The sequence below is a fragment of the Chelonoidis abingdonii genome, chromosome 3 (genome assembly GCF_003597395.2).
Source record: "Chelonoidis abingdonii isolate Lonesome George chromosome 3, CheloAbing_2.0, whole genome shotgun sequence".
Taxonomy (NCBI): Eukaryota; Metazoa; Chordata; order Testudines; family Testudinidae; genus Chelonoidis; species Chelonoidis abingdonii.
Window position 1 is genome coordinate 130,933,911 of NC_133771.1, and position 72,089 is coordinate 131,005,999.

The following is a 72,089-nucleotide window of genomic DNA, read 5'->3' on the forward strand; positions in this document are numbered from 1 at the left end:
CCCAGGAAACGGTCAGGAGAGCAGCCATGATCGTGAAGCTCGCTTTAGTAGCCTTCATCTGTTTTTCCCTATTTTTTCCTGTAAGTCTTTCTTTAAGGAGCCACAAAGGGAGTGATGACGGAATAGCCCATCCTCTCATTATTTTGTTTACTAATTAGGCTTAAATTTGACAAACTAATTTATTAATTTTGGGTTTTATATATTCTGTTTTTTAGTATTATATATAGTCCTGGAATTATATTAACGTGGACTTTTTATTTGTTTGGACAAATAGAGTGTCTCTGTTTTTTGCACCTGTTTGTAACATTCATTATAAAAAAACAAGTTGACCTATTAATTCATTAACATTGGTTACTGTAGATTACTGTATTATTTTATAAACTTTTACCTACTTGTTACAACTGAGCTTACAATTAAGGTAAATATGCTAGCCCAACTGTTACAACTGCTCCTTTATGAACCCTGTTGTGGCCTGTAAATGAGCATAAAACATATATTATCCTAGTCATAGATTAAATAAATATGTAAAATTTTATGATGTTTTACTGCAGTCTAGATTATTGGTTAATGAGCTGGGATACATTGGATTAAAAGGAAAGGTAGAGAGGGCTGTCAATTAATCGCAGTTAACTCACACGATTAATTCAAAAAAATTAATCGCAATTAATCGCACTTATAACAATAGAATACCAACTGAAATTTATTAAATATGTTTGGATGTTTTTCTACATTTTCAATATTGATTTCAATTACAGCACAGAATACAAAGTGCACAGTGCTCACTTTATATTATTTTTTATTACAAATATATGTACTTTAAAAATGATAAAAGAAATAGCATTTTTCAATCACATGTACTGAAGTGCAATCTATTGCAAAAGTGTAACTTACAAATGCAGATTTTTTTTGTTTAATAACGGCACTCAAAAACAAAACAGTGTAAAACCTTAGAGCGTACAAGGCCACTCAGTCCTACTTCTTATTCTGCCAATCGCTAAGACAAACACATTTGTTTACATTGATGGAAGATACTGCTGTCTGCTTCTTATTTACAATGTCACCTGAAAGTGAGAACAGGTGTTCACCTGGCACTTTTATAGCTCAACCTTCGTATGCCCCTTCATGCTTCGGCCACTATTCCAGAGGACATGCTTCCATGCTGATGATGCTCATTAAAAAAATGCTTCAATTAAATTTGTGACTGTACAGCTTGGGGGGAAAATTGTATGTCTCCTGTTCTATTTTACCTGCATTCTGCATATATTTCATGTTATGGCAATCTAGGATGACGACCCAACACATCTTCGTTTTAAGAACACTCAGCAGATTTGATAAAACGCAAAGAAGGTACCGATGTGAGATTTCTAAAAATAGCTACAGCACTTGAGCCAAGGTTTAAGAATCTGAAGTCCCATCCAAAATCTGAGAGGGATGAGGTGTGGAGCATGCTTTTAGAAGTCTTAAAAGAGCAACACTCTAATGGGGAAACTACAGAACCCAAACCACCAAAAAAGAAAATCAACCTTCTGCTGGTGGCATCTGACTCAGATGATGAAAATGAATATGCGTCAGTTCACACTGCTTTGAATCGTTATCAATCAGAACCCATCATAAGCATGTCCTATGAAATGGTGGTTGAAGCATGAAGGGACATATGAATCTTTAGCACATCTGGCATGTAAATATCTTGCAACACCAGCTATAACAGTGCCATGCAAACGCCTGGTCTCACTTTCAGGTGACATTGTATACAAGCAGGCAGTATTATTCTCCTGCAAAATGTAACCAACCTTGTTTGTCTGAGTGATTGGCTGACCAAGAAGTAGGACTGAGTGGAGTTGTTTCTGAAACCATTGGCTACAGAGGTAGAGGTTTATGGACACATTTAGATGAACCTCAATGTTTGTTATCCTTCCAGTCAATAACACTTAATATTCATTTCAAGTAAAGCTGATTTCTGCTTACTGTGCCCCTAAAATTGAGAGGTACACAAACCAAATTCATGGGTTCAAACATCTGAGAAACTGGTAATCCTTAATATCCGGACTCAAATCTTAAGCCAGTGGTTCAGGCCCATCTCTAATTCAAAGGCACAGTGGTGACCAGCCCAAAATGAAGTAAAAGCTGGATACCTTTGCACAAATTAATTCTTCAGAAAAATGCTATTGACAATCTTCAAACTGGATATTTTCAATCAGATTAGCAATTAGGGATAATAAATTCATTGAGGCTTTGAGTCTTTGGAATTTTGCTTCCCCACCTACCTCCAACAGCAAGGACTAGCCTTCAGGTGTTCCATATTTTCTCATGATGTAACATTCCCTTTAAATTCATTTCACTTGATGTCATATGGAATAAAATCATGCTACCAAGAGTTTATGCTGCTGTCAGGCATTCATATGAGTTGAATTCTCACTTCACACTGAACTTAGCAAGTTCCAAATATACAAGTTTTTTTTTATACTTTATATTTTAAAAGTGATTGACTGTTCTTTGCAATTAGATGTAGTGATTAAATATATTTGTATATAAAAGTACATTGCAGTTGTCTTTAGCCATAAGTAGTAATTTCCAAAACAGACTAATGTGGTACCTTACAATTAATGATGCCAAAAAGAAAAGAAAATCCAACTGCAACTTCAACTTTTGATGCATCTTTTTTCACTGTGGCCATAAAAGGAATGTCTGAGATTGATCCAATAGAAATCAGATTTGTGTAGTCAATTTCTATTTGCTAGGGCTGAATGGATTCAAGGTGCTAATATTCTTGCTGTACTGAAAATTAAATCTAACAGCTATGGCAGAAGCATGTGCAATGCATTGTTTAGAAGATGTCAAGGAAATTTTAAGTGATAGTTATATTTCATACACGATATTACAAAGCAGCCTCTAAATTGATTTTTAACAACATTAAATTATTTGACTTATTTTCTCATGCACCACATTTTTCTCTGGGCTTCTGAGCACAACTATTTCACATTTGCGATAGATTAGTGAATTATTTTTACAATGGCCACCAGCACTCTGGTATTTAATTAGTAGAAATCCAGACATATAGGTTTTGTGGCTTATATTAGGAAAGTATGAAAAGGCCCAACTTTCTGGAACAAAATCAAATTGCTATTTCAATAATGCAATATCATTTAAAATGAAGCTATAATACACGATTACTCTGAGCAATTTATCTGTAAAAATAAAATCTCCTGGGAGTTCATTGCACTGCCAACATAGACAATTTTTTTTTGCTCTGCTGCTTTAATGACAGAGTAATCCACTGCATAAAAAACTAAAATCAATTTGCATAAAAAGTGAATCTTTCCTAAAGTACCATGAAACATTTTACATCAAAGCAACATTTAGTTTTCAGTTTCTAACACTACGTAGTACTTTGCAGCATACTTGGTAAATTCAAGTGAACATGTTCATACATGTTTAAACACATTTATTTCTTATGAAAGGTTTGCCACAGCATCTTAAGTATTTACTTATGAATTTTCTAAGTTAGTGAATTATAATATTGTGGTGGCAACAAGTAGCTGAGGAGACCCTTTAGTTATCAGCTGTTTTCACACCCTTAACTTTATTTAAATACTTACCCCTTCAGAGGCATTGCTAGCCCATCGGGGACCCTAAACAGGAATATTTTGGGTGCCCACCAACACTAAAAAAGCAAATAGGGGGCCCCCTTTAGCGGCTCAGGGCCCTAAACAATTAGTCTGCTTATGCCTACTGTCGTGCTGTCCTTTCAACTGACATTTTTTACATTTGTTCCCAGCCTGAGTGATGGGGGAAATTTTTGGTTAAGTATTATTTTGCTGTGCATTTTTAAGTTTTTGAATAACATGGAGCAGAGAGAAAGGGTTCCCACCTCCACTAAAATATGTTTAGCATGTAGCAACTTTAAAATCTCATATTTTTCAATGAAGACAAGTGCCCTTAAACATGTCGGAAAGAGTTTAATTTAGACAATGTGATTATAAGTGTTAGCACATTCATATACTGTTCATGCACGATGCCACTTTTTTCAAACTGTGCCCCCAGGTAAGTGCTCCATATTATATATAACACATATGTAGAGCTACAGCTCTGCATGTTGAGTGCAAACCAGCTGAAGGGCTCATCTTAACCTGTTCTGTTCTGCACACTCCCTAAACCATGGCCAGCTATCCATCTCATTGAAGCCCCATCAAATTTATAGTCCATTTTGGTCAATTTCACAATCATAGGATTTTTTAAAATAGTGTCATGATTTCAGGTATTTAAATCTGAAACATCACAGTGTAATTATAGGGGGTCCTGACCCGAAAAGGAATTGAGGGGGGTCACAGGGTTATTGTAGGGGAGGTGGTCGTACTGCTACCTTATGTCTGTGCTGGTGCGGGTGGCGGTGCTGCGTTCAGAGCTGGTCAGCTGGAGAGCAGTGGCTGCTGGCCAGGATCCCAGCTCTGAAGGCAGTGCCCTGCCAGCAGCAGCACAGAAGTAAGGGTGTCAATACCATACCACACCACCCTTACTTCTGTGCTGCTAATGGCAGCAGCTCCGCATTCAGAGCTGGGCTCCCAGCCAGCACCTACCGCTCTCCGATTGCCCAGCTCTGAAGGCAGCACAGAAATATGGGTGGCAATACTGTGACACCCCCCCACACACACACACAAAAAATAATCTTGAGACCCCACTCCAACTCCCTTTTGGGTCCAGACCACCAATTTGAGAAATGATAGTCTCCTCCATGAAATCTGCATAGTATACGATAAAAGGACACAAAAGACCATATTTCATGGTCCGTGACGCGTTTTTCATAGCTGTGAATTTGGTAGGCCCTACCTGTAAGAGTTTTGGTTCCAATTCCTTAGCTTTTAAATCTTCTGGACATTTTAGTCTAGAAAGGAAATTAAAATGATCCTAAACAAGCTGCACATTCTCTGCATATTATCAGCCCTTTATCTTTGTGTAATCAATCACTGCTTATCTTTCTCAATCCCACAAGTAAATACAATCAGATGACTGCAATAGATTAAGAAACAGCCCCATTCACAGTTACAAAGGTGCTCCTGTTGCAACACAAAAGGCTTTAATCGTTTATTCAAATAAATAAAAATGTTCATGTACAAATAGACAAAATCAATGGACCCTAACCTCTATTTACAAAGTAGTTTATTTTCAAAAGGAAATCAATACATTTATCCTTCAGTAACTGAACATTTTGTCTTGAGGGCCTGTATTGTGCAGCGGTTTTGTTTTCTTTTTTGCTTGACTGCCCTTTGTTGTTTAACACAAAGACGCTTTTGTGATAGTTTCTGATAAAGGCTCTATAGTTTTAACAAGTTCCTCCCATTTTCCTCTCCCTACCCTAACCCAGAGATCATAAACAATTCTTGCAAACGTCAGGAGCAAGCTTTTGCTACAAAAAACAGGGAAGTGAATATAGCAGATGAAGCACCTGTTGAATTACAGTAAATTAACTAGCTCAGAATGTTTGTCTCTGTTTCTGCTCATATCATATTTGATCACATTCAAACACCTCCACATGCAGGTTTTAACCTCCCCGTTCTGTCCATTATCCGCTAGAAACTCTGTCTCCTGATTTCAGATAAAACGCATCCAGCAGCCCAGCCCAGCCCAGCCAATCAGGAGAAGCATCTATACAACACTGATTAGTCAGCCCCCCCCTTTTTTCTCTCCCCACAAAATGTGAATGAAAATACACAGTACACAGCAGCTATAAATACATTTTTTCCCGTTTATGTAGCTTCTGGAACAGCCGCCAGCCCCCACGGGGTCAAAGCGCAAGTCAGTTTCCTCAGACGGGGATAGCAGCAGGGCTGGTGGTTAAACCCGGCACCAAAACTCCGCTCTCTGTAGCTGAGTCTGGGGAGACGAGCACGTGAGGCGGCTTTGGAGCAGGATACGGTTCTGTCCAGTTTTCCAGGGGGGTTAATGGGGAGAGAGGAAGCCCCCCCCCCGGCTATTGCTGCAAGGAGCGGGGGCTGAGCGCTCCCTGGATGCGTGCGGCTTGGCGGGCAGGTGCCACCCAAGCTCAGAGGGCCCCCAGGTGGGGCAGGGTCTCCAGCTTGTCGGCCCGGTCCCGGCCGGCCGCGCTCTCCACCCCGCGCAGCCACTCGGTGCATTTGCGCACGAGCCCCTCGTCCGCCACGGCCCCCGGCGCCGCCTCCTCCTCGTACTCCACGTCGTCGTAGCGGTGCCGCTCGTTCAGCAGCGAGATCTTCAGCAGGGCGCGCAGGTCTCCGGGACTGGACCCCGGCCCGGCCCGGGCCCCCCTACGCGCCGAGCCCCCCGCCGCCAGGGCCGCCTTACTCCGGGAGCCTGGCAGGAGGCGCTCGGTGCCGGCGGAGGGGCTCGGACGCCCCCGCTGCTTCTCCAGGCTGCGGCGCTGCAGCACCAGGGCCGCCTCCGGGGGAAGGCTGAGCGAGAAGCGCAGAGCGGCCTCTCCAGCCCCCGCCGCCGGCCCCGCCGCCGCGCACAGGCTCTCGCAAGAGCGGCCGCGGGGCTGTGGCTGTGGCGGGGCCAGGGCCGGCCTCCGCGGCTGCTGCTTCTGCAGGGAGGCGCAGGGCCAGGAGCTGGGGAAGGGACCGGCTCGCTCCGAGGGCGCCCCGCGCAGCTTCCTCGGTGGCTTCTCCTCAGCGGGCGGCGGCGGCGCTGCCTTCCTGGGGGCCGCCGGCTTCCTGGGCAGCGCTCGGGGAGCGGCGGGGGGAGCGGCCGGGGCAGGGGGAGGCAGGATGGGCGGCAGGGACATGGTGGTACCTGGTGACCCCCTCTGCTCCTCACAGCGGCTCAGGACAGATCGCACCCCGGGCAGGGCCGAACATCCCCCGCGGTCGGATCGGTCCCGACTGCAGTTCCATAGGAGAGCGCGACCGTGCTGGGACCGCCAGGCTCCGTCACTGGCTCCCGATGAATGAGACAGACACGCAGCGGCGAGCCTGAGCGGGAGGCGGGGCCGAGTGGGCGGGGGAAAAGCACTCACCGGGGAAGGCTGCGCCCCCCACTTTGAGCAGTGACGGAAAGAAGGGACATGATTTTTTTTTAAAGTATTAAAATAAGAGTGGCTGTGAGGAGAAAGAGGCAGAGAGGTCAAAACACAAGCCCCCGAACGTTCGCAAGAGCTGTAAGCACAGTTTGAGCTAGACTATGGAAGTTACAGCTGTAAAGTATTAGGACACAGAATTTCAGGCTGTATTTTTAAAGCGAGCGCTATGGCAATACTAATACTTTCCTACTGCAGCCCTTGCAGGGGATCACTGCTTTTAACATTTAAAATATGTATTTCTATTGTAATAATTAGTTCCTAATAAACGATTAAAAACATAGCGTATATTGTTTAAATTTAGAAAATGTAAATGTAAATCCTTCCTTTATCTATTCAGATAGTCACCTTCCCTTTTTGCTGTCCTCCACATGCTCTCCTCACCCTTGCAATAGCTATTTATAAATTTACCAGTTCACCTCTACTGAAATGTTGTGAACTAGTCAATAGCTACTACTTCCTTTTTACATTCATAAGTACATTTATAGAGACCTGCAAGGGACATAAATTTCTTCTGAAATAAGGTGGCACAGTGGAAATTTCATTATATTTTCGGCCCCTCATCCTTCATTTACACTCTCCTCGCCCTAGCTGCAAGCCTCTTTTAAACTTCCCCCTCCTTCCTAATCTCTTATCTTTGTCATCTGAGTACCGTAGAAGAAGGGAGCTGCTGTTCTTCAGGCTGGTCACTGCTAAGAGCTGTTGCATAGCTGTGACATCAAAATGAGGTTTTGGACATACACACAGTGTCCCCCCCAGAAAGTGATAACTCACCTCACTGTTTTCATAACAAAGTATTTTTCATTTTTGAGTTAGCTTTCCCACAATAATTTGAATATTAAGGTCCACCCAACTGAATGGATGGGTAAGAAGAGAAACCAATATATCCATCCCTTATACTGACTCACTATGGGAGGAGTTTAAAAAGTTACATAAAACAGCTTGCAAACATGAGTGATGGGGAGGAGAGTGAAGTTATCAACAGTGATAAGAGAAGAGAGATAGCCTAAGAGGAAAAAATGAGAAGTTAGGTCAGTGAGAGGATTTGGTAGAACAGCTAGTAGAAGATATCAGTAAGACTGGCTGAGATGTAAGACTGGTTGGGATGGAGAACTACATTAGTCTGCAGCAGAGAGCAATGGTTACATAACATTCACCAAGAGCAGAGATGAGATCACCAGGAGTGTGGAAAGAAAAGTAGTCAGAGCAACAGTGGAAGATAATCAAAGTTATTCTTTCAAGTAGGCCAACAAAGTAGCTATATCATATTGTTATAATAAGACAGTCCACAACAGCTAGTGATTCAATGTGGGCAACCACATCAGAGAAATATTTTGCAGGACTGTTTGCAAAGGGCAATCATATGGCTTAAAGACAATGTTTCAGAACATAGTATTCTAATTGAGGAAAATGTGGGAAACAAGGACAATTATTAAAGCCAAATCAGATAAGATGTTAAAAGCAGGAGAGTAAGGATGACCCAGTTGTTAGGATACCAGCCTGGGATTCCCTGCTTCACCACAGATTTCCTGTGGGACTATGGACAAGTCACTTGCTCAACATGTGCCTCTGTACCTCATACAATGAGGACAGTAGTACTTCCCTACCTCACAGGACTGCTGGGAGGATAAATACAATAGGGCCATGTAACTACTAAAATAAGGGATTAAATCTATGTTGATTTAATTCACAAGTGATTGGAGCAAAAACTGTAGCAGCTGGTTCTTAGAGAGGCCTTATTATAACATTCAATGAAAATTTTTTAATATTCGTGTACCTAAAATTTATGGACATGTTTTAACTGTAGCACTGCAAGTTTCTTACTGTGTGGAGCTGAGTCCAGTTGTATATGCAGACAACTTGTCTAGTTATTGCATAGTGTCTGGAAATAAGGAAAGTAGCTGACAGTGAGACCATGATCAGCAGTTGTCCTACAGCTGCAGTTCCTGCCTACATAAGTGGTTTTGATTTTAATTTCAGTTCATTAATGATAAAGTTTTCAGTTACATTCTGACTTTATGAAAATATTTGGAAACAATTTTTTTTTTTTTGAGGAGGAAATGCTTGCACTTCACTTATAGAAAGGATGAATGCTGCTCTGACAAAACATTTCTTGTAATAGAGTGTGCATGGACTGTAACTTGAGTTCTCCAGAAGTAAGCTTTCTAAATAGTGATCTAATTCATAAGATACTCCAGACCAAGCAGTAATACTGATTAATGAAGATAATTAAAATATGTAATGAGACAAAGTGAGTGGATCAGCAGCATTTGATTTCAGACTGTGGGGTAATGACAACTGAAGCCTTTAATTGGAACTAGCATCTGTGAATAACACCTGTAGAATAGTTTTAGCCCAAAACTAGTTTCTTTTAACTCGTCAGTCAAATGGGAGGTCTCATCTACCTTTTCCATATTTTCTCATGGACCAAGCATGCTTTCTGCATAGATGAAATTATAAAATAGGCACTTAAAAGTATCACTGAGAACTGAAGAGGCTAACGAAGACAAATACATATAACTGACATTTTTGGCCAAGTGTTTATTACCTCATTAATTCCATAACAGGATAACATTTTGGGGCAACCTGATTTGGCAGCAATTTTGAAGAGAAAAGGTGATCAATGCTCCCCATCACCTGCCTTACCCCTTTTTGATGCTCAAATTCCAAGCACAAGAATCCCAGGTTTAATACCAAGGCCTTCTCAGAGCCTGATTTACCCCCGATGCCTATCATGGCCTACAGCCAGAACAGCCTACTGCCTGAGAAAGCCTTGGCTTTGTAGAATGGCTCAGGCTGACCCACAAGTCTACTTCTTCCCCTGAGAAAGGCATGTTGATGTCAGTCACAGGGAAAAGGAAGGTGTTTCCAAAAATCATACAACTTCTATTGTTTTGGGAGAATAAAACCAATGTCTATCCCACTGGAAGAGTTGACATCCCTGCTGCCAGAAACAATTGCTCAAAGTTGCGATCCTACGAAGCGTATAAACAAAACCCCAGTGCTCATTTGTCCTTTAATTTCCATTTCAACTGACAGCAGGAGTCCATAAGGTGTTCCTGAAATTCTTCCATGTCAGTCAATATCTGTACAATTGCTGCAGTCCAGGTGACCCATGGAAGTCACCAGCTGGAACCGCAATCAACACAACATTTATTAATACCCTACACCACTAACAAAGATGGGAAGGCCAGAGCAGTGAAAGGCCCTCTTGTGCCTTGTTTGCTAATGTCAACTGCCCTGTGTTCCAGCTAATCAACCCAACAACCTGTTGAAGGGACCAGGACTACCTAATGAGAGCCCTTCTCTTAGAGATTCTGCCCCATTGGCTAACTGCTGCAAGAGAGCACCCCCTGCAATAAACACACTGACTGGTAAAGCCAACATGCCTTAAACTGCTGATCAAACCATACCCATATTGCAGGATCTCTCCACCACATTTGATAAATTTCAGTGGAATGCTGCTGTTGTCTTATATAGAGGGGTTTAGCATTAATCAATACAACGGCTTCCTTGTCCTTCTGCCTGAAGGCAGAGGACTGCCTCCAGAGTCCTCACCTCTGAATCCTCTCCTTCAGCCCTGTTCTATTTAACACCTATATGAAGGTGAGACAACAGGGATTCACGTGCTAGTAAAATGTAGCCACCATGCTGTTTCCTTCACAGAAAATGCAAACACTATCTCCCAGCCATCCCACTGTCTAGGAGTCAACATTCACATGAAGACCAGCTTGTTTAAGCTAAACCTGGAAGAGATGGAGGTACTGCTGGTGCAGAGATGGAAATAAAGAACTTTCTACCATCATAACATCAGCCATCTAAGAGGTAGGTTGTCTGTAGCTTCAGGATCCTCATAGGACTTCTTTGTTCTTCAATGCCTAAATAGCTACAATTGGAAAAATATTTCAACTGAGGCTTGCCCCCAAAACACTGCTTTCACAGAAGCTAAGCAAAGTATATTCATAGAACTGGAAAGGACCTCGAGAGGTCATCTAGTCCAGTCCCCTGCACCCAAGGCAGGACTAAACCATCCTTGACAGGTGTTTGTCCAACCTGCTCTTAAAAATCCCCAGTGATGGAGATTCCACACACTCCCTCCTCCCAGGCAATTTATTCCAGTGCTTAACCACTCTGACAGTTAGGAAGTTTTTCCCAATGTCCAACCCAAACCTCCCTTGAAGCAATGGGCTTAAATTGCAGCTTGAACTACCCTCAGAGATTAATAAGAACAATTTTCCTCCCTCCTCCTTGTAACAGTCTTTTATGTACTTGAAAACTGTTATGTGCCCTCTCAGTCTTCTCTTCTCCAAACTAAAGCCAATTTTTTCCAATCTTCCCTCATAGGTCATGTTTTCTAGACCTTTAATCATTTTTGTTGCTCTTCTCTGGACTCTCTCCAATTTTCTGAAATGTGGCACCCAGAACTGGAAACAATACTCCAGATGAGGCCTAACTGGCGCTGAGTAGAGCGGCAGAATTACTTCTCGTGTCTTGCACACAATATTCCTGCTAATACATCCCAGAATGATGTTTGCTTTTTTTTTTTGCAACAGTGTTACACTGTTGACTCATATTTAGCTTGTGATCCACTATGACCCCCAGATCCCCTTTTGCAGTACTCCTTTCTAGGCAGTCTTTTCCCATTTTGTATGTGTGCAACTGATCCTTCCTAAGTGGAGTACTTTGTATTTGTCCTTATTGAGTGTCCCATTGAAATATTCATTTAGTTATATATTCACTTCATTACATTATACCACCAGGAGCATTTTTTTCAAAAAACGCATAAAAATTAAAGATGTTTTAAAGTCACTTGTGTATTCTGAGACAGTTTGAGTTATATACATGTACCAACACAATTATTTTTACTTGGACAGATAGGAAAGGGGGTCGCAAGAGAGATTTAAGGTAATAACTGGAAGTGTGTTGACTAATTTCAAAGTGAAATATATATTGCAAGCATGTTTTAATTTTCCTCCCTATGTGGCTCAAGTCTAAAAATAACAATCTAGATACTTACAATAATTCATTTATTTTGTAATCACTGATTTATATATTATCCATAAGCCATTTTAATCAAATATATTTTAAGTTTCAAAGTGAAAAAACGAGTGCTTAAAATGTAAGCCTAACAAAACTGAGCAAGCTTTTACCAGACCTCTCATGTTCACAAACTTTCTCCATACTGCCCACGTACAAACATTTCAAAGCAGCCCTACCAGCTATAATTAACTAAAAAAATTTCTCTATAATGACGACAAAATCCTGATCTTTGGGGAATGCATAGAGTGAACAAATAGTAAAAACACACTGAATTATGTAAAAGTTTCATATAAAAAGTTTTGTCTCATATTACCCAGAATCCTGAATCATCATTAAACTGTGTTTACAGAAACTGAGTCAAACAGTTTTAAGATTACATTGCATAAAGTGTTAAACCTATTCAAGTTTCCAAATGGTTCAGACAGGGATAAAACACTGCTTACCTGGCTCATATTTAAACTTGGTTCTGCTAAAATGATTTAATCACCAGCGTGCAAAAGGCAAGGAAAATATGAAAACTGTCACCAGGTGTTGTTTCAGGAGTGGATGTTCATAATTTTTCTGAGCAAACTTCACAAAAAATATAAAGTTGGCTTTTTTAAAAGATGTTGAATAGTTTGTTTTGTTTAGTCTAACTCAGGCAGGACGTGAAGCATTTAATCACAGCATCCCTTAAAAAAAAAACACAAAACATTTTTAACAAAAAAAACAGGCCACATTCCGGTCACTAATATTTTTCAGACTACACAATATTGTGTGTTACATTTCCCAAAATTAGTTATAAAACATACAAATTGGTGATTAGAACTAGAGAAAATGCTACAATGCTTTAACAAGTAAATTGCTGGGTATCTTTATCTGCACCCATCTTAAACTTCAGAACAGGCATTGGTTATGGTAGACTTGGCAGAATTCAATTTTTTATTTTTTGTAATTTTGATCTGTAATGTAAATGTTTAAGCATTTTTTATTTTTATTGATTTAAAATGTTCACAGTTGCAGAAAATCACTGGAGTTCTGACAATTTTTTAATGACAGAAGCTGAGATTCAAAAAGTTCAAGCTTTATAACTTAACACAAGCTCATCACCTGTCAAAACATACAAAATAAATATTCTTAAAAATCACACTAGTAAATTCTTACTCTATCTGTACATTTTGATGGAAATATTCTCATCTATGCACATATGATGACATCAATGTTTACAGACATGCCAATAAAAATCTAAACCTTCCAAGTCTACTTATGGTGCAACTGTTAATCCAAACAATTATCCTCCAAATACTTAAAAAAATTAAGACTGAGGATATTATATTTGGCTTTTCAAAATTAGTAAGTTAAAAGATGTGATTTTTCAAAAAAATTATACTTCCAAAAAAAAAAAAAATTATAGAACAGGTTAACTTTTATTTTTATAAAATGAGGACAATTAAAGGAGGCTCACCTTGCAAAAGGAATATATGAGAGACTATACCTGAAAAAGGAGAGAAACAATAGTTAAAATTTGAGATGTTTCACTCATTTTCTACATATCAATTCGCTATTTTAGTCCAGAATTAACAAAAGCAGACTGGTATAATAAACCCTGTAACAGGATTACATATTCAAATTATATCCACTTGAAAATAAAAGGGGCTCTGCAAGAATTAAGTGTACTGCCAAAAGATTCTGGTCTCCTTTTTTCTTTGAATGTTGCTATGTAGTATATAACTTCCACTGAACATGAATTCCACTACAAAATGGAATATGGAAGTTTATCATCACTTTAGGATTCTTAACTTTGGTTCCTAAAGACTGATTATTGAACTATGAAACCTACAATTCTCTCAGAAATCAAGATAGCAAAGACATTGTCTAGTTTGACTAGAACGAAAGTAGTTTATGCAAATATGTACCTGGTGGTGTGTATAGTGCAAACAAACACACACAGCTGTAGAGTAAGACTACTTTATGGAATTTTGCTCTTAAAGCAAAATGTCCTGGCTTCCCTGAAGTGGTGGTTAGACCTGGCCTCAGGTTAGGGTTAGACCAGACCTCAGGTTAGGGTTAGACCAGAGGTGGGCAAACTACAGCCTGTGGGCCATATCAGGCCCACAGGACCCTCCTGCCTGGCCCCTGAGCTCCTGGCCCAGGAGACTAGCCCCCAGCACTTCCCCTGCTGCCCCCCCACCCCCGCAGCTTCAGCACACAGTGTAGGGTGACCAGACAGTACACGTGAAAAATCAGGACAAGGGGGGGGTAATAGGAGCCTATATAAGAAAAAGACCCAAAAATCGGAACATCTTGGTCCCCCTAACGCCATGCTGCCGGCGCAACGCTCTGGGTGGCCAGACAATGCAGTTGTAGACAGGGGCGGCTCTATGTATTTTGCCGCCCCAAGCATGGCAATCAGGTGGCTTTCAGCGGCATGCCTGCAGGCAGTCTGCTGGTAACGCGGATTTGGTGGCATGCCTGCAGGAGGTCCGTCAGTCACGCGCCTTTGGCATACCCACCGCCAAATTTCCGCCGAAGCCTTGGGACTGGCTTGGTGCGCTGGTGCCTGGAGCCACCCCTGGTTGCAGAGCCATGGCCTGTCCCAGTGCTCTGGGTGGCGTGGCAGTAAAGCCACCAGTCACTGGTGCTCTGTGCTGTGTGGTAAGGGGGTAGGGAGCAGGAGGGGTTGGATAAAGGACAGTGGAGTTCAGAGTGGTGGTCAGTGGGTGGAGGTGTGGATAGGGGTCAGAGGGCAGGGAACAGTGGTGTGGGGGAGGGGCAGGGGTCCGGGGGTGAGGGCAGTCAGGAATGAGAGGGAGGGTTGGATGGGGCAGCAGGAGGTAGTCAGAGTGGAGGGTCCAAGGGGGCCAACAGGGAATGGGGGAGTTGGATGGGGCAGGAGTCACAAGGGGGCACCACCAGAGGGCGAGAAGTGTGGGGAGGGGTCAGATAGTAGGTGGGGACCAGGCCAGGCCTGCCTGTTGGCGCGGGGAAGGCAGCCTCCCCTAACCAGCCCTCCATACAAATTTTTTAAGCCTGATGCGGCCCTCAGGCAGAAAGTTTGCCTGCCCCTGGGTTAGACACCAACCACCGCTTCAGGGAAGCCAGGACTGACACTGGGATGGTGAGAATGGAATGCAGACCGTGCCTGCTCAGAGAGGAGACTGACGTTAGCCACATCTGAAGCTGTCTGAGGGGCAGGGGCACATGCCACGCCACATATGTACATGCTACCATGTGACTTAGTAGACATAGATGCACCTGTGCTGTTGTCAGTGGGTATGCCGACACTTGGGCGGTTAAGTCCATCATGGCTTTGAACTGGACATGAACAAGTACTCGAAGAAATTGTGTTTCATTCTCAGGCTTGTCCTGATCAGACACTGGGATGGATTTGATATCAGAAGACCTTAACTTTTAGTTTTAGTTATAGGTCCCTAACCTCCACCAGTCTCCAAATACCTATTATTTACTTGGGTCCAGTGCAACATTAAATGGCCTCCATAATCAAAAAAAACTGTCAGAGTTGGCCCGCTTCAGCCTAACTCCTAGGCATGTAGCCTACTTCAGAATTCTCCCTCCTTCCCATGAGAGGGGACATATGGGTAGATCTGAAAGCCATCTCTATCTGCAGGAACTTACTCTCTCCCCTTTTTCCTCCAGGCTAAAATGGTTTACCAGTTAGCTCAGAGTTTTCTTCTGTTTATCTCTGGGAACTGGCCATTTTGAGCCTCATCCCTGCACTGGACACCAAGGGTGCCAGCAAATAGCTTAGCCATAAACCCAAACCCACTGCTCAATATCTGCCCCCCCCACCTTGGTTGGGAGAACTTAGTGGTTGGACCATACATTGTCCAGTGTCTGATAAAATGTGCTCATCTTCCCTATTCCAAATACAAGAACACCATACCTGATTTTCCACTATTAAAATCACCAGCACCCAGATCCACAAAGGAATCTGCATATCTAAGTCCCAGTTTTAGGCACCAATGGGATTCACAACCCCCACCCCATCCCTGCATTGCACCTAAGCTTCTGCTGTAAAAATTCCCTAGTTGCTTAAGTTGATGCCCCTGAGCACATGCACTGCCGTCTTGCTCTAACTATCCAGATGCCTATTCCCAGTGTGATCCACAAAGCCAGGCAGATAAACGCCTATTTTCTGCTATCTCATCCGTGGGGCCCAATCCGGTATGTGTGTTCAGAGCATGCCTACCACATCGGTCCCCAGTCAAAATCCTGCCAGAGGAAGAGTAGGTGGTTGTACCTTCCTTAACTTTTAGACCAGTGCTTAGAAGGCTTATTTGGGATGTGGGAGACCTGGGTTCAATTCCCCCACCTGATGGGAAGAAGAGACTTGAACAGGGTTTTTTCCCCACCACTCAGGAGAGTGCCCTAACCACTGCACTATAGGATATTCTCCTAATTGAAGCTGGTACACTTCAAACAGTCATTACAGCAAGGCGACTGGATCTTAGGTGGGCACCCTCCTCATCAGGATAGAGAGTCACTCACTCACCCTCAGACCCAGTGAATTAAGGATCACATTTTTACACATCTAAAGCTATCAGACATTTTTCTGCAAGATAATTTGAGCAAAATCCTGCCAAGCGGCACATACACAACTCAATTTAGAGCAGTATGCGACTTGTGGGCAGAATTTGGCCCTATCGTTTTTCATAGGTACCTTTTAATTACATGTCAAGGTTATGTGGCAAGTGATAAACAATTCAAGATAAATTTTTTAAAAAGCACCTTACCAGGTCATTGCTAAGAACTGGAGTATGCAGAATAGCAGGGCCAAACCTTTCTTACCCCACTAAAACGAAAGAAACACTGCAGATTAAATTATTTTGTACAAATCAATTTTAATTTAGTAACTAGAAGTACTAGCCTATTCAGTCCAGTTCACTCCAAAACCTTAGCTGATCCATGATGGTCAATCTCCTTAGTTATGAAGGTCTAGGAGATTAAACAGATCTTCTCCTTTGCAATAACTAACTATAATCAATTGTTAGAATATCATTCCAACTGAAGAGAGCTACTTAGCATCTTTGCAACTTAAATCTTCCCTAGTTCTGAAACTCTTCAGAATAAAGAATTCCAACAACCAAACTACTATCTCTTTCATATTCACTATTCATATTTGATCTGTGCAACATTACACAGTGTATGTTCTTTTCAGAGACATGTTTACCCTCACCCTTGTATTGATACTTGAGTTACAAAAGCATAGAACTGAGGCAGCTGAAGATACTGTTATACAAAAGCTTATCATTTCTGTTTTCCTTTACTCATTTTTAGATCTTATGTTCTGAAAGTCCTTTCCCATAATATACAGTTATAACAGTGCTCTTACTCTGTAGCCAAGATGCTCAATGCCATCCATCAACTCAATGCAATTCAAACACCAATGTTGCACACTTCTATTAAAAGTGGAATTTTTTTAAATAATTCATAAGAACGTAAGAATGGCCCTACTGGGTCAGATCAAAGGTCCATCTAGCCCAGGATCCTGTCTTCTGACAGTGGCCATTGCCAGGTGCCCCAGAGGGAATGAACAGAACAGGTAATCATCAAGTGATCCAACCCGTCACTCATTCCCAGCTTCTGGCAAATAGAGGCTAGGGACACCATTCCTGCCCAAGGTCACCTATCCCTCTGACTTCATTGAACTTTAATGATACAGTCCCTGAACTACTCTTAAACATTAGATGAACCACAGAGTGTTACCATAGCCAAAAACCTAGCCAAACCAGCTTGCTCTTAAAAGGGACAAAAAGAATTTGAGTTAATATCACTTACCCAGAATACAGCACACAGAGTGCATATCAAACACAACTGAGGAAAAAAAAAAAAAAATGTATAGTGTGCAAATATCCAATCAAGCAAACAGCTGATGTGTGATCTCAATAAATCAGCATTGTCAAACGCACCATCTGTAATAAGGAAATCCATAGGCTTTTCTACAGTATGAACAGTCTGAACTTAATCCTGAGAATTAATGCCATGAACAGCATCACTGTGAATCTAGAATTCACAATATCCATCTTCTGACATGACAGGCACTAGCATTATGATGGACAAGCCACTGTTAAAAACATCCATTCACAATTATTGTATTTGGCAAATACAGACTTGGTTTCTGCCAATGTTTTTGTCTTCCAGTAACAGTGAAAAGAGGCCCACTAGGGAGCAGCTGTTTTGTATTCAATAAAAAAAGCTCAGATGAAACTTTATTCAAGCTACTCATGTGGCTCTTTGTTATTTCCTATTAGTTGCCAGTTTGCATTTTAATAGGACAAAGGAGGGATGCCAAGTATATTTAGCTTCAGTATCTTGCAATATGTGATTCCAAACAGCATAAAGGCCAAATTTATGAACAGAGTAATTTGTTTTTCTAATTAAAATCCCAAGAGATTTGTAACTGTAAGTACAGTGTCGTTAATCGAAAAGTAGGATTCCCCTTCAGGGCAGAGTATGGGCCATGAAGAGCCTAAACTATCTCTCTAATTCATAGTTTTTCCTGCATGTTTTACACATTTATGCTTTCCAACTATCCTTTCTTCATGATATACCTTTCCTTGGTGTAACATTACAACTACATGGTTTATAATCCCAGATTAGTCTCAGAATTTATCGAGTATAAAATGCAGAAATATACAGTTAACCATTGCCTTGAGTGCCTCATCCAAACTAAATTTCCCCTAATCTGGTTTCTGCCCTCTGCACTCCATTGAAACTGTGCTCAAAGTTTTTAAGAGCTTGTCTACGTGACTATTTGCTTCCCAGCAAACTGGAGTGTAAACTGACTCCAGAGCCGTCCCTTGGTAGGGTGAATCATGGCAACTGCTCCGGGCCCTGTGCTTTGGGGGCCCCCTGCGCTTCAGTGAGCATCTGTAGAGCGGGACCAGGCGTCGACTTTTCAAACTGCCGAGGGGTACTAGACCCCAGGCTCTTCCCCAGGCCCTGCCCCCACTTCACTCTTTCCCCCAAGGCCCCATCCCCCCACACCACTCTACATCCCTACTCCTCCCTCATCCTTCTCAGCCTCCCTGAACACCATGAAACAGCTGTTCACAATGAGCGGGAAGCACAGGGAGGTGCTGATCCGTGGGGCCACTAGCATCCAGTGTCAGTACCTATAGCCTGGCCCAGGGGAGTGGGGTTGGGGTGCGGGGGGCACTAGGACAGCGTAGGCCTCCTTCAGCAGAAGTTACTGTGCCTACTCCGTTTGGGTGACTATGCTCAGTACAACCCTCAATAGGAAATTCTGCCAGGGAGCCATTTGTGCCACTTCACCAGCCCAGGCAGGGGGAGAGCATCCTGGCTGATTTGTTCTGTAGAGACAGCTCTGACTGACGCCATACTAGCCTGCTGCATACTAAGTATCCATGTAAGCCATGCTGCCATGCATTAACAGTTCCCTAAAGCACTTTATTCTACTCCCGTTGAAAAACGAGATAGATTAAAGTTCACTGAGGAACTTCTGGTGCACGGCAGCAGGGTCAACAGGGACACTTAGCGTATGGCAGACTAGTATGGGGTAGATTTGTATCCTATTTTGCAGCAAATTAAGTGTTAGGATAGACAAGCCCTATGTGATCTCTATGGAACAAATAATGTGCAAGTAGTCAAGGTGATGACTGCAATGTTTCTATTTTCCTCACTTTTTGTCCCATTTTAAATTCTTTGGGACAAAAGACTATCTTCCTGTGCAAATGTTCAATGCAGAGCACATTGAGAGCTACTGCAACATAAATAACATTAAAAAAATACATTAAAATAACTAGGGTTGCAAAGTCTAGCATTCAAAAGTTAGGAAATTCCAGAATTAAAGTGGTCTGGCAGCCTTAATTTGACCCATGTGCATATGCATGATGACAGTCTAATTACATGATCACATGCTTTTTCCCTCTACAGGAAATCTGCTTCATTAGGTGTACAGAATTGATTTTGCTCACTTAAAAGAGCAGGTATTCAATCTTTTGTTTTAACTTCATAGTTCAGTGTGTGGCCCCAGGCCTTATTTACTATACTTTTCTAACTCTGCTCTGAAGACAGAATTATTAATTTCCTCATGGGCCTTTCTATGGTATTCATCATTATACAGAGCGTTTCACAAATATTAATAAATTGATTTTCACAAAACCTTGTGAGATGGTTGGGTATTATCCCCATATTACAGTTGTGGAACTGAGGCACAGACCAGTTAAGGTCTAAAGTAGCCACTAATTTTGCGTGCCCAATTTGAGACACCCAGGACCTGTTTTTTCAGAGTCTTAGCATTAGATAGCACTTTACGCTCAAAACATAGTTCCCACTGACTTCAGTTGCAGCTGAAGCGCTCAGCACTTCTGCAGATCAGACCTTAGGACAGGGGTGGCCAACCTAAGTCTGAGAAGGAGCCAGAATTTACCAATGTACATTGCCAAAGAGCCACAGTAACATGTCAGCAGCCCACTATCAGCTCCCCCCAGCCCCATGCCTCCCTCCCACTGGCAGCCCCACCAATCAGCACCTCCCCCTCCCTCCCGATCAGCTGTTTCCATGGCATGCAGGAGGCTGGGGTATGGCCTCTGGCAGAGCCAAGGGTTGAGCAGCAAGCACTCCCCTTCACACTGGAAAGTTGGCACCTGTAGCTCCAGCCCTGGAGTTGGTGCCTATAAAAGGAGCCTCATATTAACTTCTGAAGAGCCACACGTGGCTCCAGAGCCACAGGTTGGCCACTCCTGCCTTAGGGTTTTAAGACAAGCCACCAGAAGACGATTAGCACCCATGTGAGAAAGGGTTATTTTTTAAGTGACCAGCCCAGCATCACAGAGACTCTGTGGCAGAGGCAGGGACCGAATCTAGAGATGACCAGAAACTGGAATTCCCACTCCATTGGGAGTGGGGAACCCTCTTTTCCCCAAACATTTAAGGAAAAATTGCATTTAAAAATGTAACAACTGAAATTTCCTGCAGACTGGGAATTCTGATATTTTGTTTCAACTTTTTTTAAACTAGATTTCTCTTTGACATTTTTGAAATGTCCCAGGCTCCCTAAGCTGCCCAGGGGGGGCAGCTCACCAGTCAGGGAACCAGACAGCTCGGGCAGACAGGCATCCCAGACTGCCAAGGAGCTCGGAACTATTTTCCCCTGGAAAAATTTGATATAGCAAAAACAGTGAATTTTTCATCAGAATATCATTGACAAAGTTCTCAACCAGCTCTAATATAATCCAGTTCTCTAGGGCTGCCTTCAGCATTAACCATGAGCCCATCCTTTTCCTTCCTTGGGTTTTCTGACTCATTCACTAAACACCTTCCAACTGCTGCTATAAATAAAGTATGGGTCTTATAGACAACAGCATCCTTTACTATACAACCCTGCTTCAGCCCCAGAGCAAGTCACCTTGTGCGATGAATGATACACAGGTAAGGAGCGAAATTAGTATGATCATGTATTTCAAGACTGAACAGTGCATATGTGCCAGGGCAGTGGTTCTCAAAATGTTAGCACCCTGAGGACCCCCATTTTGATTTAAAATTTCAGGGACCCCCAAGTCCCCCTGCTCAGCCCTAACCCACCCCCTTTCCAGGCTTTGCCCCTGTCCTGCCTCTTCTCCAAGGCCCCACCCCTGCTCACTCCATCCCCCCCATCACTCCCTCTTTACCACTCTCACTCACTTTCACCAGACTGGGGAGGGGTTGGGGTGCAGGAGGAGTGTGGCCTCTGGGAAGGAGTTTGGGTGTAGGCTCTGGGCTGGTGCAGATGGTTGGGTGAGGGAGGGGTGCGGCACTTACCTCGGGATGCTCATATTTCGAAAGCAACTGGTACATCCCTCTGGCTGTGGCTCCTAGGTGGGTGGAGGGACAGGGGATCTCTGCATTCTACTCCTACACACAGGCAGTGTCCCAGCAGCTCCCATTGGCCAGGAACTGCAGTCAATGGGAGCTGCAGACTTGGTGCTCAAGGCAGGTGCAGCATGTACAGACCTCCTGCCCCAGGGGCCGCAGGGACATGCCTGCTGCTTCCAGGAGCAGCAGGAAGCCAAGACAGGTAAGCCTGTTCCCCAGCATGCTGGAGGAATGCCTGGGAGGAGGGGGAGGAGTTTCTCAGTGGGGCCCACGGACCCCCAAGAGTCTGTGGGCCACAGTTTGAAAAACTGTGCTAAGGAACTGATCTAAGATTACACAGCAACCTTAATTCTGGCATTTCCTAACTTCTGAATGCTTGACTTTGCAACTGTTTTGTGTGTGTACACTTCCTTGGGTTTTTAAAAAAAGCAAACAGAAAAAAATTCCATCATGTGGCAGGATATTTACACCCACATGGGTCATAAACAGGATTGGAACCTTTAGTTCTACTACACAGACCTTTACCACTTGCACTGGTAGGTTGTTATCCACTATGTGGACCCGCAGACTGAAGCCAGGGGGAGAAGAGAAGAGGGAGGGAAAGATGAACTGCCAGTGAGTGTCACAGATATTTGCTGACAGTAGAAGAATGGTCAGACTCCAGAGTTCCATTCCAGGTGCTGGAGGGAAGTGTGCTCTAGCTGGTCCCTGGAAGCTTAGCCCCTTCTGCCCAGTGCCCTCCAACCTGTCCCAGTCCTGTCTCTTCCCCACCCTGGCTTTTCAATCCCAGTTCCACTCTCCCTGCCTAGCCATTGCCAGGCCCATCCCCCACTCCGACCCACCACAGCTCCTTGAACCAATCTTTTTGCCCAGCCAGACCCGGTTCTTCTCCTATATCCTGACTCATCAGATACGTTTCCCATCACCCTGAGGTGTGGCTTTTATCCCCGTTGTATTACATCAGGCAGCTCCCTCCCTTATGCTTTCTCAGCCTAGCAGAGGGTACTGAGAGCACAGGAGCATCTCCCTTCTCTTAGTTCCAGTGCCCTGCACAGCCTGGGCTGCTGCAACTCAGAGCTATAAATGCAGAGAAATTTCTGCTCAGCCCCAGGCTACATTTAGTTATGATGCTCTAGCAAGCCTCCACTGATCACAAGTACTGTGAGATTTCTCAAAGGTTTATAACCGGGGCCAATTTTTTTGGGGGGGGTGGGGTGGGGGAGGAGCAGGGATGGCAAAAGGCACACCCTGACACAAAGGAAACCTGGCAAATTTCAGGTACCTGCTCCAATCGATGCAGGCACTAAAGCCTTTCAAAGGAATGATCAGATTTTTTTTTTTTTTTTTTAAAAACATGGGACCAAAAAAAAAAAAATTATACTTTTCCTAGCCTCGGTCTCAAACAGCTGAACTGTTTTAGGTGAAGTTTTTCAGCCTGAGGTTCATAACTGGCATGGAAAATTTCAGCCAAAATGATTAAAGTTTGGCAAAATTTATGAGCAACTGAAAATAGAATCTTATAAATGAGAAATGTCAGGCAATATTAAAAGATGGTGTTACCAGTCCAGTACATAATAATCCAATAAAAACAATTGCCTGGATGCACATAGTTCTTCCTGGCCAAAGCCTCAGATTTGCTTCCTTCCCCGTCCCCCACCCATAAGATTTAAAAAAATTAGTAAATGTAGTTTACCAGCATAACAATTGTAGCAATTAATCTTGTTGGTTCAAACATTTTTTTCAGCTGCTTCACAGGCCCCATCAAGAAACACGTACTAATGAAATAAGGAAGAAACAGTAAGTCACATTCAAATAATCTTTGCAAGGTATCAAAATAGGTAATTTATAGAGCCATCCGATATTTAACCTAGAGAAAGGCACCAAGGTTCAACAACAGCTACTGATAGGGTCAAAGATTAATACTCTTTATATGTTTGTCCTGGGAATCAGCCTACATGTGTATCTGCTCCCCATTTCCTTCCAAAATATTCCTAGATATATCAAAGGGACACTAGTTTGAGTCTAGTCTATCTAGGACTATCTCAAAATGAAATTCACCAGAATTGAAGAAACCTGAAGGATTCTAAGTAGGAAGATTTGTCAGGCTGAGTATGACCAGCGCTAAACCTGTACAGAACTTACATTTTCATTTAAATATAATAGTTTGTCGCCTAACAGTTGCAAAAAAACAAAACAAAAAAAAACCTTAAACCTCAACTGAGCTGCCAGGCAGTGAAAGTATATCCTGCTATTACACAGTCAAACCTGCAGGGAACACCATTCTTTGTGCCTGAGCTCATCACCAGATTGAGTAGAGGAAAAGCTGCAGCAGCCCTTGCTGAATCCTCCAGCCTTCCTCTACCTTGTGCCTAAAACTGAAAGGGAATGAAGGTTAGCAGCCCTTCTGAACTTCTCTGCCAGACAACATGAGGAAGGAGCAGACCTGGCCTAGGGAGCAGAACAGGGTCAGAATAATCCTGTTCTGCCACTCTGCAGCTGGACTCAGCCTTCTCCTAGATATAGGCAGGAAACAGATATCCAAGATCTTTCTTCTCCAGAGAGGGGCCAAAGATTTCATCTGCTCCAATAGCCTCTCTCTAAACAAGGGTGGTGTTAAAACAGAATGCCCTATCCCTCCCTGGAAAAATTAGGTCATGGGACTTTATGTTGAGCTGCCACAAAAAGTAGTGAGGTATCTGCTATCCACAGAAGACATGAGATCTGAAATAGAGGTACTGAAGGCTGCATGAAGAGGCATTGCATGAAGAGACACTACTGAGATTTCATGGGAGCAAAGAGGAGAGCAGATGAAAGAAGGAAAAAAACCTGAAGAACTGGTGGGAAGAGAACTGGTGAGGTGGGGTGAATGGCAAACAGAGTGGTGTCAGAGTTGAGAGTGACTCAGGATGTCTAAGCAAACAGCGTGGGGTGTTTGTGAGGAACAGGCATGGTGACTGATGTGAGCATATATCCAGAGATAGGAGAATGAATCCAGGGACCACGATGGAGCAGGAGATAAAGAAGAGTTTATCATTTCCTTCCACCTATGTACGAGACCTGGGCAATATAGGTAACACATTAGGCATTAGTCTAAAACAGGGGTAGGCAAACTTTTTGGCCTGAGGGCCACAGTGGGGTTTCGCAACTGTATAGAGGACCAGTAAGGGAAGGCTGTGCCTCTCCAAACAGCCTGGCCTCTGCCGCCTCCCACTTCCCACCCGCTGACTGCAGCCCTCAGAACTCCCAACCATTCAACCCCCCCTGCTCCTTGTCCTCCAACTGCCCCCTCCCAGGACCCCCGCCTCCTATCAAACCCCCCTGCTCCCTGTCCCCTGACTGCCCCACCCACACACACACTGAATCCACCCCCTGACAGCCCACGCAGGACTCCCACCCCCTATCCAACCTCCCTCTGCCCCTCATCCTCTGAGCACTTCCTCCTGGGACCCCCAGCCCCTGACTGCCCCCCAGGACTCCCCCACTCCCCGCCCACTTACCAACAGCAGGAGCTTGCAGCCGCGACACCTGGCCAGAGCCAGCTGCACTCCCCACACTGCCCACCAGAAGCAGCGGACCAGAGCACGGCCTGTGCAGCGGTGTGGCTGCAGGGGAGGCGGGACAGTGGGGAAGGGGCCAGGGACTAGGCTCCCTGGCCAGGACAGTCCCGCGGGCCAGATGTGGCCTGCGGGCCGTAGTTTGCCCATGTCTAGTCTAAAAGGTATGAAGACTTAATACATGCTCTTAATCACCCCAACCCCTACAATATTGTGTCCCAAAAGACTCAGTTCTTCCTCAAACCCCTCTATAGAAGGCCAGAGAGAGGCTGTAAGATGCTGCAGACTTGTGCATTACCAATATGCAGATAAAACAACTATACCCCTCCTTTGTCATCAGTGCAGTCTCTGCCACTACCAGCATATCTTAATGCTTGGAAGAAGTCAGCCAAAACTCAACTCAGAAAAAACTGAAGTGATCTTAGCAGAAGGAGAAGGAAGTACAAAAACAGTAACATTTGCCAACACTATCAGCTTCAGATAAAGGCATCAGATTGCAAGAAGGGGATAACATGCTTCAGAGTCATACTCATCCCTATGTCTGGACACAAATTGATATAACGGGGAGCAATGCTTTCTTTCCACCTTCCACAACTATTTGGACCCTTTCCTATCAGATAGCACTACAATATGCTTTTGTCTTTCAGGTTACACTACTGCAGCTCTACCCGAGTATGACAACGGACAAAACAGAGGGCTGAAGATGGTGGCAGCACACAGTAGTGAGCCTCAGAGGTCAAAGGTAAACCCATCATGTTTCACAGACTCTACACTTGAAGCAAATGGGGAGCCAAATTAAAAATCCTACTCCACAAAACCCACAAGCTTGCAACTTGGCTACTATTTCAAATGACCTCACCTTTCAAAACAGCTACACTTCAGGGTATGATGCAGCTGATGACACTGAAATTCAGACAACTGACCCAGGAGACAAAGGGGCAGTGTTCTCAACAAGCGGCCCAACTATGATCCTTTCTGGCAAAGAGCTCCAAACAGGTCCCAAGATTTTATGTAGATCAAAATATAAGAAAATGTTGACGGGTTTTTTGGCACTAGGCACAGGGTTTGTAAAAGCAGAAAAAGTTCAAAAACCCTGAGCTAACCCTTTACACACACACTCTAGTGAAAGTGGGGAGGGAGGACCAGGACTGAGAGAGAACTTTACGGACTCACACTTCATGTTCAGAGAGTTTGGCACTTCATTCTGGTGAAACATAGGAGAATGAAATCAGCACAATCTTACAAGGCCTCTTTTGCAGTTTAGCAGCAGCAACAGAAAGTTAAGTTTGCTATTCTTTTTCCTGAGAGCACAGCCTCAAAAGCCACAGTCTCAGCAGCATGGCAAGGCATCTGCCTACAAGAAGTGGTGGGAATAGATAAAATACAGCAGAGTTTTAAAACTTTAAAGTTAAACAATTTTTAAAAGACCATAATTGATCTTATTCTAAGGCAAGATTTTTCATGGATTCATTTTTAGGGTCTCAGACTGGTTTTTCATTAAAAATAAGATTAAAGGAACTCTAGTTGAAAGCAAGATGTTTCCTATCATAAGATGCCCATATTGAGATGCCTACAGTAGTGATTAATTACTGAAATTGGGGTGTGAGGAGATGGCAGATGGATTTAGAAACATACAGAAGTCTAAAACCTATAGTCCTACAACCTGCCAGCCAAAGTAAACAAAAATCAGGATGTATTTATGAAGTGATCGAAAAAAAACCACAATATAATTGTGTAGAAGTGGGAGGGAAACAAGTAACTGGTATATTCCCATTGTAACTAGTGTATTAGTAACATGAAAATGTAAAGTGCAAGATTCATATGACCTGAAATTATAAGCAGCATTGTTCTTCATATTTGAATATTAATGTTACACACAAATTTGCAGTTAGAAATTCAGATTCCAAAATGGGAGAACTTTAGTAATAACTAAGAGAATAATGCATACCTGGCTAATGCAGCAATATTTCCTATTGTGTAGAACACTGCAAAAAGTTTCAGCCCCGAGGGAAGCCATAGAAATGCTGTCCCCTGCACAAGAAAAAAATATTTTCATACTTTCAATTGCTAGTCCATCCAGTTTAGTGTGTCTGAAAATAAAGTAAACCATAAAATTTAAGTCACAAGAAAGTCACCATGACCTACACTGTTTTCAGAGACTGCACTAACCATCCAGCAGATTAATACCTCCCTCTGCTGGCAAGCGAGATGTAATGATTTCATGTATTTAACCGAGTCTCCCTAACGTTATCGCAGAGGAGTGAAAATAAATCCTATCGATATTACTATAGCCAACATTTGTATAAGAGGCCTATTTCACAGGTTCTTTTAGTAGTAATTGTATAGATGTTTACTTTTTAGATTATTGTACAGCAGATAAGACTTCTGTTCCTTTAAAACCCATAATTCTAAGTTGGAAGCTCCTGTATGTTATGTGAAAGGAAGACATTCATGAAGTTATACTGGACTAATACCCACAATCCCTCCAAACCCACTACAAAAAGTCCTCCACCACTTCTCCCACTCACTCCAATCATAACAGTTCTAAAAAGAAGAAGTCTGAGTCAAACCTCAGCTGGCAGACCAAGTAGGTGCATAGACAGGGGAAGAAGTTTGAATCAAGCACCTCCACTATCAGCCTTCATGTTTAAACCAGGGGGTTGATAATTCAAACCCCTCTGCAGATCAGAACTGCCATGACTAACAAGCAAGAGAGGCAGATTCTAAAGTTAACCAGAAGCCAACCCACTTAGCGCGTCTTCAGACAAAATCAACACCTTAAATCACACAAACCAAAAGGAGGACAACATGGACCAGAGCATAAGCATAGTGTTCCATGTAAAAAGTACCATTTAAGCAAGCAGGGACATTTTGCATCAAATACAGTTTGAGTCATCTTACAACGAAGACCCAAGTGCAGCTCTCTAAATGACAAAGGAGTGGATGACTGTGGCTAGGTTCAGATAAAACTGTGCCACACCCAGATAAAAAAAGCACACATGGCCTCTGCTACTTGATCATCCAGAAGTGGCCAGGAATACTATAAGACTACCCGTATGTGAATATGACAGTCTCTGCCAATTATTCCAGATGCTTTCTCCAGGGTCATCTCACTCTTATCTGGGTTAAACCTCAGCCAGCTAGCTCTCAGCCAACCCCTAATGAAGGTGAGGCCCCGCTTAAGTCATTTGTCTGCGCCAACCAGACCTGCAAAAAGAGCAATGTAAAGCTAGGCATCATCCATATAGAGACACTGCAGTCCACCTACTTCATTCACTATCTTCCCCAAAGGCTTCACAGACTAAGGCCAGAAGGCACCATCATGGTAATCTCATCTGACCTCCAGCACATTGCAGGCCACAGAACCTCACCTACCCACTCCTGCAGTAGGCCCGTAACCTCCTTCTGAGTTACTGAAGTCCTCAAACCTAGAGTTAAAGACTAAGTTACAGAGTATACACCATTTACTCTAGCTCAAACCATGAAGTGACCCATGCTCCACACTGAACAGAAAGGTGAAAAACTGGCAGGGTCTGCCTGTTTGACACAGAAGAAAATTCCCTCCTTACTCCAAATACAGTAATCAAGTAGATCCACCAGCCAGATACCTGGGAAAGAATTCTCTGTAGTAACTCAGAGCCCTGCCCATCTACAGTCCAATCTCTGACTCTTCGAGAAATCTGCTATTAGCAGTCAGGGATGGAAATACGGAACAGAAAAGGGGACAATGGAACTGTGGGGAACCTACATGATCCTTCAAAGCACATCAAATTGCTTTGTACAAACAGCTTCAGACCTGTAGAGGCAAAACCAACCAATGGAATCTCAAAATTTTTATTAGGGCTGTCAATTAATCACAGTTAATATCTGTGACTAACTGAAAGCAAGATTAACGTGTTTAAAAAAATTAATGTGTTGTTTGAATACCTGAGAGTTGGGCAAGAGACATCAGTAGTGGGGGGCTGAAACATTAGCCCATGGCTTCCAAGGCAGCTGAGGCTGAAGCAGCCCATGTCAACCTGAAGCCCCACGCACGGCTGAATCCCAGAGCCCCCAGCCCTGACCCTATATTTGAAAATATAGAAAACCCCCAAAATATTTAAATAAATGGTATTCTAGTATTAAGTGTGATGAAACTGCAATCAATTGCATGATTAATTTTTTTAATCATGCAATCAATCACTATTTTATTTAATCGCTTGACAGCCCTACTTTTTAGCAGCAGTCCAATTGAATTTGAGCGTAGTGTCAGTATACCAGATAATTCTCAGATTGAATGATTTTGTACACTGTCAGATTTAAAGCAAGACTGATAGCAGTACCGAACATATTGCCACCTCTCTGAATATTTGGTTCCCTTTGCATTCCTCTACCAGTTCTCTCAGGCTTGGTCTACACTACGCGTTTAAACCGATTTTAGCAGCGTTAAACCGATTTAACGCTGTACCCGTCCACACTACGAGGCCCTTTATATTGATATAAAGAGCTCTTTAAATCTGTTTCTGTACTCCTCCTGATGAGAGGAGTAGCACTAAAATCGTATTACCATATTGGATTAGGGTTAGTATGGCCACAAATCGACGGTATCGGCCTCCGGGCGGTATCCCACAGTGCACCACTGTGACCGCTCTGGACAGCAATCTGAACTCGGATGTAGTGGCCAGGTAAACAGGAAAAGCCCCGCGAAATTTTGATGTTCATTTTCTGTTTACCCAGCGTGGAGCTCTGATCAGCACGGGTGGCGATGCAGTCCCAAATCCAAAAAGAGCTCCAGCATGGACCGTACGGGAGATACTGGATCTGATCGCTGTATGGGGAGACAAACCTGTTCTATCAGAGCTCCATTACAGAAGACGAAATGCCAATGCGTTTGAAAAAAATCTCCAGGCTACACAGTGCGTCGTGACGAGCGTAACAGAAAGCCAAAGAATCAAATGGACGCTCATGGAGGGAGGGAGGTGGTACTTGCAGACTTCCAGCTAATCCCGCAGTCTGCACGCATCTCTGAAAATATGTACATTTCTTAGGGCTGAGCTCCAGCCTGTAGGTTCAAACACATTGCCAGCGTGGTTCAGGGTAAAGCTTCGTAATTTATCCCTGCCCAACCACGGAAGAAGAGGGAAAAAGCATTTGATTTTTCAATGTCCACTATGTCTACTGAATGCGGTTGTTAGAACGCGATGCGTGCACAGTGAGAGCAGTAATCCATTCCTCTCCTCCTGGTGGCAGAAGCGGGAGCAATATGACTGATATCCGTAGTCACCATCAAGCCCGGGAGTGCTCCTGGCTGGTCCTCAGGGAAGGCTGGCCCGGGGCCGCCTGGGTAAAAAAGTAGGAGTGACTCCCCGGTCACTCCAGTAGAATGGTACAGAGACGCTGTAACCATCTTCATCAGATAGCAACTGGGGGCTGGAGCTCCATCTAGCCCCCTCCTTCCTGTGTAAAAGAAAAGAGAGTCTGTCTGCCTGGAACTGTTCATAGAGCCAGCAATGCTGGGCTCCCTCCCGCACCGCTTAATTCCTGCCTGGAAAGCATCATGCACCGGAGCGGCCTCCCCCTCATTTATCTCACCTAACAAGTCACTGTTCTTATTCCTGCATTCTTATTACTCATGAACAAATGAGGGACATTGCCCACGGTAGCCCAGGAAGGTTGGGGGAGGAGGGAAGCAACGGGTGGGGTTGTTGCAGGGGCACCCCACGTGAATGGCATGTAGCTCATCATTTCTGCGGGATCTGACATGGAGCAGCTGTGCTCTTTGATACACTTGCCTCATATTCTAGGCAGGACTGACTATTTTTAGAAACCATAAAGGAAGGATTGACTCGGGGAGTCATTCCCAGTTTTGCTTTTGCGCCTCCGGCCGATCTCAACCAGGGGCACCCATGATAGCAGCATACAGTACGGAAGGACAGATAACCGTCATCTCATTGCCAATTTACGCCGGCAGAGGGTACAGAATGCCTGATAACCGTCTCTGCTATCATGCAAAAGCAAATGAATGCTGCTGTGTAGCGCTGGAGTATCGCCTCTGTCTGCGGCATTCAGTACACATACGGTGACTGTAAAAAAAACGCTGAAAGGGCTCTATGGTTGCCGTGCTATGGCATCTGCCAGGGCAATCCAGGGAAAAAGGGCGTGAAATGACTGTCTGCCGTTGTTTTCCCAGAGGAAGGAATGACTGACGACATTTACCCAGTACCACGCGCGACAATGATTTTTGCCCCATCAGCCACTGGGCTCTCAACCCAGAATTCTAAGGGGCGAGGGAGACTGTGGGAACTATGGGATAGCTACGGATTAGCTACCCACAGTGCAACGCTCTGGAAATCGATGCTAGCCTCGGACCATGGACGCACACTGCCAAATAAATGTGTTTAGTGTGGCCATGTGCACTCGACTTTATACAATATGTTTTATAAAACCGGTTTATGTAAAATCGGAATAATCCCGTAGTGTAGACGTACCCTCAGTGTCCCATTCTTGCTTGCCTTTCATGAAAGACAGGGCAAGAGTATTACTACTAGCAAGTAACATTGAAAAAGATGTAAATGACTTCACTACTACTTAGTCTTGCATCACATCTGCTTTGAGTACTCTACAAGACGCCTTCCCCACAGGGTTTTGCCTGAAATAGGAGGAGATGTCCCTCCATTACTCCTCCCCCAAAACAGCTCAGTCACAGGCACATGTAGAATTAGTGGTTATGTTCAGCTAACTGTTCTAAGTGTTATTTCCTGAATAGAAGTTTTTGAAATATATTTCAGCTCACAGCTTCCTAAAGACCACAGGTTGCCCTGCATCATCCAAAATCGTATAGGAACACCATAAGAACTCATAAGCCAGCAACACTTCCATTTTCCCAGGAACAGATTTCAATCAATGGGACAGAGATGATATGTCTCCATATGTCTTCACTTAAGACTGCATAAAATATGTATTCTAAAGTGACAGTGAAAGCTGTTCAGCCACATGCTTGAATGTGCCTTTAATGTGACCCCTTTTCACATTTAAATGGAAGTTACCATTTTATGTTATGGCCAATAAAATAGGGCCCATGGTATAGGCATTCACTCTTGGGAGAAAGATATCACATGGCAAGTCTAAAGCATCTGACAAGGAAGGTTTTATTCCCATTGTCACATGCTGTAGAGAGGAATAAACTATGCCTGCTTCATTTCTTAATATGAAAGAATGTCACTTCTGCTAAGTTATCTTTGTGTTTCATACTTTATTAAGACTCTGATAGAGAGAATGAGACTTATTTACTTGATTTTCACTGTATAGAAGACATTTAATAAGTCCTTTGTCTGTAAAGCATTTCTATCCTTTGTGGTTGGAAGTCGTCATATATCAAAAGTAGTAACTTAAACCGTACCACTTTGCAAACAGTTGTTCCAAGCTACATTTCAACTGATTAGTCGTGCTTTTTGGGTGATGTCACTGTCACGGAGTCACCGGGCGATGCTCTGGAACTGCTCCCCACTAAGCCAGTCAGGCCTTTGGGGAGCCTCCTCTCCCTTGGAGCAGACTTGTTCAGGGCAAGAAGCTCACACGTCTTCACCTCCTGGGTCTCTCCTTGGAGCATTCAGCATCCTCTGCCCCTCGTTGCTTCCCACAGCAAGCCCACCCAGGCGGGTCTGGGGAAGCCAACAGGGTTCTGCAACCCCACTTGGGCAGTCAGAGCTGACTCGTAGCACAGCGAAGAAACAGGTTTATTCGATGACAGGAACAGGGTCTAAAACAGAGCTTGTAGATACAAGGCGAACAAGATACCCCTGGCCGGTCCATTCTGGGGCCAGTGAGCCCAGACCCCTAGGTCTGCACTTCACGCCTTCATCCACGCAAGCTCCAGCTAGACTCACCCCCTCCACCCCTCCTCTCTGCTCACTCCTCCTGGCCAGAGGTCACTGACCCTTTGTCTCCAACACTACTTCAGTTGCACCTTGCAGAGGAGGGCCCAGGCCATCATTGCTAGGAGACAGAGTGCCCAGGCCATTTAGGTGCATCGGCCCTTTGCTCTGTAGCATCACTACACCCTTAATCCCATTCACCTTAGATACTTAAAACTGCCTAGGGACACTGAGGCACCAACACAGTATCAGAGCAAAAACATTAAGACAGTCGTGTCACAGTCACAGACTATACAGCCAACACTCACAAGAGCTGCACTACTCTAAACATAATGCTGGAGGATTTAAACATTAATGGATGGTAAATAAAGGTGAGAATACTCAGAAAAAGTAACAGTTCTAATGTGGCTGTTTGTCCAAAACTAGTGTCCAACACAGCTGCAGATTTCAAAAATGACTCTGAGTTGGTGCCCACGGAAGACATTTTTGGCTTAATTTAGAAATCCGAGCAACATCTAGTGAGGTCTACAAATCAGATGCCCACGCTCACTGAAAGTCAATGACAAACAGGGTCAAGCGGGCAAAGCAGACTACAATCTCTTCTGAAAATAGTTTCAGAAGTGGTGAACGTAATATCTATATCAGCAAAAACAATGAGGAGTCCTGGGCAACGCCTACAGCAGGGGTGGGCAAACGACAGGCCGCATCTGGCCCGCCAGGGCTTTGGATATGCCTGTGGGACTGAATACCTCCGGTGGCGGCTGCAGCCCCACGCGCGCCTAGAAACACATGGCAACATGTCCCCGTGGGGGGGGGGGGGAAGGAAGGGGGTACTGCCCCCCACAGCTCCCATTGGCTGGGAATGGAGAACTGCAGCCAATGGGAGCTTTGGGGGAGGTATCCACAGGGGAGCAGGCGAGGGCAGCACGCGGAGCCCTCTGCTCCCCCCCACCCCCAGAGGTTGCAGGGACATGGCGCTGTCTGCCTCCGGGAGCAGTGTGGGGCCAGGGCAGGCAAAGAGCCGGCCTTAGCCCCATTGCGTGCAGCTGTCACCCCAGAACCTTCACCCCGAATCCCTCCTGCACCCCAACCTCCTGCCCTGAACCCCCTCCTGCACACCATGCACTTTGAAGGTATACATTGTCCCCAAATCTGAAATAGTTGTGGATGAGGACAAAGTCACGAAGTTCAGCCACCAGGTTTGCTTTGACGTTATCAGGGATACTGTTCCTGATGGCTTGTAGTCTATCTTTGTGTGGCATGTGGTAATTGAAAAGTGCCAATTCTTCAACAAAAAAACTTCAAAAACAGACTCCAACAAGAAACTGCAGAACTAGACACCATCAAATTAGGCCTCAATAAAAGACTGGGAGTGGATGGGTCACTACAAAAGAGTAATTTTCCCTCTGCTGATACTCACATCTTCTTATGAACTGTTGGGACTGGGCGATGTCCATCTTGATGCATTGGCCTTGTCGGCACTACAAAAGTAATTTTCCCTCGGATATTCATCCCTTCTTATGAACTGTTGAGAACAGGCCACTTCCACCTTAACTGAATTGGCCTTGTGAGCACTGACCCCCAACTTGTTAACACATCTCCCATCTTTTTATGTGCTGATTAGACAGACACTGTATTTTTCACTCCATGCATCTGATGACATGGGTTTTAGCCCACAAAAGCTTATGCCCAATAAATTTGTTAATCTGTAAGGTGCCACAAGAACTCGTTGTTTCTTCTGAAAATGTTATGCTTGATGAACAAGAAATTATGAGGTATATCACAGGTTTTTGCTTCAAAAGTTATTGCCCCAACTTGCCTGTCTCTCAAAGCATCCTCTCCCACTACCTCCTCCCACCACTACCTGTCCTCCCCAGGTCATGGAATACAGCTTAATTCAAATTTAGTGGTATACGCTATTTTCAGTCATTTCAATAATACATATTATCTAGCAAAATATCATTAATTACACCAACAACTGGGAGATTAATTGCAAATTACTGAATTTTGTAAATTAGCTAGTGGACAAAAAGAGAAAGTTTTGCCCAACCTTTTTGCTTACTGTATGTTTGTTTTAATTTAAAATACTAAAGATGTACTAGGAAATTTTGTCAATAAAAGTACATCACTAGACCATTTACTCTAAATAGGAGAAGACTGCCAGTAGTGTGGATTATGAAGTGTCAGATCCAGCAAGGTACTGATCACCCTTTATTCCAATTGAAACAATAGGGAAAGGGTGCCCCACACCCCACAGGATCAGGCCCAGGGAATGAAGATTAGCAAGATTCTACCACAGCATCTTCATAAAAAGGTAGAACAAAAATTCACTTACAAGAATAGAACAGACAATACCAGTTGCAAAACATATGGCAAACCATTTCACTCGAGTACCGAAACTAAGCGTTGAGGCATCAAGGACCTTGGGGGAAAAGAAAGTTGAAAATTAGAATAATATATTTTGGACAATACCTAAAACTCAAATACTTCTTTTGCATTTAATGAGCTTTAATAATAAGTACGATGTCTTGATTTCTCAAGCTGCAACAAGTATTTACATTTTATCTTGCTTGCTTAAGAAATCTCATGTTTAATTTGTTCCAATTTAAAGATAGTATCAGCAATTTGATTAGACAGGTTACTTTAGTCCACTTTAAAATTATATGCATACCATGGCATTCAACAATAAAACGTTGACCCCACAGATAAGCAGATCTATCCATCACCAAACAGTTACAACTAAATCATGTCATGCCAAACTAGTGAAACCATTTTCTGCACAAGTTCACTCTAGTGAGCAACATGTGTTTAGCAGCTGTCAATTAATTTGCTCCTTTATACTATATGGAAGAGAAAGAATGAATGATCATATACAAGTTTGCTAGTGAACATTCTAAACATACAGCTTTGTACGTCCTTTTTTCACAAAGCTACCATTTGTTATCAAACAAAGGAAGCAGTCACATTTTGCTGCTACAGAAACAGAACAGCAAAATGGAATGTGTGCCAAACAGAAAATTGAGAAGATATTTAAGTGAGTGAAGAGGTATAACAAAATTTGACCCAGTCCAGTTTATTTGCTGAGAAACCACTCCCAAAATTAAAACAAATGCCATTAACCTGTGTAACTTCAGGTATTTTCTGTATACCAGATTTCTTACTCAATTGCATACCTTCCTATAACCATCCCCTAAAAACAATTCCCTTGTTTTAAAGGGATGGTTAACACATTACTGCAGAGGTAGGCAACCTATGGCATGTGTGCCGAACGCGGCACATCAGCTGATTCAGTGGCACTCACACTGCCCAGGTCCTGGCCATCAGTCTGGGGGGCTCTGCATTTTAATTTAACTTTAAATGAAGCTTCTTAAACATTTTAAAAACCTTCTTTACTTTACATACAACAATAGTTTAGTTATATTATAGATTTATAGAAAGAGACCTTCTAAAAACATTAAAATGTATTACTGGCAAGCGAAACCTTAAATTAGAGTGAATAAATGAAGACTCAGCACACTGCTTCCGAAAGGCTGCCGACCCCTGCACTACTGTATGCAATAAGTAATTTAAGTGGTCTTGGTTACAGACTTTGCAAATAAAATGTATGAAGAGACCAGTTAGGGATGAACCTCAAATTCACTCTCGTAACAGGAAGGATGACTTCAAAGCACCACATGTTGCAGAATAGCAAGTCCAGCTCTTCTTGATTTTGTTCATTATGATTGGAGAATTCTGCATATTGACTAATCAGAGAGTGCCACATCACAAGCAGTAATCCCCATTTCCATTAGTGCTTCAAGTCTGGCAACCACGAAGCACAATATAGGATAATTTGTCATGGGCAAAGTCAGCGAGTTTAGATTTATACTCAACTGCACCATGGTCCAACAGTCTACAAACTAAATCCTAGCTCCAATTTATCTAAGGTAACTATAAAGGAGTTGATTTAACATACGCTAAATCATGCCTTCAAACTTTGACTCTCATTTTATGTCCTCGCTTTCAGTTTTCTACGTACTTTCAAACAAACATGATAATACTTTATAGTGATTTGACTCGACTGATTTCACATTCTGTACGTGGGGCTGACCCATTTCCTGGCTAGATTCTTCAAGAACAATGTTCAGCAGATTGTAAATCTGTAAATTTAGTTGCACATCTTTTTGAATCTTTATTACCTTAAAATACAGCATGTTTACTTTACACAGGTTTAGATCCAAGGATGGGGGAGACAGAACATGGTTTCTCTTCATGCCACTATTGATAGAGCTTATTTTTTTTTAAGAATCTATTTTAAAACCTACTTGTTATTTTTGCACAGTCAGGTTAGTGTGAATGCTTGAAATTTTTTTTAGGCATAAGGCTAAACCAAATTAATACTAATTAAAGTCTTTTGGGCAAAAACAACTATATTAATGAAACAAATTATAGAAAGTGCTCAAACCATTAAAACTGTTATTGAGATTGTTTTCTTCAGTGACTTTATTCTTCGGTAAGCATTACATACACTACAAATGTGGTTTAAATCTATCATTTGATCACAGCTAGGATTTCAAATGATTAACATGAGGTGGATTTACCTATATACTACTGCAGTTAAAAAGGAGACCATTTAAAAAGAAAAAAAATACATCACTCAGACTTCTCAAAGACACTGAATTTGAAAAATATAAAAGATACCAAGTCTATTTAATTAAAATGTCAAAATATGTAATTTAAAAATAAAACAGATGAATACAGGTACTTAACGTTTGACATTTGCTTACAGATTCAATGCAGTGATGAATACAAAGTATCAGAGTTCTTTTCTCCTGTTTTCCACAATTAAGATCAGCCTTCCCAAATGACAGAATATGTTGCTTACCTTATTAGATCAAACTCTTTATCCTTATGTAGGCATAAAGGAAGTAGATAAGAGTAACTATATGTCTCAAAAATGAAAGAATATGTAGTGATTATATTCCTGAACAAAGAATCAAATGGGAAGCATTTTCTGCATTCATTCATTCAAATAGCTGAAGATACATATTTGAATCACATGTTCAAGTACATTAATTCATGCAAATAACCACAAGTGCACATGAACTTATCAAATCCTTTCCACTGCAGCTCAGAAATGAAGTGAAGTGCTATCACCACATTAAAGAGATACCAGACAGCTTCTTTTGGAAGGCCACTATTTTCAGTCTGCCACAAGGGATCGGTGGGAGAGGGCAGTTGTTTCTTCAAGCCTATCAGCCACAGTGTTGTCAACTCTCGCAATTTTATTTCAAGTCTCACAATATTTGGTGGTTCTTTTAAGTCTAATCTCCTTGGAGCAACTGATTACATGAGAATCTCAGTACTAATTTTTAAACCAAATTAAGTTCTTAGTCCTCCTGGTTGCAGAGAATATCCTGAAAACATCAGCAAAGTAGCCTAAAGGCTTGGAAACCAGAAGGCAAATAAAGCCCTTCTCCACCACTCCAAATGTAAAGCCTGATGATTTAAGACAATTTAATGATTTTTTAAGGACTTGACTCATGATTTTTGGATATTTAGGGTTGACAGTGTCAAGCAACAATTAAAATTTAGTTAACAGCTAAAGGAAAAACCTGCAGAACAAGCAGGAATGCTTCTGTAGTAAGGACACTGACAACTGTAAACAACCGATAAGCTTATATGGTCAACGCCCACCCAGTAACTCAGCTCTCAGAGCAGAAAAAACCCTCACTTCACAGACCATCAGATATTTGTAAGCACTCAACCCTACCCCCTCCCACCCCACCTCTTTCCCCCACAAGATAGCCACAGATGCTTGATGCAATAGGAGGCCTCTATATGTACATACTGTTTTATTTTTATCTTTGTTCAGGGTTCTCTCGACTTGTAACAATGTCCGTTTCTGTACGTACAAATAAATGCAAACGAATTGATATGAGAATGTATATAACTGGCCACTATGGCACTGTATTTTTGAAGCTGCTTATCAGTCTTCCCGGTACCATGAATAAACCAGCTTCAGTATTGTCTGTGCTTGTCTGATTCCTGGGGAAAAGAATCTTTTTGCCTGACACTAAGTAGCTGCATACAGAGGGGGCAGCTTGGGCAAAGACCAAAGCAACCCAGCATAGGCAGCCATGTTCAGATCAGAGCAGAATAATAGGAATCAAAAGTCAGAAAAGAGTTTGATTTATGGCCACTTTTTATACCTCCCATTCTGCATGAAATAAATCTGGACCAAATTACTTCAACGTTTGTAACAGCATGCAATCCAGATGTCTTATTAGCTTTTTCCTTTATTCTCCTTTCCCACCTAGCATATCCACACAAGATTCCTCAAGACTACCACTTTATAAACACTTAACAGAGTACTATTTGATTCTTCTCAATAGAGACTAGTGAATAATGCAGCTGAGCAAATGGCTGCACAATTTACCCTCCTGGCAAGTTACTAAGTGTGCAAACCACAGATTTCTCTAGCCACCAGGAGACAAGCAGCTCTAGTAGGCTTAGGAACTGCACATGGCAGTCACCTTCTGTGTCCCTGGGAGACCCTCAATGCCAACATATTGTAACTCATGTTAGGCCTGACAGCCACTATCCCCAAAATACTTGTCATAATATGTATCTAAAAGATGTCATGTAAAGTATCCTATGTAAACTGGTGACGCATTGATCCAGAAAGATCACCATGATACAGAACTTGTGCAAAACCCATACATACATGTGTGCTGGAAATATGTTCTTAAAATATGCACTGCCTCCCAAACATAAACTCAACCTTCCCTACACAAACGAAAGTGGATTACCCCATCCGACTGGCTTCATTACAGGCAGAGGACAACGACAGTATATTTTACATAAAAGGTAAACCAAGCAACCAAGCTAACTAGCAGCAACTCTGGGAGTACCCTAGTGGACAGAGTCTGTGGCCAGGTCTACACGAAGCGCGAAAATCGATTTTAGATACGCAATTTCAGCTACGAGAATAGCGTAGCTGAAATCGATTATCTAAAATCGATGTACTCACCCGTCTTCACTGCGCGGGATCGATGTGCGCGGCTCGCCATGTCGATTCCGGAAGTCCGTTGGTTTTGGTGGAGTTCCGGAATCGATGTAAGCGCGCTCAGGGATCGATATATCGTGTCTAGATGAGATGCGATATATCGATCCCCGAGCAATCGATTGTAACGCGCCGATACGGCGCGTCGTATAGACGTGGCCTGTGTGCCAGGAGACACAAAGGCAAAAAGCTCTTGGGAGACAGATAGCAAAAAGGGATTTTAGTTATCCATCACTTCGGGGACAGCACACTGAGTCCATGAAAGTTAGATCCCTGAGCCTGGAGGGCTCAAGATGCTAGTAATCTGATATGAGTAAAAAACTGCATAGGCAAAGATTGTAACTGGCTAAAATTAAATTTTAGTCACTAGAAAGTGTGACTTGTTTTGTTTGTAATCACGTTTCTTTCTCTCTCACTTAGTACCACTTAAACCTCTGTTCTTTGTTAATAAAAACTTTTTCTTGATTTTTAACAAAACCATCTCAGTGCTGTGTACTAAAGTGAAGTGTACACTGTCTCACTGGAGGCAGCAAACTTAATTTCTGAGTGTGTCTCAGTGAGAAGGACTGGATACTGCAAAGAGACATCTCTGGGAAACTCAGTAACTGGCATTCACTGGGTTTCATTGTTACCAAGGTTTAGTTTGGCAGACTCTTGAAGAGCTTGCTGGTATGGCAGACAGGTGTCATAAACAGATAGCTAAGGGTTAATGTTTCTTTTACCTGTAAAGGGTTAACAAAGGGAACCACACACCTGACCAGAGGACCAATCAGGAAACCAGATTTTTCAAAGCTCAGGGAGGGAATTTTTGGGTGTGTGTCTTTTGTCTGTGTCTCTGCTCTAGTGCTCTCTCAGCTCTGAGAGAGGATCTCTCTACCTTCAAGATTGTCTAATCTTCTGTTCAAGTGTAACAGTACAAGAGGTAGAAGACACATAGGTTTTTATATTGTTTTTGTATTACTTGTGTAGTTTGCTGGAATGTTTTAAAATTGTATTTCTTTTTGGATTAAGGCTGTTTTAATTCATTTTTTCTTTAAGCCAAATATCCTTATATAATTGTCAACTTGATAGAGATCATTTTTATGCCTTTCTTTTTTTATATAAGCTTCTTTTTTAAGACCTGTTGGATTTTTTTCTAGTTAGAACTCACCAGGGAATTGGTGGGGAGATAGGAAACAGGGGGGAAGGGAAAATCTCTTGTGTCAGAGTGTTGCCAAAGCTGTTACCTTTGCAGGGACTCTTGACTGGAAGGGTGAAAGAAAACTTGATCTCTCTGTGTTTGCATTTCAAGGACTTGCAACAGGGTGATCTTCCTAGGGCCACTTTTTCCAGTGGAGGGGGAAAAAAACGCCTTGGGGGAGGAAATTAAGAGAAGACAGGCGAGGGGTTATTTCCCTTTGTTTGTAGACTCAGGGCATCTGAGTCTTGCGGGTCCCCCAGGGAAGGTTTTTGGGGAGACCAGAGTGCACCGGACACTGAATCTGGCTGGTAGCAGCGCTATCAGATCTAAGCTGATAATTAAGCTTGGAGGTTTCATGCAGGCACCCACATTTTGGACGCTAAGGTTCAGAATTGGGACTTATGCTTATAACAGGTTCTGGGTCAGCTCCCTGTCACAATTTAGCAGCAGCAAAGCTCCCACTTGCTGAGGCAGGGAGCTAACACAGTGGCTTACAGTTCTGGGTGTTGTGAACAGAACTTCACACCTTCTCCAGCAGCACAGCTCAGAAGTTGTGCAGAGGTTAGGCTCCCCGCTTGCTGGCCTTAGGCTCTTCATCATGCTAGGTACTGAACACAAAAGAGGAGTAGTCTCAGTCAAAATATTTACAATCTAATTTGTCCTTCATGTCAAACAGGTGGATATGACAGACACAGAAACCGCAAAAATAAGACACTATTATGGTACAATTACAGACTATAATGACTGTGGTTTAACACAAAAGCAAGACTGATTATTTCATCCTGGACTCCTGATTACAGCATTATGCCACACACTACAATATTTGCATTATTAGTAGCCCTTGCTTAGTAGAGGCCCAGGTAAAGATAGCAGTGCATATTCCACATCTGGAAAGAGATCATCAGAACTGTAGCATAGGAAGGAAGGGAATTTATACAGCATACGTCCTCCTAAACATCTTTAGCTGTACTCCCTTTACCACTTCGCTTCCCAGGGGCCCAAAATGCCATGATGAAAAAGGAACAAGCAAACCACCACCACCAGCTCCCCACTTTGTGTAATTAAAGTTTAATTCACCCCACTGACAGGAAGCACATACAAAACCAAAGACTCCTATATGGACAAGTGAAGGAGAGGAACTGTCCACTCAGACATCAGAAGGGCGTGAAAAGTGAAAAACTGAAATCAGGACGACAGGCTTTCTGAAACATAATTAATTGTTTTGTAACAGTCTAAGGTAGGATCTCCCACTGAAAGAAAACACCTTATGATGTCACTGCTGACCGGCAGCAAAGCTTGCTATGGGCCCCCAACAGATCAAGTGAATGCTGATCTGCAGTGTTGCCTGTCTGATCATAAAAAGATCTATTTCACTTTCCAAATTGTTTACTTATGGTTCTTCCATAAGTGAGTCACTCAGAGAAGAGTTGGGGAAAGTTTCTCTTATGGGCAACTTATTCCAAAATTGTCTACTACAGGATTTCTTGCACCTTCTTCTGAAGCTGTTTGAATTAGTCACTGTCCAAAACAGGATAGTGGATTTCTTTGACAGGGTAACAAGCCTTGTGGATAAGGGGGGGAAGCAGCAGACCTGGTATATCTTGAGTTTAGTAAAGCTTTTTATACTGTCTTGCAAGACCTTCTCATAAACAAACTAGGGAAATGCAACCTAGATGGAGCTACTATCAGGGGAATGCAAAACTGGTTGAAAAACCATTCCCAGAGAGTAGTTATCAGCTGTTCACAGTCATGCTGGGAGAACATAATGAGTGGGGTCCTGTAGCGATCAGTTCTGGGTCCAGTTCTGTTCAATATCTTCATCAATGATTTCGATAATGGCATAGAGAGTACACTTATAAAGTTTGCAGACAATACCAAGCTGGGAGGGGTTGCAAGTGCTTTAGAGGATAGGATTAAAATTCAAAATGATCTGGACAAACTGGAGAAATGGTCTGAAGTAAATAGGATGAAATTTAATAAGGACAAATGCAAAGTACCCCTCCACCACGATATAACGCAACCTGATAGAACACAAATTTGGATATAATGTGGTAAAGCAGTGCTCTGGGAGGGGATGGGGGGACTGCACACTCCAGTAGATCAAAGCAAGTTCGATATAACATGGTTTCACCTATAATGCGGTAAGGTTTTTTGGCTCCCAAGGACAGCATTATATCGGGGTAGAGGTGTACTCCACTTCGGAAGGAACAATCAGTTGCGCACATACAAAATGGGAAGTGACTGCCTAGGAAGGAGCACTGTGAAAAGGGATCTGGGGATCATAGTGGACCACAAAATAAATGTGAGTCAACAGTGTAACGCTGTTGCAAAAAAAGCAAATGTCCTTCTGGGATGTATTAAGCAGGAGTGTTGTAAACAAGACACGAGAAATAATTCTTCTGCTCTACTACGCATTGATTAGGCCTCAACTGGAGTATTGTGTCCAGTTCTGGGCACCACATTTCACGAAGGAAGCGGACAAATCGGAAAGAACCCAGAGAAGAGTGACAAAAATTAAAGGTCTAGAAAACATGACCTATGTGGGAAGATTGAAAAAAACTCAGTTTGTTTAGTTTGGAAAAGAGAAGACGGGGCGGGACATAACAGTTTTCAAGTACGTAAAAGGTTGTTACAAGGAAGAGGGAGAAAAAATATTTTTCTTAACCTCCAAGGATAGGACAAGAAGCGATGGGCTTGTAGCAAGGGAGGTTTATGTTGGATATTAGGAAAAACTTCCCAACTGTCAGGGTGGTTAAGCACTGGAATAAGTTGCCTAGGGAGGCTGGGGAATCTCCATCATTGGAGATTTTTAAGAGCAGGTTAGATAAACATTTGTCAGGAATGGGCTAGATAATACTGAATCCTGACATGAGTGCAGGCAACTGGACTAGTTGACCTCGAGGTCCCTTCCAGTCCTATGATTTAACAAGTCACTGAACTGGTACATCAGTTCTTACGTTACGAAGCTAAGCTATCTGATTTCATTTGCCTTGTCTTGCTGCTTCCAAATATCTTTCAGTAAATTATACCTTTTGACTAAATCATTACAATTTATACAAAGCTGTGCATTTCACACTTTGACAAGGCTGTCACTAACAACAACCATGTTCAGAAGCCTAGGAAGAATACTACAGCTGAGATTTGTTGAATTAAATTTCAATTCAACATCTCAAATTAAGTACTTAGTAATTAAGATCTTAGAACTCCATGTATTCTTTTATGTGGAAAGACTCTAGAGATTTAGGGCTTGATATTCATGATGCATGCATACACATTCTCCTCAAAGCATGTTGACTGCATGGTACCCTACGCTACCACATTTCTCTCTACACCACTAAGCTCCAGGGCAGAGTTAAACATCTAGCTGACAGTCAGCCCCACACCATCTATGGGTGCAGCATGCTGCTTTCAGTCACTTCTATAACTTTGGTATTTCTAAAAGTGATTTCTTCCAATGTAGGAAAGACTTCAACTGTCAATCAGAATTCAGTCCTGGATTTGAAGTTTAAAAAAAAGAAAGACTTTTTAGATTAAACTACAAATGTTTTCTTTGCATTTGTATAAACAGCTGATTAGTTGGTATATGGGCTAGTGTTAAACAGATTCCTTCAAAGCTTTAAAAAAAAAAAAAAAGTGTTCAGAGCAAGCATGAAAAATGCCAGCCCAAAGAGTATTTTTCAAAAACTCAGTGAAAATATAAGGGCTTTTAATTAAACTGCTTTCACAGCCATAAGAGAGACAAGGTGGGGGAGGTAATAGCTTTTATTGGCCCAACTTCTGTTGGATAGAGAGACAAGGTTTGTCAAAAAGACTGCTTCTGTCTCCAACAGAAGTTGGCCCAATGAAAGCTATTACCTTACCCACCTTGTCTCCTGAACATCCTGAGACCAACAGGGCTACAACTACACTGTTCACAGCCATAAGCAACACTGAAGAATGAAAAGGGAAGGAAAGAAAAAAGTGTATGGATCCAAAAGAGGGAATATGTTTCTGAAGAGCCTTAATATTTAAATGCCATTTAGCATTTAATGACATCCATAATAAAAGCCTTCCTAGACTGTGGTGACCAGAACCACACAGAAGTACTGTACTTCTCCTATTTGTAATACCCATAATATGTTATTGTGCAGGAGCCCTAGCAGCCCCACAGTTAGAACAGTTCCTTTCCCACTTCAGCATTATGCAGATACCTTAAAAAACTGAAAAGATTCTACAGTATGTATAATGTATGTCATCTGTTTTTAAAGGTGATCAAGGCAATATAACACATAGGGTAATGTCACCAAATTAGGGGTTGTAATATTTAAATAGTGGATTTGAAAAAACTCTTCCACTTAAACTATCACTTTTAACGATAACTTAGTTAAGCTTTTGATGGAACATGCTGTCCCTACCAAATGCATGTACTTTCTTCATTAAATGCTACATTTAGCACACAAAACGTTGCTCTGATCAAGAACTGCCCAAATAAAGGGGCCCCTGGGAACATCCCAATCCCCACGAAGTAACATACTTTTTACAGCTTCAGGTTATCAAAACATTAATAATATTACAGGCTAGGGATCAGCAGCCTACCTTTTGCCAGGAAGTCACATCCTGATCTGAGAAGTTCATTAGAACAAACTAACTTTAATAAACACACATGTATGTCAGTGATAAATATCCCAGATGGTATGTATATTGGGAGGTGCTGGGAAAGGTAAAATACCACATCTACCCTTACTAAGCTGAGATAGCCAGGAACTGAGCAGACTGGTTCAAAAAGGAATATTTTCCCCCTTTAGAGTAGGGACTATACAGCAAAGCAAGTTGTTTGACAGTTATTTAAACCTGACCTGTTGAATTCCAGTACAAAAAGCAAAAAAAATTAATACAATATATCTGTTTGTGACAGTGAGATATCTTATATATTTCACACTAGATGAAATTGAATATTTATACTTAGCAATAAAATTACTTATTTAAAATTAGTCACATTGTTCTATAACTCAGTTTTTTAAAGATGGGATTCATTTCATGACTTCTTTTGACATCTTAGTTTTAACTACACAGGCATGCCTCATCTTATGCAGAGTTGAATGGCGGGCGGAATCACACGCAACACAGTTACAGTATTAAAATTGTTATTTTTCCTCTGTTTTTTTTGCTGACCACGTAAAGCTGAAATCGTGCATGTTAAATACATGTAAGATGTGACAAACCTCTATAGTTCCCCATTTTCTTGAGGAAGTTTAAGTTTAGTTTAAGAGGAAGTTTTAGCTTAAATTTTACTGAAGGTGCTGTGTCTTTAAGGAAAAAATTAACAGATAGAAGTTTAGAGGCTATTTCCTTGACAAAACTGGTCTGATATTTTAGGGCAGAGATTTTCAGGAACGGGAGGGACTTTTAAAAAAGGACTAGGAAGTGATTCTCAAATGTTTCAGTCTTCAAAATATGAGTTTATTTGAGAAAAATCTTCCGGTTCTAAGTGGATAGTTACAATTTAAAAGTTCATATGAAAATAGGTATTGTTTGGGGATTCGTTTAATTGTGAAGAACCAATAAATGTTGCATACTCCTCTACTGGGTCAGCAGAAGCAACTGAACTATTCCTAGAGCTCTGCTAACATCCTTGTTAATAACAACCAAAACAAGATATGTTATTACAGAAGTCACTATGTAAATTAAAACAAAAATAACCATGCTAGTTAATTAATGCACTAATTAAAAACATTAGGACAAGTTCAGGCTATTGTAAATGTAATGAAAATTTTTAAGTTATTTTTAAAGGATGTGTCCTTTCAGTGCTCTGAATCACATCTTCCGACATTTTTGTGGCAATGACCCATCTACCTATTTTTCACCACACCTCTCAAAAGGGCTAAGTACATTTAAGTCTGAATTAGATGTATTTCAAACAGGTTCCAAAATTAACGATGAGCAGAGGTTAAAAGAGTAAAGGAACTACAAGAGATATCTGAATGGATATATACATTTTCTGGTGGCTCTAACAAGAGCATTTGAAGGAAGATACTGGGAGTTAGCTACAATAACTAAATATTTTCTGAAGAGCAAAGATAACAGTATGTACACAGAAGTCCCAATTCCTACAAGATATTGAGCAACCGTAGCTCTCTGAAAGTGCTCAGCACTCTGTAAGATCTAACTTTAAAAGGATTTTTCATAAGATTTCGTAGAAACATCTGTCATTATTTCACTATTTCCATTCACTAAATCATGTTTTCGGTGAAGCTGACAGTTTGCAGATATGTCTGGGAAGCTTTAGCCCAAAAAGTACATTTCAGAACAAAGGTGATTGATTTAATTTTGGAAACCTGAAGAAAGGCATTCCAGCTGTTTTAGAAAACACAGTAAACACTCTGTCAGAAAAGGGGCCAGAATCCAGTAGCCCCCAAACTTCTCTACCTTAAAGAGAGAATGCAACTTTAATATCAAATTTACACATTAGAAAGTCATGAAATTCAAAGTGCAAGGTCTCTGCTGCAACACTAACGCAGCCATGTAGCGCACACAGAGCATTTATTCCTTTCTCACTGTTAAAATGGACCTTTTACATCACTGTTACAGTCACAGGTAACACTGTTGTAAGGCTTACAAAGAAGCATGCTAATCTTTCTTCAGTAAGTTTTTTCACCTGTGCTTTTAACACCATATTAGAGTAGGATTGAAAAGTTTTCTGAAGTCTTGTTTACTTTTCCACTATTAAAAAAATATTAAAATGCAGAATAAAGGAAGCCAAATACTACATTCAATAAGGAAAAGAAAAAGGGTACTGGAAATTCATGGAGTTTTTGTTCCTGGGAGTTAATGTTCATTTGATCGTAAAACTGGATAAACCATAAACTCTTGCTTAAAGATCATATGAACAAACTTTTAAATGCACTCTAGAATTTTTTTTTAAAAGCCTCCCTGTATATTCAGTTTCCTCTCTTAGTAAAGACAAATATAAAGAACTATTTCAATTTATTCTTTCTCCGCCCTACCCTTCCCCCATACTACTTTGTGTTAGTTTTACTTTCATTTTGACACAAGTATTCTGAATGGTGTGCTGACATAGTGCAATCCTAAATACACCAGTAACTTACAATATATTTTTCTACACATTCTTCATTTTATTTTGAAAAATAAAGCAGTTAGTACTAAATAAATGCAACCCTGGTACCTCCAAAATATTGCAGCAGGACAGTGTAATTTAGTATTTTGAGTATCTAGAAAGTCTGGGTTGATCTTTTGTTTGACAAAGAGAATTCTCTCAATTTCTTCATTAGATTTATTCAACTGAAAATAGTCCTACTTGCTAAATTGAGAGTTAATAGGACAGATGAGACATACATAAAATTAACAAGCCATATGATATCTATTGCACAACTACCAGCTATCCTTAAGAGAAACCAGTTGTTTTCAATTAAATATTTGTCAGTCATATGCTACCTCAAAACGCTTACCTAGTACAACATATTTCAATTACATTAATGCAGGTCTCTTATTTTTCTCCCATATCCCTATATTTCAAACAGTATTAGGCATGCTACCATTTAATGCCTTTTTGTAGCGGGATATAAAAGAGGGAAACTTCTTAAGAACAGTCAATGTCAGTTGTTGTGATGTTTAACACTTTGGTAAATGGAACCCAAAGATTTAAAATGTTTTGGTGTTTTTGCTTTACTAGTTAGATTTTTACTTCCACATTGACCTCTAATGTTCTGAGAAGGCACAGCCTAGAACATGAGAATAGATTTGAATCTACTACACAGACTGTGTATAGCCTAGAAAAAACACTTAATCTTATTTTATTGTTCTTAAGAGAAGTCTTTCTGAATATGCCTGTGAGGCTAAGGCCCTTTCTACACTATGAAGGGATGCAACAACTTATGGTTTGTTAACATCGTGTGAATCCATACTACAATTTTAAAAGCTATCCAATACCTGATACAGGAGTCACCAAAGGTATGTCTGAACAGAATTAGCTTCAGCTGGTTTAAGTGTAGCATGGACAAAGTATACAAGTTTGGTTGCAGATCCCGAATCTTGGGCCAACCATAACCACAACATGACAGCATAATGCTGAGATGAGAATAGCTTTGCAAATGCATGCTTTCTGAAGCAAAAAGTGAACGGTATCTACGCTAGCAATAGTTCTCTTCTGGGCCTGTTTAAAAGAATCCAGGTTCTCAAAGGTGGCCACATTGGTGCATCTTCACTGGTGGTGGTAACAAATCACCACTGTTTACACCACCTCAACTAACTTGCTCAAACCGGCCTAGAAAAACAGGGTGATAAGTGTCTGCAACTTATCTATACTAATGCTCCCACCAGTAGAGCTGAACTAGTGGTAGTGTAACATAAATTAAGAAAAAGGACACTGCAAACAAGACCAAAGGTTTGGTATGACAACACAATCAAATGCACATACACTACAGTTCAATATTCCAAGTATAAGCACTATATAACCATCCATGGCCAAAACATCAATGCTCCTGTCTTGATATAGTTGCCAGGAATGCAATCTCAAAGTGTAGACATAAACAGCATTTTTTCAGATAGGACTATTCCAATATATACTGGCTGATGGCTGTACCAGCCAGATGCAGGTGTGGGGGAGGGGTGGCCCTAGGGGATTGAGAGCTGGTCTACACTGGCAGCACTTTACCATGGCTTGTGTAATCATGGTACAGCGCTGGGAGAGCATGCTCTCAAAAACCCCACCTCCACAAGGGGCGTAGCTCCCAGCACTAGCGCACTGTCTATACTGGCATTTTACAGCACTGAAACTTGCTGCAGTTAGGGGATGTTTTTTTACACCCCTGAGCGAGAAATTTGCAGTCCTGTAAAGTGCCAACGTAGACAAGCCCTCATCTACTTCTACCATGTTAACAAGAAAACTACATTTAAATCTCCCATTAAAAAAATGTAATTTATCTCATGAAACTGCGAAAGTAGAATTTTGCAAGGCTGATTTAAAGCTTTATTACAAATGTAAGAAAGTGATATTATAAACTACACTAATAAAATACAGTCAAGTCACTTATACTGTAGTTTAGTGTCAGATATTTAGGAGTGATGCATTTCTAGCTCCCGGATTGATTCTGTGGAGAGATATCAACAATTATGACATAATTAATTAAATGCTCAGACACTCATCTTATGATCACCTTCTATAACAAATGCTACATTGTCCCGTAGGGCAGAATTATGTGAGTATCTATACAATATTTCCAAGCCACATAAATTGCCACAGGATGGCAGACAAAGTCTCTTGTACTTACAGTCTCAGATGTATATGCTCCCCCCTCCAAGGAATTTAAGATGTTTTCTTCCTTTTCCTTTTTTTTTTTTTTTAAAAGAGCAAACAAAACCACCATTTCAGACCAATGGTTCATGCAGTCCACCATCCCACTTCAGACAGTGGCAAATACCAAATGCTTCCCAGGAAGACACAACCCTATCATGGACAATTTACAGAAGAACCTCTTCCTAGGGGAAGTTTCTGAAAAGTCCCCAGTAATTTGTGCTTGGTTTAAACACGGAATCATAAGGGATATAAATATTTTTTTAATCCTATCTGAGAAATTTAAGAACAATCTAACAAAGATAGGTGAATGGATAAGAGAATAAAACATGAAATTCAGCGCTGTCTAACGCAACGTAATGCATGTTGAAAGAAATAATCTCAACTACTCACACATCTTGCTGAGTTCTAAATTAGCTGAATACTAGATTAACAGGAAAGAAACCAGGGTATCATTGTGACCAGTACCATGAAAACCTCTGTTCAGTATGCTGGGACAGTCAACAAAATAAACAACACACAAGATACTGAAGTTAGAATGACAAAAATATACATTTGTGGTGTGCCTTCAACTCAAATAATGTGATGTAGCTCAGATAACACACCCAGTAGAGAAATAGCAAAAACAAAAGGGATTCAGATTGATGACGAAAATTATTGAAGCGGAAATTGTTGTACAAAGAATTAAAAGAATGAGACTAGTTTACAAAGAAAATGAATAAGAGGAAAAATAAGAGACATGCATAAAACAACATTACAGAGAATATAAATTGGGTGCTTCTCTTTACCCTCACTTGGTTGTACAATGAAGGAAAAATACACACAGAGCTTGAAAGACAGCCAATTTAAATGAATAAACATATCTTGATTTACACAACATATCGTTAGAGTTTCACAGCTTTGCAGAGGTCAAACAAGAATTAGACATTTATATATGTCACTAGAAAATCCACTTTTTTTTCAGTAGAATTAAAAACCCAAGGACTTGGCCACATGAGGAAACCGCCTGGAACAGCTATTGTGAGGCATGCACTAATTACTCCAGAATAAAGTGATTTTTACTCCAGAGAAGCGTGCAGCCAGGGGCCTATTCCGGAAGAGCTAGCCCGGTCTGTTTCCCGTTCCAGACAAGCCCTAGAGGACTCTAAACCTTCACGCTTCAGGATACAAACTAATAAAACTGAGTGACCGAACCACTTTCCCAATGGGATTTCCTGCTCGGGTTCTGAACCACGGGATCCTGGGCAGGGCAGCTCCCGTGTCACGGAGGGGTGACCCATTAGCCAGGCCACCCGGCTTCCAGGCGCTGTCCTGTGGCGGGCAGTTCCATAGGCCGCTCACCAGAGTCGGCGCCGGGAGGCGGCTGATCCCTAACTACCAACCCCATCGGAACAACCGACACAGACACCAACAGGTGTCACTGCTAAAGCGGAGAAACCGATTATCGCCCCGGGACTCAGGCACCCGGCGGGACCCCTGGGAGGTACCTGCGCGGTCAGCCCCTGCTCCTCGTCGTCGTGCCCGCTCAGCACCCGGCGCAGCTTCTCCATCTCGCCACCGCCTCAGGCCCCTCGTCCCGCCCGCCTCGCGCTGTCCCCGCCTCCCTCCAGCGCCGCCCACCACCCACCCGCTAAAGCCCCACCGGAAGTCACGAGACCACAAACGGAAGGAGAGGCGCCGCTACCAGACTTTAATCCAACCCTCAGAGTCCGGCCGGGAGCCCCGCCCCCTCCGGGCGAAAGGCCCCGCCCTCTCCTCCTGGTTTCTCCCTTTACCTCCACCCTCTTCCCCAACTCCGCCCCTCCCCAAGACTAACCCCGCCCTCCCCCCTCCGCTTCCCTCCTCGCCACGCCCCCTTCGCATACGCAACTCCTGGTCCTTCCTCCTCAGCCTTCCTAGTGCCCACGCCCGCTGCCGGCCGTGGCCCCGCTTCTTTTCTCATCCCTGACCGCACCGCAGTCGCTGCGCTCATCGGCCTCTACCGCCCGGGTGCTCCCGCGGCCGGCTGCCTACGGTCCTCAGGAGTGCCAGGCTGGGGGGCGGCTTGGGGATCCCTTGCTCTGGGGCAGCCTTGCAGTGGCAGGCGCCCTGCCAGTGTGTTAGTTTGCGTAATTTCTGGCTAACAGCGTTCAGTGATCTGCAACAGCTGGCTCTGTCCGACCAATCAGTCCGGTAGAGAGGGAGTTCTGTAAAAATGCTATCTGGTCACCCTAGGTGCTAGAACAATTTTTATAGAGGGGGTGCTGAGAGCCATTGAACCAAACGGTAAATCGTGTATATGATGGAAACCACTTCAAGCCAAGGGGTGCAGCAGCACTCTTAGTTCCAACTCCTACTGTGACCCCTGGTTCTTGTGTTATGTGAAGGAGTAAATAACACGTCCTTAGTCACTTTCTCCACACCATTCATGATTTATAGACTTCTTATCACACACCCCTTTACTCCTCTCTTTTCTAAAATTAACAGTCTGTCTTTTTAATCTCTTCTCAAATGGAAACTGTGCCATAGTCCTACTCATTGTTGCCCTTCTCTGTACTTTTTCCAATTCTAATATATCTTTTCTGAGATGAGGTGACCAGAACTGCATGTAGTACGGCATACTATGGATTTATATAGTGGCATTATGATATTTTCGGTCTTATTAACCTTTCTTAATGGTTCCTAAGATTCTGTGAGATTTTACGACTGCTGCTGCAAATTAAGCAGATATTTTCTGAGAACTATCCACATTGACCTCCAAGATCTCTTTATTGAATAGTAACAGCTAATTTGGACCCCATAATTTTGTATGCATAGTTGGGATTATATTTTCTAATGTGCATTACTTCACATTTATCAACACTGAATTTCATGTGCTGTTTTGTTGCCCAGTCACACAGTTTTGAATATATTCTATATGATAAGATTCCAGGAACATTACTCAGTGTGTGTCCCTCTGAAGCCTACAATGTCTGTTGAATGAGTGTAAAAAGTGAGGCAAACAGCTACAAACATGGTTGAGAGCTCTTTTAGTTCAGAATATCATCAGATTGAACCATTACTGAATTTCATGGCCTGTTATTGTCCAATTTCTAAATCCTCCGCCTTTCTGACTTTATAGATTACATCTGGGATGGTGTACAGCTACAGTAAAGCACATATCTATCTATGCCATGCCAAGAGTCCTAAACCATTGTGATATCACAGGTAAATCAATTAAGCACCATCTTTACTCTGTAGCTAATTTGCAGGCATCAGTTTCATTGGTTGTATGAGGAGACTGTACTGATGGTGGATTATTTGGCCTAACCGCCACTGGAATAAATCAATACAAATCTTCCAGCACAGCCCATCCCTAGCCACAAATCAACACAACCGCCTACACAACACAAACAGCTCACATGATAACGCCAAACACACATAGTCCTCACACAGCACAGACCCAGCATTTATCTCCTGCAAAAAAAATAAAATCCCCCAGCCAGTACAACACAGCGCCCCCATAAATCATAACTTGGCGAGCAAAACACAGTGGTTTGCCCACCCTCACTCATACTTACCATAAAACGATTAACTTGAGGAGAAAAGCTGCTGGTTCATTGCTACTCAGTATATTATTAAAGCTATAATGGACTGCTAGCTTCACAATATTTGCAGAAGAACTCACAAATCATTTAGCTGCATAATTCCTTATTGTTGCCTTTCAACTGGTCAGTTTTTGCTTCTGAGACTGGGTTTAAATACTTGAGTGTCAAATCCTGCAAACCTTTATTCACATGAGTATACCCAGTAATGCCCAATGGTGATTAAAGACTACAAATATGAATAAGCATTTAAAGGATAGTTCCCCTGGTGATAAGGCCTCTCATAAGATAATGGCAAAATTCTGTTCTTAATGACAAGTAAACAATTGCATTAAAGTTGCATGAGTGTTACCAGCATAATCTGGTCCAATATTGGATATCCTTGGCAACCTGTTAAAAACTTTGGACCACCTTTGGCCCCACGGTAACTTGTTTTACTTCAGTGAAGTTACATCAGAGATGAATCTGTCCCCTTTAGTTTAAAAGAAAAAAACATTTAAAAACCCAGCCTGTACTTCATTGTTTTCCTGCTTACCCAGTGGTTCAGTATTAGACTTTGAATTGAAGTCATAGTAGTAGCTGTATGTGGAGAAAGATAAAACAGTCACACTATCCACTTTCATAGTGCTTAAATTTGGTACCAAAAAGCCAGACTTATTATAGACACCTCAGATAGATATTAGATATACAAAAGTTAGAAATCACTAATTCAGTTTTGGGCCAACATTTGCCTCTGCCATTCATTTCTTTCTGCATATGCTCCTGATGTGAAATTTCCCCAATTTCTGCAGCAAAATCCAAAAACAGGTTTTTTTATAACAAAATGGCAGTTTTTTACATGCAAGATGTACCTTTAGTTTGTTTGCATGGCAAACAGCAAAGATGTGAGGTAAAGCTACAATAGTTTTGATTTTCGTAAAACTAATTAATGTGATTATTCTTCTTGATGATGGCTGGTTAATCTATTTAAGAATTATTTATATCACAGTCAAACCTAAAGGTTCACCAAAGATCAGGCCCCCATTCTGCTAGTCCTGTACATATACAGAGCAAGAGACAGTGTCTGCCCCAAACAGCTTACAACCTAAATAGACAAGATAGACACAGACAGGGAGAAAGGCAGTGTTATTATCTCCACTTTATAGATAAGGAACTGAGTCTGGTTCTGCCCTGTCTGAGCCATATGCCAAGCTGAGCCAAGCCTGCCAGGTGCCCTGTGCCTCACCATCTTTTTTCCCCAGGGACAGGTGCCCTACTAGAGAGGGGTCCTCTCCCTGGGCCCCTTCCTTAGGAAAATTCTGGTTGTGCCCTTGCCTTGTGCAACTTAGAGTACTGGCCAATGTACAACAAAGCCTTAAACAGCTCCCCTAAACCTGGGAGAATTGGTAACAGTAAAATATTGCTCATATAGTTTTCGACAAATTAAACTTACTTTCAGAAGGTGTTCTAAAAGCAAAATATAAAAATAGAACCAAATTCAAAACACAAAACCAGCTTCCATCCAAAAGGCAAAACCAAATTCAATGCTGTGTAACGCTTATTGACATCAGTCTAGTTACACTAGGGATAAATTTGACTCACCCTGTATAGGATTCCCAAATGGCTTTCAAATTGTGATCATGTAAGCACAGGGGTAGAAAGCATGCTGAGATTATATACCTGTTATTATGGATTTGGACACATGATACTCCAGCTCTAAGCAAGAAAATAGAATAATAAAAATGTAGGCCTATTTAAATAGGAAGGAGTGTGGGATGTACTGTTTTACATAGGGACTGTTGCCCTCTAATGGCTGGCCTAAAAAGAGGTTATAAGGTCTAGCTATTAATAAGAACTAATGATCATCTAACTACCATTGCATTATACTAAGGAAATATTTTTGGATAATTGTCAACAATTTGGTTTCACCAGTTTTCCTGACACTGACATTATACATTTTCACATTTTGTAAAAATAATAATTTAGCTGCATAAACATGAAAAATCATGACATTTTCCATATTTTTGAGTGAAATTGTTTTCACTGCAAAGATGGTTCTATATTAGTACCGAAACTTTAGAAAACCTGGACTAATACTAAGTTTTCAACAAAAGGGGACATACGCTCAAATTTCAAGTATTTTGAATTTTGTTGTATTTCCCACATCTCTAATTCAGCCCAGATAAACAACAAAAAACACTTTGTTCATGGTTTTCAGTTATGCAGTAGCTTGACTGTATCATAGATCTTTGTCAGTTCTTGAGCCAGTGGAAAGACACTAGTGATATTTTTCTAACATGCTTAAGTGATTTAGGAGCCTAAGCCTCAGTCTACACTACAGAGTTAGAGCAAAACCTATGATGACCTAACTGTGTAAATGTCTACACTAATATGTTGCTCCTGCTGATATAACTCACCCACTATGCTGACTTAGGGCTTGTCTACATTACCTGCTGGATTGATGTGCAGAGATCGATCCAGCAGGGGTCGATTTACTAGACGCGATAAATTGACTGCCAAGCGCTGTCCTGTTGACTCCGGTACTCCACCAGAGCAAGAGGCGCAGGCGGAGTTGATGGGGGAGCATCAGCAGTTGACTTACCGCAGTGAAGGCACTGCAGTGAGTAGATCTAAGTATGTCGACTTCAGCTACGTTATTCATGTAGCTGAATTGCGTAACTTAGATCGATTCCTCTTTCCAACCCCCAGTGTAGACCAGACCTTAATAACTCCACCTCTGCGAGAAGCGTAGTGCTTAGGTTGATGTAGTTTGGTCAATGCAGTGCCAGTGTAGACACTATGTTGCTTATATCACCTCTTGCTGGCCTTCTGAAGCTGTCCCACAGTACTCCACACTGACAGTTCAATTGGTGCAAGCCCTCCTGGTGAGGACACACACCGCAGACACAAGATATACAGTGTGGATGTGCAAAAGCAATGTAATTACTGCAGTGGCTGTATATGGCCATAACTTAGGTCAACATAATTTTGTAGTGTAGACATACCCTAAGTCTTCTTTTTGAAAATGACTTCGGCATTTATAAATCTAAATCCCAAGCACTTTCAATGAGACATTGGCTCTTTAATGCCTGAGTCACTTTCTAAAAAGAAGACTTAAGAGCCTAAGTCACTTAGGTACTTTTGAAAATTTTACCCTCTGTAATGAGGTCTCTACCCTCTTTTGTGTCCCTAAGGCAGACCCAACAGAAGGGAGGAATAAAAGCTTCTCTCTACCACGGCTGATTGTTGGACCAAAAAGCTAGGCAGGGACAAAAACCTGTTCTGTCACTTTCTGTGGGATAACACAGGCATACAAAGTGTGTTTTGTTTAGTCTCTATAAAGCTGTTAAGTATTCTTCTTAACCCCTGACACAAAAAGGCACGGAAAAAAAAATCATTCTTAATATCCCAGTCAGGATTGTTTTCCAGTTTTATGGGCAGGGTTTGCAGGATTACAAACCAAAGTTTTCCTTCATCCCATCTAGCTCTGCACTAAGGCTTCTGCTGAGGATCCCATCCCATACGCAGGGAAATAAACCAGCATATTAATCAGGAAAGGCAAACTGATGCAGAAAAGGCAAGACCAACCTAGCCCTTCACCCAAAATTCAAGTGAACTTAATGTGAACATTTGAGATTCAAATACATGTAGCTTCCTCCCCTTCCCCTGACCCCCCCAATTTGCAGTACCAGCTAGAATTGGATGTGAATCATCTGAAATGTTGGGGGAAAATAGCTGCTTACAATGTATTTGTGGTCCCAGTGAAAGCACTGAAAGTACTAAAAATCTTGTGAGACAGTCTGTTCATGTGGTATCTCAGATTCAGGTTTAGTATCACAGAGGTTTGGATAAGTCTCTGAGCTTTTGGGTACTTAACCAAACTTTGAGATTTGCCTACTACTAGATAATAAGTGTGTCATAAACAGATGGTTAAAGGTTAATGTCTCTTTTTCCTGTAAAGGGTTAACTAGCAGTAAACCTGGAACACCTGACCAGAGGACCAATCAGGAGACAAGATACTTTCAAATCTCGGTGGAGGGAAGCCTTTGTTTTGGGCTGCTTCGCGGGGTTTTAGTTCTCTCTTGGGATTAAGAGAAGCCAGACATGTAACCGATTCCTCCCATCTTCTGAAACAGCCTATTCTGTTCAATTTAGTAAGTACCAGTTAGAAAGGCGGTTTAGTCTTTTGAATTGTTTTCTTTATTTGCAAATGTGTATTTGCTGGAAGGATTGTATCTCCATTGCTGAAACTTGTATTTGTGCTGGGGGGAGGATTCTCCCTGGTGTCTATAAGCTGAAAGACCCTGTAACATTTTCCATCTTAATTTTACAGAGACAACTTTTACTTTTTTCTTTCTTTTATTAAAAGCTTTTCTTTTTAAGAACCTGATCGATTTTTTGGTTATCTTGTATCATACCCAAGGAGAGGGAGTCTGCACTCACCAGGGAATTGGTGGGAGGAAGGAGAGAAGGGGGGAGGAAAAGCCTGATTTCTCTCTGTGTTAGTATTACTGTCTCTCTCTCTCAGGGAGAGTCTGGGAGGGGGAGAGAAGCGGGGGAAGGTGAATTTCCTCTCTGTTTTAAGATTCAAGGAGATGAATCACAGGGATCTCCCAGTGTTACCGAGGGAGGGGAGAATCTGGGAGGAAGCAAGGAGGGAGGAATGGTTTATTTCCCTTTGTTGTGAGACCCAAGGGGTTTTGGGTCTTGGGGTCCCCAGGGAAGGGTTTGGGGGCCAGAAAGTGCCCCAAAACACTATATTTTTGGGTGGTGGCAGCTCTATCATTTCTAAGCGAGTAATTAAGCTTAGGGGGGTTCATGCTGGTACCCCATCTTTTGGACACTAAGGTTCAGAGTGGGGGTTCATACTATGATAAAGTGGGCTGAGAGCTGGTCCTCATTCTCCTCCTTCTGTCAGTGGTTCCTTTACTGTGACCCATGAAGCACTAGCTCGTAGTCCAGAGATGTGGCTGATCACTTGGTACTGGCTCTGCTCCTTGTTTCCTGCTGTCCCATCACACTGATGGTAGAGTCAGGGGCGGCTCTAGGTATTTTGCCTCCCCAAGCACTGCTGGCAGGCTGCCCTTGGCAGCTTGCCTGCGGCAGGTCCCTGGTCCTGCGGATTTGGCTGCACGCCTGCGGGAGTTCCGCCGAAGCTGCGGGACCAGCGGACCCTTCGCAGGCATGCCACAGAAGGCAAACTGCCTGCCGCCCTTGTGTGACCGGCAGAGCTCCCCCCGTGGCTTGCTGCCCCAGGCATGCGCTTGGTGTGCTGGTGCCTGGAGCTGCCCCTGGGTGGAGTCTCCTGTCAATGTATGAGGATTCAGCAAACATTATTTTCTTTGAAGTGTTGCATTGCTGAATCACCAGCATTGTGATTGGATTATAGTAGGAAAGGCGTGTAGAATTCCAGTCTAGCTCTCTCATCCATGCAAGCCATGTGCCATACTGGTGCAGAAACTATAATAAGTAGGGGAATGAACATGGATGCAGATTTAAATTCAGAGTTCCTTTCCTTTGTGAATGCCGTTAACCCCACTTCTAGAAGGCCAATAGTGTACTCCCACTGGTTGTAACTGGTTGCAAGTTTATTTACACATTCTTTGTGTCCAGTACTGTCTTTGGGCATATGTGGCATTTTATAGGGGCAGCAGCATCACCTGCTGCTCCATTACACACTGGGTAGTGGACAATCTTCCTAGGGACAGTGTCATCTGCCACCAATCATATCCATGGATTGTGGATACTGGAATACCCTCCAGATATGGAGAGTAGCTTCAATAGATTCATAGACTGTAAAGTCAAAAGGGACCATCATGACCATCTAGTCTAACCTCCTGCACATTGCAGGCAACAGAGCCTCACTCACCCACTCCTTAATAGACCCCTAATCTCTATCTGAGTTACTGAAGTCCTCAAATCATGATTTAAAGATTTCCAAGTTACAGAGAATACACCATTTACACTAGTTTAGAATACACCATTTACCTGCAAGTGCCCGTGACCCATGCTGCAGAGGAAAAAAAAACCCCAGAGTCTCTGCCAATCTGACAGAGGGGAAAATTCCTCCCTGACTCCAAATATGGTGATTAGTTAGATCCTGAGCATGAGGGCAAGGACCACCAGCCACACACCTGGGAAAGAATTCTCTGTAGTAACTCAGAGCCCTGCCCATCAAGTGTCCCATCACTGGTCCTTGGAGATATTTGCTGTTAGCAATCACAAATCAGCTACATGCCATTGTAAGCAGTCTTGTGATACCATCCGCCCCATAAACGTATCAAGCTCAGTCTTGAAGCCAATTAAGTTTTTTTACTCCCACTGCTCTCCGGGGAAGGCTGTTCCAGAACTTCACTCCTCTGATGGTTAGAAACCTCCGTCTAATTTCAAGCCTAAATTTGCTGATGGCCAGTTCATTTCCATTTGCTCTTGTGTCCACTCTGGTGCTTAATTTAAATAATTCCTCTCCCTCCCTGGTATTTATCTCTCGGATGTATTTGTAGAGAGCAATCGTATCTCCCCTCAGCCTTCATTAGATTAGGCTAAACAAGCCAAGCTCTTTGAGTTGGTTCTCATAAGGTAGGTTTTCCACTCCTTGGATCATCCTAGTAGTCCTTTTCTGCATCTGTTCTAGTTTGAATATATCTTTCTTAAACATGAGAGAATAGAATTGCACACAGAATTACAGATGAGGTCTCACCAATTCCTTTTATAATGGTACTAACACTTCCCTGTCTCTTCTGGAAATACCTTGCCTGATGCATTCTAGGACTGCATTAGCCTTTTTCACAGCCTATCACATAGGCAGCTCATAGTCTTTCTCCTCCTCTGTCACTTCCAACTGATAAGTCCCCAGCTTATAGCAAAAATTTTTGGTTTTAGTCCCTAAATACATGACCTTGCACTTTGCAGTGTTACATTTCATCCCATTTCTATTACTCCAGTTTACAAAGTCATCCAGATCTTCTTGTATGATAGTCTTGTCCTCCTTCGTATAGGCAATACCTCCAAACTTTGTATCATCTGCAAATGTTATTAGCACATTCCCACTTTTTGTGCCAAGGTCACAAAAAAATAAAAGCAGGGAAATACATCAAATAAGCTGTCATGGACAATCTGCTAGCAGGACCAACAGTGCCACATCATGCTAAAGAAGGATTAAGATACCCTAAATCATTTTCCTAATATTATTTTTCCATGTAAACAATTACTTTAGTTACCACAGGGATGTTAAGTGATCACTTATGCAAAGGGAGGTGGTCTGCCTTGTTGTGAATGGAGAAGGGAGCAGACCAGGAGACAATTTTTTTATTAAGATGTGGTCTACACTATGAAAAAGCTTGAGAACCTCTATATCTTAGCAGTAGGGCCCTACAAAGTGCACGGTCCATTTTGGTCAATTTCACGGTCATAGGATTTTAAAAATCATAAATTTAATGATTTCAGTGATTTAAATCTAAAGTTTCACAGTGTTGTAATTGTAGGAGTCCTGACTCAAACGGAGTTGTGAAGGGGTCATAAGGTTATTGTAGGGGGGGTTGTGGTACCCTTACTTCTGCACTGCTGCTGGCAGCGGCGCTGCCTTCACAGTTGGGCAGCTGGAGAGTGGTGGCTGCTGGCTGGGATCCCAGTTCTGAAGGCAGAGTCACTACGAGCAGCAACGCAGAAGTAAGGATGGCCTGGTATGACATTGCCACCCTTACTTCTGTACTGCTGCCTACAGAACTGGGCCCTCAGTCAGCAGCTGCCACTCTCCAGCCTCCCAGCTCTGAAGGCAGCACAGAAGCAAGAGTGGCAATAACTTTGTGACCACCCTGCAACTCCCTTTTGAGTCAGGACCCCCAATTTGAGAAATGCTGGTCTTTCTCGTGAAATCTGTATAGTATAGGGTAAAAGCACACAAAAGACCAGATTTCATGGGAGGAGACCAGCTTTTACGGTGTGTCATGCATTTTTTATGGCCGTGAATATGGTAGGGCCCTATTTAGCAGTCATTATCTGAGCTCCAGCCGGCCAGTGGAGTGAGAGCTCTGAGGAGGCACTAATTCCTCTTCCTGCACAGAGACAGTTTTAGGATTTCAGAGACCTAATTATACTCCACAAGGAGTAAGTGTGAGGTTTCTAGTCTCACTCATATCACTCAGCACCACTCTGATAAGGCCCCTTTCTCAGCTGATGCTTCCCCATGGCAGTAACTTTTACAAAATGGTCAGACTGTTCCTAAGCAGACCTCAAAATCAGCAACCATAAACTTTAACCATACTTACAGCAAGATTCTTCTCTGGGGCATGGCAGGGGTTAAATTCTGCCCGAACCCTAACTCTTTGGCCCAGTACAATCACAAGTTTTGAAACAGTGGGCCAAACTCAGCTGTCGTACAAGCAGGTGTGGCACCACCAAATAGATGAAGTTCCTTCTACTTGGCACCAAGGGCCGAGTTTGGTCCAGCATTTGTCATACAATAGCTTCATTTAGTGAGAACGACATGACCCAGATTTGAGAATGAACCCGGTTGGCTGAAAATTGTTAAGCTTGTTGCCAGAGTTACCTGAAAGATGCAGCAAGAAGAGGCTGAGACTAGGGGTAGTAGAGAAAAATGAGAAATCGTGGCAATGTGATATGTGGAGTATGTGGGTGGCTATCAAGAAATGTGGTCTACATGACAAAGACTTAGTGCATTTTCCAAAAAGCAACTTAACTACTTCTGCTCACATATTATAGAGTCCCATGACTTCCATTGTCTATTTGCTGCAGTGCTGATTTTTACTGGCATTCATAGAGTGCTACCCCAGTGACAAAATGAGGTGCAATGACAGCTATTACACCAGAAAAGGGAGAGAGAGACGTCTTAACAGTTGTTCAGTGCAGAATAAAGACAAACTGTAAGAGTTTAGAAGATAAAAATGACTATTCACTCAGCACAGCTACTGGATTTTGCAGGGACTTCCTTTTTGTTCAATCAAAATGAACCTCTGAGTCCCTGTTCACAATGTGAGCAGAACTGTGCTAGCTCTAATTGTGTTTAAACAAGGTAATAATTACCACCACAGTTCTCCAAATGCAAGACAGGATTTTAGATGCACCACCTTCCCTCAGAATATCTCAAGAAGTATAGTTTGGGGCCCCAAATTTAGTTGGTTATTGTCTGTCATAGTCCTTATGTAAGCAGAGTCAGGATGAGCTGTACCCTGACATCTGGTGGTGAATTATGGGAAGTGTGGAAAGAATGTCTGGAATGTGAAATCTCAAATATTTGCATAGGCACGCCTACCCCATCCCAGACTGCCGAGCTGTGGGAGTGCTTTGTGACAGAAATGACTCAACCTCAGTTGGGTGGTACTTGCTAGACAAGGGACATGGGTTCCAAAACCCTGTGAAGAGAGAGAGGTTGGGGACAGGTATTTGTGCCTGGTGGTGCAGGCTCCTTGTGGAGCTAGAAGCACCAGTTGCACCCCCTCCTCTCTCCACTGTGGAATGTCAGAGTTGATTTTTTATTCCCTTAAGACTCTAGATACAGGTTGCTGAGCTGAACTCACTTTGGGCTAATGGTGCACTAGCACTGGGCTCCCCTACTATGTGCTGAGATCACTAAGAGCTGAAATCACAAAAGAGCTGAAATTACTGAGCTGGGAGCACTGAGTACTGTGCTAACTAGTGGGGGAGCCTGAAGCTATACTGTGGAACAGAGCAGCTGGCGGAGTGGAGCAGTTTATGAGGATGGCTGGAGCGGACCACAGGACAGCTGGTGGAGTGGAGCGGCTGGCAGAGCGGAGTAGCTGTGGGGCGTGTGGAGCAGCCCACAGAGCGAGCGGAGCCGAGCAGTTTGCTGGGACAACTGGAGCAGCTCACGAGGCAGCTGGTGGAGCGGAGCAGTTTGTGAGGACGGCGGGAGGAGCAGAGTGGAGCGGCTGGTAAGGCGGAGCAGTTCGTGGAGAAGGCGGAAGCAGAACCCACGGAGAGGCAGGGCAGTTGGCCCTGGACCACGTAAGGTGCCCCTTTCACCCAGGCTGGGGAGAGGGACCTCTACAGATAGACTCTTGAATTCTGGGGTGGCATTGACCAGAGACTTTTGGGTTGTTGGACTTTGGAGTGATTGGACTTAAGACCCTAAGGGGAAAAGGACATTGCCAAATGTACTTGGGGGTGGTTATGGTTTGTGTTATAACTCTGTTTGTGGTGTTTCTCCAATGGGATGCCGCATTGATTCCTTCCTTTATTAAAAAGATTTTGCTACACTCAGACTCCGTGCTTGCGAGAGGGGAAGTATTGCCTCCTAGAGGCACCCAGGAGGGTGTGGTATGTAAGTGTCCCAGGTCACTGGGTGGGGGCTCGAGCCGGTTATGCATGGTGTTATTGAAACGGAACCCCTGGATACTGAACCCGGCCCTTGTTGCTGCCAACTCAGAGGGGCAGAAGGGTTACACTTATAATACTGCAATTGAGCATGTCTGAAATTTACCCCAATAACATGTGTCCGACCCGAATGCGGGTTCGGTGGATTTTTGATTGAGTGAGGAAAACCAAGACCAGACAGACTGGAAACTTCAAAACACCACGTGGCCATCTATTAACAGGGAGAAAATCACAACTTGGGCTGGGGAGCAGCACTTTTACCATCTAACAGTGCTATTAGAACAAGAAACCGTTACACAATCTAAAACAAGCTATTTACATTCCTTAACACATAACCAAATACTTCAAAACCAACTGCTCTTGTAAAAAGCAAACGAATATACCAAATTAAATGATCTGTGTGCACACTTAACCAAATATCATTATCAAATACACGAAATTAACTTCAATAGCAATTATTATAACAACTCAATCCTTAGATATCATATATACATAACTTTATAACAGGCAGCAGCATATGCAGTTGTATACCAAATAAAAGGGGGAGGAAGAGAGAAAAGGCTAGGCAAAGCACAGGCAGTTAGAGGGCAAGTATTGTATTCCAGGTGCAGCTGACCAGCAGTACAGGCACCAGAAGCATACCGAATCCATGGGGGGTAACGATGAAAAAATAAGCAACACGTCCCGAGCCGGCTATATCCGGAGGAGACCCCTGGCTGAAGGGTTGATCAGGTCCTTCAGTCAGCACGTGGATACTCCTGCAGACCCTGGCCCGAACCATGGTTTTATTCCAGGGACTTTTTTACACCTGGCAAAATTTGATTGGTCCCTAGCTCCCCCACCCTCCAGGTTCCGAGTTGTTGCCCCCTACATGGGCAGATTTTGCACACGGCACACTGGAAGCTACTAGAAGCTGCACTCAGCACACTAGCATAGTTTTGCACACAACCCTAATCCGACCCTTTGAACTGCATTATGATTGGTCAGATTGGGCCCCTTTGCTCAAGGCACGCTGGTGTTATGCACACCGCACTAACCTGACCCCTGGGTTGCTAGGCAGAGGAGCAGGAGACTGCACACGACACTAGCCTAACCCCTAGGTGACCAGGTAAAAAGGCGTGAACCTGCACATGGCCCTCTAAGGTTGCACACCGCACTACGGTGCTGCCCACAGTACTAGTGTGACCTTTAGATGACCGGCAATTGGCCATACAGACGCCATGTCAGACCAGAGGCCTTAGGGCTGCGACAACATGAAAAATGAGTTGTAAACCAAAGCCCATGAAGTTAGTGGAAAATTCTCATTGATTTGAATCGGTTTTGGATCAGACCAAATGTGGAGTGAATTGGATCCTAGGATGGAAGGCTAATCTCAGACTCTTGAAAAAATTGCACAAAGAGGTGTCAGAGGATAGAAATGTAATGGAATGAGGTTTCTATTTAATAGATGGTGTGTGTATATGTTGAACCTGCAGAGTGGCCAGCTCAGGGGATTAGTAACAGGCCATGGAACATGTAATCTATAGGTTACAACTTTGGGTCCAGCCCAGCTTGCTCGTGACTAGAGACGCATCTGAGCCATGAAATACAAGAGCTTGATTGTAAAACCTACAGAAAAGTTTGGATTTGAGGCTTTGGTTCATCCATGATACATTTTTTGAGGAAAAACGGAAGGCTCAGGATGGATTTTGGAAGGACTGTTCTGTTATTTGCTCAGTGGTGACATTGTACACAGCACTGTACAATACACTTAGGTGAGGAGAGTCCCTGGCTGGAGGCCCTTACATTCTAAAAGGCAGACAACCAAAACAGTGCACTCTGGGGGCTCAGAAGAGACTGTGTTGGGAGGAGCGAGTGGGAGGGTTCCACCTCTTAATATCAGTCACTTCTCCTTTTATATAACTGTTATAGCGGAGAAGGACTAATGGCTTAGCGATAGTGGTCTTGTTATAATGGCCTTAAATTCTCTTCAGGGCAGGATTCTGTCAGAAAATATACCCCCTCTCCCAAACTGAAACAAAACCACCAAAACAACAAAATCCCAGGGCTGAATTTATATTAGTCTCCTAGTGCTGGGGGGTCTGGAATGACCAGACAACAGAATGTCATTGGGTCATAATAAAACTGTCTCAGATGACTTGCACAAGAACAAATGTGCCTAAACTAGCTACTGATCATTTCAGCCCCTCCCCAGCCATTTGTTTTTTGGTGGAAAGTTGGGGATCTGTAACCCCAGACAATGCCCTGTGGATTGGAATGCCCTGGTTTGCTCCACATAATAATGTAATTTGTAATCCACTTCCCCTACGCCTACCATCTTGCAACCTTGCCCCCTGTGCAGGGTGAGCCTCAGACTTATTGATGCCCTAGGCAAAGAGGGGATTTGGTTGAACAGTTTGCTTTCCCTGTTGCTGATATCAACTCTTGCAATTTACTCTGTGGTTTGCTGCTGCATACTGAACAGTGAAATGTGGGTCCAGTTCTTTACACTTTGAATGCCTCTATTGTTCCTACTGACAGTCTCACTGGAGTCTGGTACAGGGACACCAAAAGCACCTTTTTATTAAGGCCGTTACTGAAAATGTCACCACCAAACAATAAAAGATATTACCTCAGCTACCTTTTCTCCCCACCAACAAACTGTTGCACTCAGCTGTTGGTAAAATCCAAAACTCCTTAGCTCAGCTGCTAACTTGTCAAATGTAACTCCAAGTCCTTAGACAGTGTTTTTTGTTTGCTGGTCTACAATTCCAATTAGTTATCTGAGAACACAACCGCAATCTGCTGTATATACATTAACCTTTTATTCAGGGTCATAAAGGAAAGACATCTCCACCCATCCTTTTAGTGATTTCCTGCCTACTCTTTAGGCATTGTTCTATTAGAGATGATGGAATGACATTTAAAAAACATTTGTCTACTGAAAGCAGCAGCTTCAACCTAAAGACCTTATGGATTCTCCATCTCCCAGAGTCTTTAAATCAAGACTGGGTGTTTTTCTAAAAGATATTTTTTCACATCTTAGCTATAGCTCAAACAGAAGCTATGGGGTTGATGCAGAAATTACTAGTGACGTTCTGTGACCTGTGTTATGCAAGAGGTTAAACTGCTTGATCATAATGGTCTCTTCTCGGCCTAAATGCTATGAACCATTCAAAGTAATGTATGCTACGTAGAGTATAAAATGACACGAATAACAACTTTACCAAGTGTGACAGGACATCATTGCACTCCTGGCTCTTTTCTAGCCACAAACAACTCAGAGACCCTCTTTTGGTCAACCCCCTTGTGCAATTTATTTACAGTGTTCTCCCCACCTCCCTTACAAACTTGTGCAACTTTCTGTTTACAGTAGCATTCACTCCTTAACTCACTCAGCAAAGGAGTCTGGAGACAGAAGGTATCTTCCAGCTGAGAGAGCTCTCAGATGGAGCCTATATGGCTCTTCAGCCCACTCACTAGGCAATATTTCAATTTACGGGAGTGGGGAAGATGGAAGAGGCAAGTGGGCTTTTCATTCCTTGTTTTTACTAGTGATGGTATGCAAAAAGGAAACAAGCCAGCCTGGCTCCCAGATCCCAGATTGAGGTTGCAGGTCTGGCAGTTAGTAAAAAGGTGTTTTTTTCCCCTTAGTGCCTTTGATATGGAAATGAGACACAAAGGTGGGATCCCACCCTGCCATTTGTAAAGTCACTTTTCAGGGCAGAAAAGCAATCTCTCCTTACTCTCATGCGGGTTTTGTTCTCATGTTTTTGATCCTCTTTTCCGCCTGTATTTTTTTCTTCTTTGCTCACTTGTTTTTCTTCCTCATTCCTTTGGACTTTTCCCTTTCCACTCTCTTCTGCATTTTATTTATATTCTACTTCTCACCACTCACTCTTTTTACGCCTTTTCCTTTCTCTGTACTGGTACATAACACTGGCATTTTCCTGACTTCAGCCACATAGATGTTTAAGAGGACATACATACACTGAAAGAAACACGCAGGCCTTGGTTCAGATAGTATCTATAGTTGAGCCTCTAAGTAATGAAGATCATAACAGAATTAAGTTCAGCATCCCTAGGGGAGGAATTATACAGGATACTTGACTAGCTGCATCACTACGCTGACCTAGTTCAGCAGTTTCTATTATCTATCTATTTTATATCTAATCTCAGTTGCCTCCAAAGGGTGGTTAATTTTCCTTTTCTAGTGCCCATCTCTCATTCTGGAACCTCTCTTAGGTCTCTTTTCTGCCAATTTCTCTCTCTCCTCCACATTCCCACCCTGCCTGCCCCAGATATCACCATTGTGCTTTGTATGGACAACAAAGCACTCTCCACTGTGCTATCAACAAATGTAATTTACTAATAGTGTGTTCTCTACAAGCGCCAGAAGGCTGCATTTTTAGTGATCAGGCTGAGGGGAATTTTCATTAGTTGGCCTCATAGTGGGAAGAACCCCATTATTCATAATGGGAGCAAAATGAAAAGAAAAGATACAGTACTTGTCATATAAGACAGATTATAACACAATTCCTCTAGAGAGCCATTTTATTATTTTCATTAAAGGAAGCTTTCCCTCAAAGGGCATCCCTTCCCCTCCCATTATCCTACTGTGATTGTTTCTGTCATTTGTTCTTGTGCTGGCTGAATGATCACTACGTGTAAACTGTAAACAGCAAGCTTCCAAAATAGGTGTACACAGAACCAACGTTTTAATCTTGCAAGGACAAAACGAGTCCTATGAGCTATTTTAGCCTCATCATCAGACTAATGAATTCTCAATCATCTCGACTAAATGATCCAATAGGTCTTTTCCAACTCATATGGCTATGGTTTTGTAAATGGAGTTATTATTCCCTCCTATTGGAATTCCCAAGAGCCGCAACATTCCTTAGCAGCAGTCAAGTGACACTCACTGAAAAAGGTGGGAGATTCTTTTCTGTCCTAAAACATGAAAGAGGAGAGCAACTGAAATTGTCAACACACACTACAGAGGGACAGGCAAGGCCATGGAGGCCTCTGCCCTATTCTGGAGAGGCAGAAGTGGGGAATACAATGAGGTATATGTGGTTACAACAGTGATAAGTGCTTTATTACTAATAGGGCTTGTCTTTGCTTGAAAGTTAAATTGCATTAAGTTATGGTGTGACTGTAAAGTGCAACAGCTATTCTGGAATAACACCATTATATAAACTCTATATAACCTAGAAAAGACACAGGTAGACAGCTAATGCACAATAATGCCAGGTGTAGTGAAACCACCAGTGTTAACTCTTTAAGACAGCACATCTCTACTCTAGTAGTTCAATAAATCCTTAATGATTTTGAAAAGCCCAATGAAATTTATGTGTTGAATGCAAAGTCATTAAGCCAACATTTTTTACTGAAAATACTTTTATCTGGTCTTCAGGTTCCCATAGACTACAGCCCCCAATGACAATACATTTATGAATCTCTGTGCGCTGTGTTCAGGGGGACAGAGGGATGGATAGCTATGCAATTATTTATTAACCAGATTGGGAAACATTACATATAGCTCCTCTTTCAGGCACTTTTGTTTAGGCAAATCAGGGAGAATGACTAATAGCTAAATGGTTGGTCACTCTGGCTAGTAAAGACATCAAAGAAGCCATCAGAGCACATGATGGCGCTCTTTCCCTAAAAACTATATGTCAATAGGAAAAAGATTGACAGGTCACAGTCCCTCATCCCGTTAAGTGCTCAGTGCCCTCAAATCCCATTACAAGTGTTCAGCATCTTACAGGGCAGGTCTCTTAACTAAGAGTAGTTGGTAGTATAGTCATAACAGTCCCATCAAATGAGCACTGAAGGGCATTATTGCTTCAGGCAATTACAGCTGACAGACAGCAGCCTGGAGCACTATTTATTCCAGACCGTATAAATATTAGAAGTAAAATGAAAACTAGAATCTCCCCTAAGAATCCTATTGGGCCAAAGTGGAATCTCATCAAAGCCCCACTCAAACACATTCTCTGCTCTCTAAAACAATAACCTACTATACAATACCTGGTGTCACCCAGTGTCAGCAGTTCCATTGTTACAGTCACCTTGCCTCATTACTGATTGTACTATAGAACAAGCTGTACCATGTTCCTGGAGGATCATTCCAAATGAACTCACTCCAGAATGTTTGCACACCCAGCTCCCTTTTTTCATTTGATCTTGCCTGTGTAGATGGGACCCAGCCATGTTTTAACCTGTTACAACAATGTAAAAAAAAGGAAAGAAATGTACAGGCCCCTTTAGGCCACTAAGCAGCATGGTGCCTGAGGGTGTTACATTGCTATGATCTGTAAGTGACCAATGCCGCGCCCCCTCCCCCAGTCCCAAGTCTCCTAAGCAGGGCTTCACTCAGTGAAGTCCATCACAGGACTCCACACTGCATTGCAGAGAGGATGCTTTCACTGAGAACAGCCAGTCTCTTGACCTCACCCCCTCCCAAGCAAATCTCACCTCTAGTGTACCTGTGGGAGGGCCATTGAACCACTCCCCACCTTCCACAACCCAAACCCAGATCTGTCCAGTCTGGATTACCTACATGTGCAGAAGTGGAAGGGCCAGATGGAATGGCCCATAAGTATTTGAGTCATATCTGTAAATCCAAATGTGTGTGCTCCATTAACTTACTAATTTCAGCACTCAGCTGAGAAACAACCAAGCTTTTGTGATGCCTGTGAAGTTATCTCCTTGTGAACAGCAACTGTAAGTACCAGACTCTTCCTCCACTAACATGGTTGAAACAGTCAGTTTGGGGCTAAGTCAAAGGAAAGGAGCTGCACTCTCCCCTCTTTCCACTACCTTTCCCCACTCTGGCAATTTGAGTGCAGACGGTGGGGGCCTCGCAAGGACTCTAAAAATTAATACTGGCCACTTCAGGCTTGTATTAAACTCCCAAGGCTACAGCTTTTCTCTAACCTTGGACTGGTAGATGCTGCCACCACTCAAGTGCAGAACCCCTTTGAGAGACCAGGAAGACTCACTTGGGAATTCCTTCCTGTGGGGTACCCTCAAGCCCTTTCACCGCCTCCCCCGCCCAGGGAAGAGCTGAGAAAGAAAAACCAAGGAAATCAGCCGTTGCTATGAGCTAATTAAACATGTGCACAAACTTTTTAAAACACAAAAATCCAATTCTGGTCTTTAAAAAGGTAAATTTTATTAATAAAAGAAAAGAAATCTGGGAATGTAGGCATTTGCTAGATTTTAAAGAAAAAACAACTACAAGGATTAAGACTGAGGTCCATCTTAAAGGTTACAAGCAAAACAAAAAGCACCTGGGGTTAGCACAGAGGAATCCACAAGCCACGTGGAATAAAAAGAGAAAAACCTAATCACGTCTTCCTAGACATTTCCTGATCTACTTACTACA

The 72,089-nt window shown here is 42.6% G+C and overlaps 2 protein-coding genes across 4 annotated transcripts; both read right to left on the minus strand.

Annotated features, from left to right (window-relative positions):
* Positions 1 to 5,052: 5,052 nt before the first annotated feature.
* Positions 5,053 to 6,942, minus strand: PRR18 (proline rich 18). The gene has a single exon (XM_032790919.2). The coding sequence runs from the start codon at positions 6,752 to 6,754 to the stop codon at positions 6,038 to 6,040; it is 717 nt and encodes a 238-aa protein (XP_032646810.1). The 5' UTR covers positions 6,755 to 6,942; the 3' UTR covers positions 5,053 to 6,037.
* A 5,113-nt stretch (positions 6,943 to 12,055) lies between these two features.
* On the minus strand, positions 12,056 to 52,444 carry SFT2D1 (SFT2 domain containing 1). Of its 3 annotated transcripts, none has more exons than XM_032790915.2 (8): positions 52,310 to 52,440; positions 35,644 to 35,730; positions 27,404 to 27,486; positions 23,595 to 23,676; positions 17,864 to 17,899; positions 16,819 to 16,877; positions 13,530 to 13,559; positions 12,056 to 12,756 (listed from the first exon to the last, which is right to left on the minus strand). In XM_032790915.2, the coding sequence occupies exons 1-8, from the start codon at positions 52,370 to 52,372 to the stop codon at positions 12,717 to 12,719; spliced, it is 480 nt and encodes a 159-aa protein (XP_032646806.1). In that variant the 5' UTR covers positions 52,373 to 52,440; the 3' UTR covers positions 12,056 to 12,716. The 3 variants fall into 3 exon arrangements, with proteins under 3 accessions (XP_032646806.1, XP_032646804.2, XP_032646809.1); XM_032790913.2 differs by lacking the exon at positions 52,310 to 52,440 and adding an exon at positions 50,800 to 51,540; XM_032790918.2 differs by lacking the exon at positions 35,644 to 35,730 and having other exon boundaries at positions 52,310 to 52,444.
* Between the last annotated feature and the right edge of the window lie 19,645 nt (positions 52,445 to 72,089).

Excerpts from the sequence above, each read along its gene's own strand:
- PRR18 (XM_032790919.2), bottom strand. The coding sequence starts at position 6,754 with ATGTCCCTGCCGCCCATCCTGCCTCCCCCTGCCCCGGCCGCTCCCCCC.
- SFT2D1 (XM_032790913.2), bottom strand. The coding sequence starts at position 50,925 with ATGGTGGACTGCATGAACCATTGGTCTGAAATGGTGGTTTTGTTTGCT. Across the intron at positions 27,487-35,643 it reads GTATTGTCTGTTCTATTCTT|GGGACAGCATTTCTATGGCT; the intron begins GTAAGTGAATTT and ends TTTCTTGTGCAG. Across the intron at positions 12,757-13,529 it reads TCATATATTCCTTTTGCAAG|GGATGCTGTGATTAAATGCT; the intron begins GTGAGCCTCCTT and ends TTTTTTTTTAAG.